The 72,089-nt window shown below is 39.5% G+C and overlaps 1 protein-coding gene across 1 annotated transcript; it reads right to left on the reverse strand.

Moving 5' to 3' along the window:
- Positions 1 to 10,684: 10,684 nt before the first annotated feature.
- Positions 10,685 to 29,591, reverse strand: LOC109403297 (adipokinetic hormone/corazonin-related peptide). Its single transcript, XM_029862743.2, has 3 exons — positions 29,510 to 29,591; positions 11,000 to 11,192; positions 10,685 to 10,912 (listed from the first exon to the last, which is right to left on the reverse strand). The coding sequence occupies exons 1-3, from the start codon at positions 29,521 to 29,523 to the stop codon at positions 10,787 to 10,789; spliced, it is 333 nt and encodes a 110-aa protein (XP_029718603.1). The 5' UTR covers positions 29,524 to 29,591; the 3' UTR covers positions 10,685 to 10,786.
- Positions 29,592 to 72,089: the final 42,498 nt, after the last annotated feature.

Consider the following 72,089-nt stretch of genomic DNA (forward strand, 5'->3'; position numbering starts at 1 on the left):
CAATCTTATTTTGTTATAAGCACGGTATTGGTATACATTCATTAAATTACATTTCAATAATATGTTTTGTTGTTAAACAAATTTAGTTATTATTGAACTATAGAGTGTGCATTAGCCTGATACACGGTTTATATGGGAAAGTATAAAAAATGGAAAAATTCCAACTCCTGTATACTTTTTGAGTTCCATTTTGGTCCCATATCAACTGTGCAAAATTTCAGATCAATCGAAGAAACTATATTTTAGCGCCCGCCATTCTTAGTTTTCCATACGATTTACTATGGGGAAAATTTACTTCTTCAAAGAAAAACCGCTTGAGGTCTCCCATTGATCCCTAAAAATAAGTCGTTGAATGATTTCTGTAGATAACTTCACGAGGAATCAGACCTCCGAAGACCGCAAAGCGATGCGAAATTCGTGGAAAACGTTATTAAGCCTTACCCGATCGATTAAATGACGAGATTTTATTATTTATTGTTATTCCTTACACGTTAAACAGCGTTGGCATGCCATTCGGTTTTCAGTCAATAACTTTTTCCACATGCCTTAGATCGCTTTGCGGTCTTCAGAAGGTTTGTTCCTAGTAAAATTTCCAACAGAAATCATTCATTGATATATTTTTAGGGGTTATGGGACAACCTGTGACGATTTTTCTTTGAAAAAGTGATTTTCCCCATAGTAAATCGTATAAAAACTTAAAACTGCTGGCGCTAAAATATAGTTTCTCCGATCGAGCTGAAATTTTGTATAGTTGATATGGGGTCAAAATGGAACTCAAAAAGTATACAGAGGAGTAAAATGTCTTTTTGTGTCCCACGCTAGTGTGCATAAATATTTAACCACAACGATAACAAGTTTTGAAATCGAAACTACATCATTAGATTTACTTTGTTTTCAGCATTCCGTGATAGAGAGCTTATGCATAATCTCTCATCTGTTCACCATCCTCTTCTCTCTGACCTTACATCCTAACTGGAAGCATACCAGCTTCTCAGCCTTATGTTTAAGTGTTATAGATAGTAGAGTCAGCATTGATCAGCGGAGATGAGCGACCTGTATCCAAAAGAACATGATTTCACGATTCCACCAACGCCAACGCGCCATTTTACAAGATGTTTTCGATCAGTAGTACAATTCCAAGAGGAACTTATTGAAAGGTTTCTCAGAAAGATACCATAAACTTCAGACAAGTCTTCTGGAGAAATTCGAAAAATTGGGTCGATTATGGTGAGAGGGGGGCACTCTATCTCGTTCGTGACATTTACCATACCTATTATTTAACATAAGGTACTTCATTATATTTACATTAACGAAATTTTGTTTAATAAATGATTAATAATGAATACATGGTTATCATTATTGTAATCATAACTAATTTAGTTTTTGAATTATTATCAATAACTTCGAATGTTCAAAATTTGTTATTGAAATATTTTTATATTCATTATTATTAAGTTGTTATTGAAACCAACAAAACATATTATCAAATTGGTCTTTCAGGAATATTTTTTTTGTTATGATTTTTGTTATTTTATATTATGTTAATAACATGACAATAACTGATTCCATTGCTCAGTTATTTTACCAAAATATCGCTTTTTATTATGGCGTTGTTATTTCCTTCTGCTCGGGGAGGCCATTCTCCAGCGGCCACATGTTACGGGACTGATAAAGGAAATCAGGACCTTTGATCCAATCCTCGATCACCGGAAACTTGGAAGATTTTGTTCCCAAATCAGCAACGTTTAAATTAGAAGGAATCTAGTGCCACACTAGTACACCTCGTGTAGTGTTAATTGTCCTTGATTTTGGTCACCCTTAATCCAATGTATACCGTTTGTTTCGCAGTAGTACTGAGCCAGGCAAGACAAATTTTGGAATCGGTCCAGAAATGACATGACGTTACTTCAATCTTAAGCTCATCCTGTATTGTTCGCACCATCTGACTTTCTAGCACACATCCTTGTAGCTCCAATCGCGGGATGGTCTGCGACTTCAAAGGCGCCACTTCAGCTTTCGACATCACGAGGGACACATTTGATTTCTCACCACACCGATGAACTAAGTAGACTACACAAGCAAAGGCTTTATCGCTTGCATCGCAGAATGCGTGAAGATCTGCACTGCCGAAAGTTGCAAGTCCTGGGAAGTAATACCTCGGAATCCGAACTTCTTGCAGCTTCGCTGTTTCTACCAGCCACTCCTTCCACTTTGGTACCAGACCGTCAGGCAGCAGGTCATCCCAACCGATCTGTAGACGCCAAATTTCCTGGAAAATAATCCTCAGCTGGACGGTGATCGGGCTCAAAATATTCATAGGATCGTTGTGGTATTAAGGCAAATTCATTTAAAAAAACAATGATCGTACCATCTAATGAAGGGTTTCAAAACGTTAGTCGGTAGTTTTCTATCCAAATTTGCTTAGAAAAATATAAAAACTATCGTTTCTCTCTGCTTTCGTTCATAAATCGCTTTCCACAACATTAGGCACACGGTTCCTATAATGGAGGTAAAATTTAATTTTGACTCCTATTGTTGCGGTATCCCATTGAAATCATATGGGATACCGAAGCAACAGGAACACAGCAGCAAAACTATTAAGGATTTTTTTAATAGGTTTTTGGGCAAATCTTAAGCACACAAATGGTGCAACCTCATAATTTAAGCATAATACATCTATTAAAAATGCCTTGAGTATTGTGTTGTTCTTTGCTGTGCAATGCATTACAGTGTGCATGCATTACTCCTGTAGGGGTGAGTATGGCAGCATAGTCGATCGCGTTCGCTATTGTCTCAAGTGAAAATCAAAACAATAGATGCGCGGGTGTTTAGTGTTCAGTATTGTGTTGTTCTTTGCTGAGTATTGTGTTGTTCTTTACAGAGAAGAACATTAATCAAGACAATTAGATGATCGGCATTGAACCACAAAAACCCCACAACAATTGGTGAGATCTTTCCAATATTATTTATTTATAAATAATTCAATTTCAGTATATTTACATTATAACTGCATATAAGTTGAAAATTCGCTATTTTCAACATCCTTTCATCTATTGGAAGATGCTTCAGTTCTGGGCTCTTTCTAAGTTGATGAAGGGATTTATAAATGCTTGCAAGGTGTGTGGAGCTGAGTGAATTTATGACATTGTAGATAGTAGCGACATCAGCAATGTCAATGGAAATATTCAACTTTGCAACTCCATCCAAGATTTGTGCAAGTATTCATGCTATGCTATGCTATGCTATGCTATGCTAATACATCTATTAAAAATGCCTTTTGGTAACATTTCAGTCAAAAAAGTGCTCAATTGCCATTACCGCAACAATAGGTACTACCATAACGAAGGGAACAACTACCCTATCATCGATTTTTAGCGATTCTTAAAGTTGGCTCGTAGAACGGAAGTGGCTCAAAAAAGCCATCTGCCATGGAGTAAGATGTCACTGCATGACGGCCTTTACAAAATTACGTCCATCGTTTTTCGGCTAGTTCACACTACCTTTTCTCCATCTGTTACGTTTCTTCATATACTCAATATATGACTTGTTGCACTTTTACAGACCTCCTTCACCCTAAACGACAGTCGCCATATTTGATTGATCCCTAACATGGCATCAACATCCATGTGCCTTCATGTGTTTCTCAATCTCCGTGGAAACACTAAACTGGTGATAAAATCATCACAAAGCCAATTGCAAGCATGAAAAACCGGAAGTTGCTAATTTTTATTGGGCATTCTAAAGATTTTCAATGGGTTATCCTGGATGTTTCATGCAAACATCGTCGGTTTCCTGCAATAGGGGCACAACTCAAAAAATGTGAATTTTCAGAATGAGCGTTTGAAAATTGGCAATCTTGAAGCACCTCCTACAAGTTCACTTATTTCTCTCAATATTCGACAAAAGTAAACGAATTTTGATTGTTGTATCATGGAAAGGGACTGAAGGACTATCTGTTTCATGAATTTTAGATTACTATTTTTCATCGACTATTGAAAAAGTTGACTGATTTTGAGTTGTGCCTTTATTGCGGTAAATTGGTGAAAATGCAAAAATATCGCGTTTCTCATCGAATTTCGGAACGGGTCTTTGTGAGATGAAAGTTTGCATGGTTTTTCATCATTTGCCATCAAAATCTCAAAAATGACAAATTTTGAGTTGTGCCCCTATTTCAGGAAACCGACGACATATCTTATAGTAATGAACAATCAGCGCTCAATTCCGTGCGCTTAGAAAACGATGTAAGGTATTTTAATCCTGTTTGATCAATCCAATAGGAGGCAATCAGTGAAGTACTAGATTGAAAGTAGTGAGCTGGATTTTTGTATGGTGAGATGTTCAATTCTCCATTTTTGCAATGAATTGGCGCAAACAGCGTGGGTTATATGATTTCTTGGCTTATTTGATGCTGTTTGAGCAAAAGTTTGGGTAACTTTGTTGTTGTATTATTTATTTAATGCAAGTTCAACAACACAGTTACCCAAACTTTTGCTCAAACAGCATCAAATTAGTCAAGAAATCATATAACCCATGCTGTTTGCACCATTTCATTGCAGAAATGGAGAATTGATCATCTCACCATACAAAAATCCAGCTCACTACTTTCAATCTAGTACTTCACTGATTGTCTCCTATTACACCTCATCTCTGAAGTCCGCCATGCATATTTGGTACAAACATTTTTATCTATCAATAAGTGCATTTACCAAAAAAACCAGTAGGAAAAAGATGAAGCGAATACCGTTGTCAAGTGTACAATATTCTCACGTTCCACAATCTTTTCGTTTCCCTTGAATACGCACTCAAATTTGCTTGACGTGTCGAGATGGTACTTTTTTCCGGCACTCCTCCCTCCGAAAGTCACAGCACAAATCCATCATGCATGATCGGCAGTCCAGCCGGGAGCACGAATTGAATAGTTTTCAAAGTAAAAATATTTACTTTTTCAAGACATTTGTTATTTAAGAAAACACGGCGGGCGATAATGATGAACGATTATGATGAGCATTAATGATGGCTGTTATAAGGTTGCTTTCGGTTCGACGACGACGCACGATGCGGCGACGATGGTACAGGCAAACTGCCGACTAAAGGTACTTACGCATCCATGCTGTTTCTTTCGAGAGAAGGTGGTGCTTACTACTGCGGCTTCGTGGAATATGCAAAGCAGCAGTCATACCCACTTGGCGGATGGTGATGGGCATGTTGACTAGGGCTTGAAGCATCAAGCTTCGGAAACCGCGAGCATTCAGAGATAGAGGTCACCAAATAATTTGATGCTCTTTTCAATAATATGTGATGGTTTGAAAATCCAGTTTTTGTATAACCATTCAAATTTTGTAATGTTCACTAATCAATGCTTAGTAAAAGCTAAGAATACGATGCATATTTGGGATTCAAACGGATGTTTGAGAACATCTGGTTTGGATGGAATATTACAAACACTGAAAACAAGCAGTGAGAAGAACAAATAAGCGAAGCAACATTGGCCGTGATTCGACAAAAATCAAAACTCTCAAAATCTCATCGAATTGCAAGAAGCCGCCGAACTAAAAAGATTGATGTAAAGAAAAATATTCAAAATGGCGGCCATCTCCAAACGGCCGAAATGACTCTCCACGACTAACCAGTAGTCAATCATCTGTCCGCCTTTTCACGGTAGATCAATCAAAGTGTGAATAATAAATTCAGTCGAAGTGGGTACTTGGAAATTAACAGTTGAATATCGTTTACGGTCGGCATTGCTTTTCGGTTAATGGCTGAGCTAGCAGTACTGTTTGAGCAGGAGTGTTTCTTTCTCTGCGCGCATAATTGATATTCATTTCATTGATCTATCGAAGCCGACAGTGCGGTTATGATGAGAAAGCTGATTGTTCGGTCTGAACTTACTAGTACCGATCCTCATAGGCAAAATGAATTAAAAGTGGAGAATCATTGCATCCATTTAAAATGTACAATGAACTTCAAAGACTCATACTTATCTCTTATCTCTTAAGCAATAAAACACAGTGCATTAGGTTGTTCTGACTTTCCCACTTTGCATATACATTCAGATAAACTAAAATCAGGTGGATCCTGGAAATTGATGACTCAAAAGGCCCGACATGTAATTCAAGGTCATACATACGTTTATTAGTTCAACATCACATTTAAAACAACATATAATCAACGATAGTACACCACAATACTCAGTTTGTGGCTGCCGCTCTCCATCCTCAGTCGCGCCCAATGCTCGCCAGGTCACGCACCACCTGGTTCGCTGATCGTGCTCTCTGCACTCCCCGCTTTCTTGTGCCAACTGGATCAGTAACAAACATCAGCTTTGCAGGGTTGTTATCCGGCATTCTTACAACATGCCCCGTATGCTTTCGGCTTTGGCCACCATGCTGGGTTCACCGTAAAGCGCAACTAGCTCGCGGTTCATCATTCTTCGCCACAAACCGTTCTCCTGCACACCGCCGAAGATCGTCTTTAGCACGCGTCGCTCGAAAACTTCGAGTGCTTGGAGGTCGTTTTCGAGCACGGTCCATGTCTCGCGTCCGTAGAGGACCACCGAGCTTATAAGCGTTTTGTACATGGTGCATTTGGTGAGTGGGTGAACCTTTTTAGACCACTGCTTCTTCAGAAACCCGTAATAGGCCCGACTTCCGCTGATGATGCGCCTTCGAATTTCACGACTCATGTTGTCGTCAGCCGTCTGTAAGGATCCGAGGTAGGCGAATTGCTCCACCATCTCGAAGGTGGTCTATCGTAACATTACTTCCCGTGTTCGGTTCCGCCTACCAGCATGTACTTTGTTTTTGAGGCATTTACCACCAATCCAACCTTTGCTGCTTCGCGTTTCGGGCGGGTGTACAGCTCTGCCACCGTTCCAAATGTTCTGGCGATAATGTCCATGTCGTCCGCAAAGTGTGGCTTCGTGGTCGTGCGGCTAGTGTCACCAAGCACTTAGTCGCATCGTGCTGAGCAGCGCGGGTTCGATTCCTGCCGCAGCTGTCAGGAAAAGTATTCGGCTCAGCCACTGGGCGTTGCATGCTAGTCCGTTGTCTAGTGTCGTGCTTCCTTCAAAGAGCGAATAGCACACTGGAAGCATTAAACGTGTCCGTGTTTTTTGTTTTGTTTTTAAAGTACACAAATTGACCGGATTTTGTGAAAATCGTTCCCCGGCTGTTGAGCCCGGCTCGTCGCATCACACCTACCAGAGCGATTTTGAAGAGTAGGCATGAGTAGGTTAGGCACCTTGTTGCAGTCTCCGGCGAGATTTAAATAAACTGGATAGTTCACCAGAAACCCTTACGCAGTTTTGCACACCGTCCATCGTTGCTTTAATCAGTCTAGTAAGCTTCCCAGGAAAGCCGTTTTAGTCCACGATTTTGCACAGCTCAGCGCGGTCGATACTGTCGTATGCCGCTTTGAAGACCATAAACAGGGTGTGCGTTGGGACCTGGTATTCATGGCATTTCTGGAGGATTTGCCGTACGGTGAAGATCTGGTCCGTTGTCGAGCGGCCGTCGATGAAGCCGACTTGATAACTTCCCACGAACTCATTCGTTTTAGGTGACAGACGACGGTAGATGATCTGGGTAGCACTTTGAAGGCAGCATTCAAAATAGTGATCGCTCTGAAGTTCTCGCATTCCAAATGGTCGCCTTTCTTGTGAATGGAGCAGATTATCCCTTCCTTCCACTCCTCCGGTAGCTGTTCGGTTTCCCATATAATGACTATCAGCCGGTGCAAACAGGTGGCCAACTTTTCTGGGCCCATCTTGATGAGTTCAGCTGCGATACCATCCTTACCAGCTGCTTTGTTGGTTTTGAGCTGGTGAATGGCATCCTTAACTTCCCTCAGCGTGGGAGTTGGTTCATTTCCGTCCTCCGCTGCACCGGTGTTGTCGTTTCCTCCGTTGCTGTGCGGTCTCCCGTGCCTACGTTCTCCACGCCATTCAGGTGCTGATCGAAGTGCTGCTTCCACCTTTCGATCACCTCACGTCCATCCGTCAAGAGGCTTCCGTCCTTATCACTGCACGTTTCGGCTCGCGGCACGAAACCGTTGCGGGATGCGCTGAGCTTCCGGTAGAACTTTCGAATATCTTGGGAACGGCACAGTAGTTCCATTTCTTCGCACTCCACTTCTTCCAGGCGGCGCTTTTCTCCCGAAAGAGGCGGGTCTGCTGTTTCCGCTTCTGTTTGTAACGTTCCACGTTCTGTCGGGTACCTTGCTGCTGCATTATCGCCCACGCTGCGTTCTTCTCCTCCAAACCCGTTCGGCACTCTTCGTCGAACCATTCGTTCCGTCGATTCCCTTCTACGTAATTGGTGAAGCAATAATTCATGCAAGATTTTGTAAAAGATTTTTTTTTTCGGACCGTCGTAATAAAGTTGAAAACTCTGGGTTCACTTAGTTTTATTTAACATCGCCGAATTGCAACAAAAGGTAGCAGCGCAGATAGCGTTACAAACGTACACTACTCGTACAGAAAGATTGTGCACAACCAGCAATCCCGCTCTATCAAGTGCTTGTTGCGAATCTGTAAATTTCCGAAGGAATTTCAGAAGCAATTTTTAAAGGAAAACTTTTGAAGTAATTCGTAAAGGAATTCCAGAGTAAATCCTCGAAGACATTTTCAAAAAATCCCTGAATTACTTTCTGAACTTTTAATTGTAATTTTTTAGGCATTTACAGTGTATCAAACAATTATCCGTACAGCATTTTTTTTCATCAAAATATTTTTTCATTCAAATGTTCATAACTTTTTTCTACCTTAATCAAAACCGCTGAAATTTCAACCAATCTTGATTCATATTATTCCGTGTTGGGTATTATCATCACTGCGACCATTGTTTCATGAACCATATGTTGAAGCTTCATTGGTAAAATTTTGAGCGAGATTGAATATGTTTTCTTAAAGTTATAGAACTGTTAGTGAAGTTTGATGGTTTATTAAACAAAATTTCAATACTCTATTTCTCAAAGAATATAGGATGAAATATTTTCAAACTTTTTTGAGGTAACACTAACACACGAACATTTGATACGCCATCTTATTAGGGTTAATTTTTCCACTACAAAAAATATGAAAAATCTGCTTTTGTAGTTGACGATGTTTATAAATTTACCATATTTTACACATATAGCCTGCCAAACGATTTCCACTAATAAGAGTGCATTAATTGAACGAAAAATGTATAGAACCTACTATGCATATGATGTATGGTAGGTCCTGTACAAAAATATTACATTAAAAAAGTTTGAAGAAGTTGAAAACACTTGGTACTGTTGTTGGTCAAAATATGATTAATTTCTAAATAATACTCTGATAATATACAGATTTTTCATATTTTTTCATATTGAATAGAAAACCTCACACAAAGCTGCATATGAAAGCCTTAGGTATAATATGCAACAAAAAATGAAACAAAGTTTTATAAAGTACATATTAAGATATAATGTTTTAAAAAATTGTTAAAAAATCTGAATTAATCAAATATACCTATATATTTTTGGAGAGAAAAGATTTCGATCTTAACAAGCTAGCGAGATATGGGTTTGTTTGTTATTCAGCGAGAATTACTCATATATGCCAAAAACTCCTAGCCTTTTATCGAAAAGTCAGTTTTTATGCACTTTTTATATTTTTTTGCAATTAATAAATAAAATAAATAAATAAATAAAAATAAAATTGAAAAAATTTCTTCGAAATATCCATTGAATCAAGGTATACCTGTAGTTTCAGGCAAGGAGGGTGTCATTCGCCGCACGTTATTTGAATATATTTCAATTTTTAAGGCCGTGCGGTGTGCCAAACAAGCTCCATTCAATTTTACGGAGTGGAGCGGACCTGTTGTGATGGTTAGAACACTTGACTATCACGCTGAGGACCTGGGATCGAACCCCACTCCCGACAAACTCGCAAAATGTGAGTTCTTCCTTCGGAAGGAAGTAAAGCGTGGGTCCCGAGATGAACTAGCCTAGGGCTAAAAATCTCGTTAATACAGATAAAAAAAAATTACGGAAGCTTTCACACAAACATGAATAAAATTATATTAAACTAGCTGTCCCGGCAAACTTTGTCTTGCCGTCTTGTGATGGTTTGACAATTATTGAACTCAAAATAGCACCGCACTCTAGGTTGGTTTTATTTTCTATCGTGTTGATTTCCCTCCCAGTTCATGAAAAATCAGTACTTTATCAATTTTCTTACTTTTCTAGTTGATTTTCGTAACTTCTTGTACATATAAACACAGCCACCACGAGTACGAACCGAACCGTGCAAGAGCCATGCTGATGGGTTTATTCGTTCTTGAGTTTTGTTGCCTCAAAGGAACTTCAAACTCATTATATATATAGATAAACCATTTATTTTGCACTGCAGGATTTTTCCCAAAAGGTGAACAAGAGAGTGAGAGCGGGGTAAAACGGGTCCGATAGATTGATTTCCAACATCATGCGGCAAACGAAGCCCTCCTTATCTGAAACTGTAGAGATTTTTGCAGTTTGTGTCAAACATTCATTTGAATTCATCTACTCTGAGCAGAGTTATTGAATTTATTCCTATGGAAAAATATGGTTGTTTCAGTTTTATCTTGACTTTGATGTAGTATAGAATAAATAAATAAATACTGTATTCAATAAATATTTGCCCGAACACTTTAATGCTGTGATATCTTGTATAAAACAGTCAGGGTTCAAAATTATTCAGTGCTTCATATATTGTATTATCATTTCGTTTTTCCGATGAACTGTAATGTCCTTTTCAGATTTCCGTGCTCGCCTTGCCATCCCCCATTTAAAGATGCCCATTCCCAAATAACGGAAGTCCTCCACCGCCATTGTTTTCCATAGAACCGTCTTCGTTCTGCAGATTCTTCATCAACGCCCTGGCCTCGCACATCGTCAGGTGTTGAATATTTTTCTGCAAGCAATAAAACACATCAAAGGTTATTTCAATCAAGTGTCCCACGTCCAGAGCAGCGCCAGCCAAGTTGTTTCCGATTCCTACCGTTACGGCAGCACAAAGGTTCGTAACCGTACGCCATATGGTAGCACATTCGCTCGTTGGTTGGGCCGTTTCCGCTAGTGACCGTTTGCCGGCGTTCCAGTCGCGCGAGAAAGTTACTTGTGCTTGCGAGAGCGATGATGTCAGCACCATACAAAGCAGGGCGAATCCGATGAGCTTGCTGAATCGATCTCGCCTGTCGGAATCGGAATAAACGAAATAAAAGCACAGAGAACAGACATCCAGGCTAGAACAAATTTCATTCGGAAAGTTGGGTAAGGATTTGAATCTTTACTTGAGTAAGGTTGCAAACCAATGCACGATGACAACACTAACGCCGCCAAACACCATATTGCCACAGTCAGTGGTGAATTGAAACATTTCAAGTGGTGAATTAAATTAGTATGGAGAATTAACCGATTGCAGCGCCACGCTATTGCCACTTATGTTGCCGATTTCAGATGGCCGTTAAATTCCTTACACAGTTTCGAAACTGGACTTGGATGTCTGTTCTCTGTGATAAAAGCTTATGTTTCGTTTAAATGTAAGTAGTAGGTATTTGCCCAGCAAATGAAATGCTGAAAGAAAGAAAACTCCGATATGCATGCGTTTCAAGATGATCAGCAGGAATCTATTTATTTCAGGTTGTTTGATAATAAGAATCTAAATCCGATTTTTTCTAGCGACCATCATAATCGACACCAAATATCCATTCTAATAAATTGTTGCACAAAAATGAGTATCTTTCACTTTAACAAGCATAATTTTCTAATTACGACCATATATGGTCTTTAATTTGTCTTTATTACCGGGATTTTCAGCCCAGGACTATAGGTCATCTCGGGTTCCAGAACTTTATTTCCCAGCCGACGAAAGATCTTATATTTTGGAAGTGAGACTTGAGGTACCAGTTCTTTTGCGTAAATGCCAGGTACTTTAACCATCACACCTAGCCAGCTATTAGGACACAATCAGTGAAGTACTAGGTTTGTAGTAATGAGCTGAATTTTTGTATGGTGAGAAGGTAAATTTTCCGTTTCTGCAACGAAATGGTGCAAAAAGCGTGGGTATTATTATTTCTTGCCTAATTTGATGCTGTTTGAGCAAAACTTTGGGTGACTGTTTTGTTGTTTTCTCCCTTTCTTGTAATTTAAACAACATAGTTACTCAAAGTTTTGCTCAAACAGCATCAAATTAGGCAAGGAATCATAATACCCATGCTTTTTGTGCCAGTTTGTTGCAGAAACGGAGAATTTAGCTTCTCACCATACAAAAAATCAGCTTATTACTACAATTCTAGTACTACACTGAACGTGCCCATTACCAATTGATTTTTGAACTTTGATCACATTTTTTTTCGGATTCTAACAAATTACATACTCAAGATAAGAACGAGACAAGAATTTCTCTTAGGATTCATCCAAGAAGTCCTGATGAAGTTACACTAAAAATTTATGCAGAGATTCCTCCCGCAACTCCTCCTAGAATTTCTCTTGAAATTCTTACTGTAATACTTCTCGGAATTCTTTTAGGGATGGCTCTAGTAGTTTCTACGGGAATTTCTTCAGGAATTCTTGGTAGGATTATTCAAGGCAATCTGTCTGGGATTCTTCCAGAAGTTACTCCGCCGATGCCTCCTGGAATTCCTTTGGAAGTTTTAGCCAGGGATACCTCGAGAAATTCCACATGGGATTCCTCCAGCAACTCGTTATGGCCTACCTCAGCAATTCCATCCAACTGGCATTTCTCAAGCAATACCTCCTGCGATTATTCCAGCAATTCCTCCAAGGACTTCTTCAGCAATTCTAACTTGTTTACCTCTATGAAATCTTCGGGACTTCTTCTCACTTATTCATTCATTCTTCTGTTACAGAAAATTTTCACTTAGAAACAAATTAAACAATAACTGCTAATTTTATTTCCAATCACCACAAAACTTGGGTATATGTAGTAATTAATTGGAATATTAACTACACTCCCGATCAAAAGTTTGGGGTCACCCCCTCAAAAACATGTCAATTTTTTAGGCCCATATCTCCACCAATTTGCGTCCGATTTCAAAATCCTAGGTCTCATTCGAAAGATAATAAGTCAAAGTAACTTTGAACATGATTTAGGAGAAAGTTTTTCAAAATTATTTGTATGTAAACTTAATCCAAAGTTGCCAAATTTTCTAAAAAATGAATATAAACTTACGGCAGTGTCGCTAGAAATTGGGTCGACCAAATTTTAAGACGAGAGCGACAACATAACCTATTTTCTATTAGCTTTCAACTGCTTTTTACAGAATTTGGCTAAAAAATCTAGGAAAAAAGTAATTAAATAAATTAACTCTTGATGTCATCGGCCAAAAGTTTGGGGTCACTATCGTAAAACATGGAAAAGTTATTTGTTATTTCTTTGTCATCTTTCATTCAATTTTAATTTTTCTTGGCTTTTTTGAAACATAATATATGGTACTATCTGCATCGACATTGAACTACACATATTTGTTAAAATTTACATACTAAAACTTAGCGTAAAATTGCCTCATTTTTTGAAATGTAGTGAAATGTGTTAACTTTACATAACATTTTTATATACAAAAATCATTGAATACGTTAAATTAAAGACATCAAACGTAAATTTAATCAATTATCTTTGAAATGAAAGATTATCTTTGAAAAGATTTAAAATTGAACTATTGATGACGAAGATATCACCAAATAACTTTTCCATGTTTAACGATAGTGACCCCAAGCTTTTGGCTGATACATACATCATATTGAGGGGTGACCCCAAACTTTTGGTCGATGACATCTAGAGTTAATTTACTTTATTACTTTTTTCCTAGATTTTTTTAGTCAAGTTCGGTAAAAAGCAATCGAAAACTAAGAGAAAATAGGTTATATTACCGCTCTCACCTTAATTTGGTCGACCTAATTTCCAGCGACACTGCCGTAAGTTCATATTCATTTTTTAGAAAATTTGGCAACTTTAGCTTAAGTTTATATACAAATAATTTTGTAAAACTTTCATTTGAATCATGTTCAAAGTTTCTTTGACTTATTATCTTCTGAATGAGACCTAGGGTTTTGAAATCGGATGCAAATTGGTTGAGATATGGACCTAAACAAATTACATGTTTTAAGAGGTGACCCCAAACTTTTGATTCGATATGCGCCATTAGTGCTAATTAAGGTTTTGGCCCAATATACAGCTGATTTAATGCTTATTTTTCCTATCCCTCAAATTTTTGGAAACAAAACAAAAATGTTATCCCCTGCTCATTTCAGCAACTACATCCCGAGCAGAAAAGGATAGCAACAAAATAATATATCGAGGTATTAATCTTAAATAACATTATACCTCGATATGCCCTTCATTAGGTGGACATAAGAGGCAAAATAACAAAAATGAATACCATAATTTTGTCTAAATAACACCTGAAAAATAACAAATCTAGTTATTTCAATAACGAATACATACCATAAATTTCAAGTGCTCTATTTGTTATCCAGAAGATATGAAATAACAAAGTAATAACATTTCTTGCTATTAAATTAAGCTCATAACATTGCGTAGAATAATATAGTAATACCAACTTGAGGTATTAGACCACAGGTTGCTCTTTGCACGGAATTTGTAAGGTATGCCTTTCTGCTCGGGATATTCTTCCCTTTATCTTCTCATTTTTCTTTCGCTCTGCTTTGCAACTTTTGGGGTTGTTGTTTTTTGCTGATCCCGCTGAAAATAGGATTCAATCCCTCGTTCCTCGGGTTGATGACGGTGCTGTGCCGCGCTACAGGATAAACTATAGATGATCCGATAATGTGCGTTGATTTTTTGATCTATTTAAGGCTTAAGTACCACACCGGCAATTATTTCGTTGACCCAGACAACGGCTCGGACAAGTGCCAACCTTGGATTTTAGTTAAAAAATATCTGTTCTCCCATTGATTTGCTTCGTAACTCAATAAATGATAGGACATATGAAAGATAATGGCTCCAATAGCCGCGGCACATTTATTGAAGAATTGAAATGCGTGCGCTGTTTTAGCATCATTCATTTCTCTTGGCAGTTTTATGACAATAAAGCAGCAGTTGTGATGCTTGTTCACCAAAAAAATATCGTGCATTTAAAATGCTACATAACAGCTGTCAGATTTTGGGTGGCATATTTACTGCTAACATAGAGCAATTTAGCAGTTGAACTGCTATGATACGGCAGCAAGCAGATATAAGAGAATTAGGGTGCCTGTACCAGTTATCGCACTACCTAAGGAAAACTATTTCTACAAAAATAAGAAGAAGACCGATGAATGTCGTCGATATGTCAAATGAAAGATTTGTTTTCATACTTTACAGGAAAAATATAAAATCTGAGCCAAACCCACTTTTACTATTTATTACGGCGTGTGCCAATGATAGGAACCCTGTACCAGTTATGGACATACTTTTTAATTTCGGTTATACTTCGCACTATTTACATGTATTCCTTATGGGATTTGCCATAACTGGTACACTATGGCGAAATAGGGTGCAAAGAAGCCGAAATTTTAAGGAAAATGATTTATTTCTATCATAATTTGAGCAAAATGTGAAATTTGAATGAGTGCAATCATTATTTATGAACGTGATCTATTGTTCACATATTTTTTCTTGATGATTTGCATCGTTAAAAGTTTAAAATCAACTATGGCAAATTTGAGGTACTATAGCCATAACTGGTACACTGAGCCTACATTAAAAAAGATCATTCATCCGACAATGAATGTGACGAAACACAAATGAAAAAATGAGAATGTCAATCTTCACTTTGGAGATTCGATTTTTTACACTCTGTTCCTGGTACATATTCAAGGAACTTCTTTTGGAATTCCTCCAGGCATTTCTGATGTAATTTCACTAGAGATTGCAATATCCAGAAATTCTTTTAGGGATTTTTGTAGAGATTTCAACTAGGATTCCTTCTACTGGAAATCCTAGGAGGCCAAGGAAGGAGTTCCAAGAGGAATTCCATGAGAAATTCATGTGGATACAATCTCTAGAGGATTTCCTGGATGAGTCTTTAGAAAAATCCTGGAAGAGTCGCCAAAAGCATTTCTGGCAGTATCCTATGAAGACTGCCTGGAAGAATCCCAGCAAGAATGTCAGGTGAAATACCTAGAGGGATTCCTACAGGTATCACAGTAATAGTTTCTTTTTGGAGGAGTCTTAGACGACATTCCTAAAAAATCACAGCAGGAATCGCTTATGGAATTCCAGCATGAGCTCCTGGATTAAGGCGAAACTGGAAGCATTTTGTCATTTTTTCGGTTTTTTGATTTCTTATTAAATAACGAAGCAATATTTTCAAAATCGGTTTTCGTACACATGTAGTGTATGGATCTTCTGAATTTTTTTGAGGTGGAAAATGTTTTCCATTTTTGCAGAAACCATTTTTTTGTGGAATTTTGTTCAAAAATGGTTTCCGCAAAAACGAAAAACATTTTCCACTACAAAAAAATCAGAAGATATCTTGATCCATACTCTACATGTGCACAAAAACCGATTTTGAAAATATTGCTTCATTATTCAATAAAAAATCAAAAACCAAAAAGTGATGAAATGCTTCCAGTTTCGCCTTAAGGCCTCACGGGACGACGTGTAATTTTTCCTATCTTCCTTCTATTTCTAACAATTTGCCTCACAATTTTGAAGATGCAAATATCAATATCCACTGCACTGACGTAGCTGAAACTTTAGTCGATTGTGCACCTCAAGTGAGCAAATGAATGATCAAATTTCTAGCCAATAATATGAAGTAGACGTTGAGATTTGCATCTTACTAACAACAGAGCAATGGCGGACGATCCAACCACCGTCACGTCCGGCCTTAAGGTCAAAAAGAGTTCCTGGAGGAATCCTCGAAAAAAAAAATCCCAGGATAAAAGTGTTGGAGGAAACACCGAAGGAACATCTGGAAGAATTCTAGAAAGATTTCCGTGAATCATCCCTGCAAGAAATTTGTGGAAGGAATTCCTCGATAATTCCTCGCATAATTCCTAGAAGGATTCTGGGATGTATCACTGTACAAATTTCAGCAAAAATCCTGGGAATTGCTTGGAAAACTATATAGGAATTTCTAGAGAAACACCATAAGAAATGCCTGGAGGAATCCGAAGAAACATTCCTTGAAGAAATACCTGGAGGAATAACTCTAGAAGTCCCTGAAAGAACCAGTTGACGTATTAAAAAGACACTACACCGTCTTCAACCAGAGGTTGTACAGACTGAACAAGCATTTGCATTAGACAACGGAAAACACACATAACACCCAGTGGATTTTTTTCCGTTTGACGGAAAGTTTTCCCCGACCGGAGCGGGAATCGAACCAACACTCCGAGGCATACGAAACGCCTAGATGACTGACGTCTTTGGCCGCACGGCCACGAAGCCCACGAATTCTGACCATAAAGAAGGCCCTGAAGGTATCACATGAGGAATTTCTAAAAGAATCTCAGGAAGATTTTCCGGAAGAATTTTTGCAAGAATGCCACGATAAATTCCTAAAGAAATCACTAAGATTCCTGGAGGTGCCACAGTTAGAATATCTAGAGGAAGAATGGCAGGAAGAGTTGTTTAAGCAATCTTTGCAGGAAGGCCAAAAGGAATTTCTTTAAGTATTCCATAAAGAATTTGTGGAGGAATCTTTGGATAAAATCTGTAGAAGATTTACTGGATGAGTCCTTGAAGAAATCCCTAGAAGAACAACTGAAGAAATTTCAGCAGAGTTTCGGAAAGATCGCGTGGAAGAATCCCTGCAAAAAGCCAGGAAAAAGCTCAAGAAGAATCCCTAGCAGAATTTTAAAAGTATCACAGTTAGAAATTTTGGAGGAGTCCTAGCAAAAACAGCTGGAAGAACCACTAGAATATTTGCTTGAGGTATCACAGCCGGAATTTCTAGAAGAAGGTCACGAGGAGCTCCTGGATAAATTCCATGAGAAATAATTGAAGAAAAATCTCTGAAGAAATTCCTAGAGGATTCACTGGAGGAACTTCTAATAGAATGTCCAAAATATTGCCATGAATAATTCCAGCAAACTTTGCTGAAAAAATCCACGATAAATCTCTAAAGAAATCTTTGGGGAAATCCCTAAAATAATTCCAGAAAATATTACAGTAAAAATTTCTGGAGGAGTAGGAGGAATTTCTGGTAGAACCACAGCTTCAATTGCTTAACAGATCCCAGCTGGAATTCCTGGATAAAATCTCCGAAGATGTTCCTGAAGAAATAACCGGAGCTCCTGATTTAATCCGTGGAAGATTGTTTTAAATGCTCCCATCACGAGTTCTTGAAGAAATTTCAGGTGAAATTCCTAAAATTCCTGAAATACCTTCAAAATCCATGAATCCTGATAGAAACCCTGGAGGCATATTAGGAGGAATCTCAGGAATGTTTCCCGAAAGTATTGCAGCAAATAAGTCTGCACAGCTAGAATTTCTGGACGAGTTCAAATGGGAATTTCTAGAGGAATCTCAGCGGGAATTCATGGAGAAAGGCCAATAGGAATTCTTGGAGATATCTCAGGAGAAATTTCTGGAAGAACATTTTAAAGAAATCTCAAGAGGAAGTCCTCAAGAAAGTCCTTGAAGAATCAACGAAGGGATTTCTGGAAAAATCCCAAGAAGATTGTCCGGAAGAATCCCAGCAAGAATGCATGAAGACTAATCCCTAGTAGAATTCCTGAATGTACCACAATTAAAATTTCTGGAGTTCTAGGAGAAATTGCTGGAAGCATCACAGCTGAGGTTGCTTGAGGTATCCCATGCAGCTAGGATTCCCGGATGAAGGTCAATAGGAGCTTCTAGAGAAATCTCATGAGGAGTTTCTGGGGAATCCCTGGATAAAACGTCTGAAAGAATTCCTGAAAAAATGACCGGAGGAACTTCTGGAAGGATGCCAGATGGTTTTTCTCGGTTACGCGTTCGGCGGAATTGTGAATCGGCTGGCGGTGCTACGCCATCCGGCAACTTTTTCGGTTTGATCGGCGTGATTCTTGGTGCATTTCTGTTGATAGTGGTACATCAAAGATAAAATTTAATGCTCGTTGGCCTAGTGGCAAGTGACTGTGTTCAAGTGTTATGTAAGACTTGCGATCGGTTTATTAATTTCAGACGTTTTAGAGTTCTGAGTGATTAGCATCTCACTTGCAAGCTTGCAGATGGTTGCTGTGTCACGTGCGGCTACATTTTTAAAAGCCTCGTTCGCTTTTGTGCCGCTACGCCATCCGGGAGTTTTTCACATATGAAAAGTGTTAGCAAAGAGGGTGCAATCGGTGCACGATCCAAGATTTTACAAATTCAGTTTTTCTATCGGGGTGCCGGCATTCGTCTCCATTTTCGCGTTTCGGGTTACAATCAGTAACAATAGCGATAAAAGCTGTGTTTTTCACAAGATTTTGGTGATGCCATTGTGCGGATTGGGGAATGTTGCCACAATTCTGATTTGGTGATGACTAGCGGTAGTGTTGTCCAAAATGACACTATGCGAGGAAGCTGATTATACAAACCGGAGGATCTACATTGAACAACAAAAGCTACTCAATAAATGGGTGAGACCTTTCCAATATTCATTATATGACATTCCATTTTATTATATTTACATACAATATTTCAACCATGTTTAACCACATTTATCTGGAGCGTTTGGTACGGTATGTCCACGCATCCATCCTCCCCTGTAGATTCGAGAAATGCTTCGACGAAGGAACAACTGTTCAAAACTCGAGGTATTTCGAAGAATCATCTCTGCGGTTAATGCAACGCAGTAGGCCTGGCCGCTTTGACGCTTGTATCATATCTTTGATATGCTGCAAGCTTCAATATTGACAAGAAAGGTAATTGGGCGTGATCTAACCCGATTACTTTCCAGGATGCTTTCTCGTACTGGCTGCGTTTGTATTAGATTAGATTAGATTAGATTAGATTAGGAGGAACTTCTGGAAGGATGCCAGAAAGATTGTCTTGAATATTCTCATCAGGGTTTCCTGAAGGAATCTCTTTAGAAATTTCTAGAGGAATTTCTAAAGGGGCTGTTCTTGAACCACGTAGACCAAATTTTGGCCATCTCAGACCGCCTCCGTCCCTCCTCGTAGACTTTCGTCCATACACTATTTTTAAAATTTGTATGGAGCGTAGTCTATGTGAATTATGAATTATGCCAAAAAAAATTCCGAGAAGTATCATAGTAAGAATTTTTAGTGGTAAACTATCAGGACTGCCTGGAGAAATCCTAAGAGAGGATCATTGAGAAAATATTTCGAGGAATCCTTAAAAGAATACCTAAACAAATCCCTGGAAGAATTGATGGAGGTATTCCTAGAGAATTCTTGGAGGAGTCCCTGAATGAATCGTAGGACCAAATATTTTGGCAAGTACATCATGGAAAACGACACTAGGGAGGATATAACGCGCTTGCCACCCTGAATCTATACCGACGGTGATGAAATAGTCCTTTATGGGCGCGAAACACGGACTCTACCTTCAGAGGACCAACGCGCCCTTGGAGTTTTCGAACGGAAGGTGTTGCGAACCACGAGCTGTATCAGCTGCTGAGATAACTAACCATCGTCCACACCGCGAAAATCGAGAAGCTACGGTGGGCAGGTCACGTCATCAGGATGTTGGATAGCAACACGATTGAAATCTAGACCAACATTTGAAAAGGGCGTAACAGCCATTTAGAATTTCTGCTTCTCCCGTCCCTCCTAGGCTTACCCCCCCTTATTCATGAAATCTTTTACCAGTAACAGATAGATCTGACTCCCCTCTGTCTGTTAACGGGAAAAGTTTGCATAAAAATTTTGAAATACGCCTAGGAGAAACGGAACAAGTGAGAATTCGCAATGGTTGTTCCGCCCTTTTCAAATGTTAGTCTAGAAATGATCCTCGAGAGCAATCCGACCGGTACAAGAAGACGTAGTGCACAGCAGGGATGGGAACACTCAATTTCAAAGAGTTACACTCACTTGCTATTTTCTTAGCTCAGAAGCGTGCAATCAAGAAACGATGTATGGACGACTTTTGCATTGTGGTTTTGTCTAAAACTTTTCCGAATAGAGTAGGGGTCGCACATGCATACCAAAGTCATGACAGAGTTGTAAATGGGACTTTCCACGAGGTGAGTGTAATTTACATTCACCTCGTGGAGAGTTGCCTTCGCAGCTCCCTCACGACTTCGATATGAGTTTGCGACCCCTATTCTATTCGGCAAAGTTTTAGACAAAACCACAATGCAAATGTCGTCCATACATTGTTTCTTGTTTGCACGCTTCTGAGCTGAGAAAATAGTAAGTGAGTGTAACTGTTTGCAAGTGAGTGTTCCCATCCTTGGTGCACAGTGAGCTAAGTAGTTGGGTCAGTCAAGTGGAGGACGATTTGTGGACCTTTCGCAAAGTGCGGGACTTACGACGCACAGTCTTGGACCGAGTCGAATTAAGACGACTCCTACATACAGAAGAGGACATCCAGGTCTGACTTTTAAGGAAAGTACATGTAGTTATATAATATTCAGGGCCATCCAAATATCCTTAAAATTCTACAACTGGAACAAATTGCTGTTGTTATGAACAGTAAGTTTATAGAGCCAAGTACGAATCACCAACCTCTTGTAAACTAAAGAGTTATTATAATGAGTATAGTTTCGACAACTGAGGTCCGCTATAGTAGTATAGATTTTTGGATCAAAACTCAGCTTCCAGAAGGTCAATAATGTTGTTAAGGTTGGAAGAACACGGTAAACAAAAAGTATTGCAACCTGCAATACCTGCAGATTAAGGAGTAGCCAGTATAAACGATGACTAATATTACTAAAACTGTGGACAGAAATAAGTCGAAACCCATAAGTAATAATTATTTTGTAATAATTTTGATTTCTTTGTAAAAGTCACTGGATGAAACAAGGTCAATGATTCTGTCATATGCAGTTATGAATCTTTCGAAAATAATTTTGAGACCATAGAACTTTCGATGCGAAAGATTCTTTTTCGCGAGTCATTTGAACTGCAGTTCGTGTTTAGACTTCGAGCGAGTCGGTCGATAGTGTCTCTAGCGAAGTGCTCTAAAACTGCTGTGTAGCTGAGGCTACTGATAACCAAAACCCCCTTTTGTTCAGTTGAACAATAGGCGATATATTCGTATAAATCGGAAAAAAAAACGGAAAGAGAAGCAATATGGAGGAAGCTCGTGCAAATTCCATGCGAGTTTACTTCGGACCTGGAAAGAAGGAACCAACCGATCATGAAATTTTCCATTTCATGAAAGTTAAGATGAGCTTGAGTCCGGCACATCTGCTCTCGATGTACAAGGATCCTAGGGAGAACTGTTTGTTCATTAAGTTCAAGACAGAGGAACATCTCAAGGTCGCTCTGCTGCGTCTCCCATCTGCTATGGATTTTGATTACAGCAAGTACGAGTCGACAAGGGTAACGTTTTCTGCTGCGTCTATCGTGTTCAGATATGTCCGGATTTTCAATCTCCCTCCGGAGATTGCCGACAGAGAAATTTCATCGGTGCTGTCCAAGTATGGTGTTATACAAAGGATGGTCAGGAAAAAGTATGGAGCAGAGACGGGATTTCCCATATGGACGTCAGTGCGAGGTGTTCATATGGAAATCAAAAGCGACATTCCAGCGACACTGCACGTGCGAAACTTCCAAGCTCTACGAAGGATTGCAAAACAAGTGCTTCCTATGTGGCAGCACAGAACACCGTAAAGTGAACTGTCCTAAGCGTGTGAACATCAACCAGAGGCTCGATGTGACCAACTCAGCATCGGAAACCACGTGTGCGATGGTCGACGCTCCAGTACCAACGTTCAGCGAAATCACATCTGGACGATGGCAGGGTCGGCCGATGAAGACAAAAGTTCCAGAAAACAGTGGAGGCATGGTCGTTTTGAATAAGCTTCTATCGTCGAATTATGGGGAGCCTTCAGGTAAAACGAGTAGCATGGTGAGTGCTACTGAAGCGAGTGGTATACCGAAATCGGACAGTGTATGTATTGATGGCGTGGGTAGTTGCTCAACGAGCGACCGGTGTGTTGAGTCGGGAGCGATAGCTGAACATACTGAAGTAGCTAGTAGTGGTGATAAAGTATCGGATGAGTCCGTCGACCACTCTGCGGTAGAGATGAGCGATAGGGACTTAGGTGGTGAGTTTCAGATGGTAGGGAAGAACAAGAAACGCGGACGTGCGTTGTGAAAGAAAGATAGCAGGTCAGCATCCGAAACGTCACCAGACTCGGATAAAGGGGAAGTACAGACAATTGCAAGGCAGCCTTTTGGCATTGCAATGAGCCAAGGAATCCTAACAAGGGGTAGATCTAAGAAAATTATTATTGAGGGTAGTGAAAAACGGGAGAATAGCGTTTAAAGTGAAAAAGTCACAGTTTTTTTATTTGTTGTGTAACCTCTCAGGTTTCAAAAGAAGCCTGTTAGTTTTTTCGAATTGTTCAATTTATTGACGAACCTCTCAGACCTCGAAAGGGGTCTGTTAGTTTTTTGGGATAGATTACTATCAATTTTATATATATTTTCTTTGTTTTTTTTCCTTGTTGAACCTCTCAGGCTTCGAAAGGAGTCTGTTAGTTTTTTGAGATAGATCACTATCTATGCTAGATACAATTCCAAAATGAATCATGTTTTGAAGATAGCTACAATTAATTTCAACAGTACAAAAACAACAAATAATCAAAATTTATTAAGAGATTTTATCTGGAACCGAGACATAGATTTAGTATTCCTACAGGAGCTTTGCTACGAAAACTTCTCTTTTCAACCCATCTCATTTTGCTGTAGTCAATATTAATGAACACGGTATGGGTATTGGTATCCTTCTGCGGAAATTGTTCGAATTTGATAACATTATTCTTGATCCAAATGGTAGAATATCATCAATCGTGATTAACAGAATCAACTACATAAACATATACGCTTACTCTGGCACAAACAGAAAAAAAGAACGAGATGAGCTTTTTATTAACAATTTGGCTGTCCATTTGAGCGAATCTGGAGTATCTTATTCGGTTCTTGGTGGGGACTTCAATTGTGTCCTCGAACGGTCGGATTGTTCGGGAGTTTTTAACGACTCAGCTGGTCTCAGACGCTTGGTGGAATCCTTTCAATGGAAAGACGTTACGAAAGAATCGAAGAAAAATCAATTTACATTTTTTAGATCTGGATCAGCATCTCGGTTAGATCGTTTTTATGGTTCTACTGAATTTGTCGCATCAGTTCTTGATGCGGAAACATTAACAGTTCCATTTTCTGATCATTGCGCGGTTATATCCGTTTCGTGACGGAGCGTAAAAAAATGACATTTCCATACAAATAGCTCAACTTTGGCTCTCCAGAACTCTAAGAATTCCCAACAAAACAACAATTATTTTACCTCATTTGAAAGAACTACTCTTTATCTTTCGATTTCTAGCTTTGACTACATAGACAAATCGTTAATAAAAATTATGCGACAGACAAAACTTTTTCATGTTTTACGGTTTTTGTCCACTTTTTGTTTACCTTGTGGTGGCAAATCACACAGGCAACGTAAACAAAAGTTTACTTTCACATAAACAAGTATAAGTAATGGCTGAATTATTGAAACAGTTTACATAACATAAAACAAAGTCTTAACAGATGATAAAAATATGCAAAACTGCTACCGCTGAACAGCACAATTGTGCTGGTTCGTCACGAAAGGGATATTGAAAGTTAAGGTGGACTCAAACAATCTCCCTACAAAAGGTAGGGGTTATTGGAAAATAAACTCTGCAATTTTAAACGACAACAGTGTTTTAGATAATTTTGCCGGTAAATATAATTCTTGGAAAACCTTTTCGTCGTATTGCGCTAGTAGAGATAATTGGTGGAATTGTGTATACAAAAATAAAACGAAACAATTCTTTAAATCCGAGAACTGGTCAAGAAATCAACAGATAAGCAAGGAAAAATCATATTTTTATTCAGTTTTAAATGATTTACACAATAGACGATGTCGTGGAGAAGATGTTCTTAGGGATATGAAAATTGTCAAGTCAAGGTTAATGGAGATAGAAAACGAGAGAATGAAATATTTTTGCAGTACAGTTCCAGACTACTCAATGGCTCAAAAGGAAAACATAAGCATTTTCCAAGTTTCTTCCCAAATACAGAGATACTCTAAAGCAGGAAATATAAGGCTTGTTGATAGGAATGTAATCACAGGTGATGTAGTTAGATTAAAACAGATTATTTTTGATTATTTTTCAACGCAGTTCGAAATAGAAAACATTGTCAATACACCCCTTAACTTAGAAGATGACCCCTTAAACCATGTTAGGAAAAGTTTAACAGCTGAGCAGCAAAGGCTTTTGATTCGACCCATAACAGAAGAGGAAATATTCAATACACTAAAATCTTGTAAGAAAAAGAAAAGTCCAGGACCAGACGGGTTGAACTATGAATTTTATATAAAAAAATTCGAAATCGTTAAAGAAGAATTGATTAAAATATTCAATGATTATCTTGTTGGAGCTGAACGCCCTCCCAGAGAGTTTTCAGCCGATGTAATCACTCTTATTCACAAAAGAGGCAGTAAACATCATTTAGAAAACTACAGGCCTATTAGTCTTTTGAATTGTGACTAAATTGTTTACCAAGATCATAGCTAATCGCATATCACCCTTCTTGGAGGATTTATTAAGTGCAGGTCAGACAGCGTGCTTACCACAGAAATCATGTGCAGACAATCTTAAAGATATTCGTAGGATTCTGCTTCGCTCAAATGACACATTAAGGTTTAAAGGTGCCTTGGTTAGCGTAGATTTACAGAAAGCTTTTGACAAAGTTGATCATAATTATTTTTGGAAAGTGTTGAAAAAATTTAATTTACCGGAAATGTTGATCAAGTGTATTCAAAATTTGTACAGAAATGCATACTCAAAAATTCAATTTAATGAGTTTTTAACTAACGACATTAAAATTAATTGCTCAGTCAGGCAAGGATGCCCGCTAAGCATGTTATTATTTGTATTATACGTTGAACCACTTCTTTGTAAAATTAACAATAGCGTTTCAGGTGTCCTTATCTACGATATGTTCATCAAAACAATTGCTTATGCAGATGACATAAATATTTTTATCAAAAACGATGAAGAGTTCGATTTGCTTATACAAATTTTACACTCCTTCGAATCGTTTGGGAAAATTAAAGTAAATGTTGATAAATCCGCGTACATGAGATTTAACAGATGCGTTTTAGGCCCACAACAGATTCCAGAGGTAAATTGCCTTAAAATATTAGGAGTTCAGTTTTCATCTAAAGTAGCCAGCGTTATCAATAATAATTATGATAGGATAATACAAAATGTGAAGCGAATATTGCAGGTACACGGTATTCGAAACCTAAATTTATGGGAAAAAAGTTGGTTTATCAATGCCTTTGTGTTGTCTAAATTTTGGTACTTAGCGCAGGTGCTTCCGCCCACAAAAAGGCACATTGCAGAAATTAAGTCCTGTATCGGAAAAATTTTCTGGTCAGGTTTTATATTTAAAACCAACAGAGAACAACTTTACTTAGACTATGACCAGGATGGACTACGGCTAGTAGATCCAGAATCAAAAACAAGAGCTCTGTTTATTAAAAATGCATTAGACTGGGGAATTCCCAATTCATCCGAAGAATACATCATTAAAAACTTGAAAACACAAAATTTACCACTCGCGTTTAAAGAATTGATCGTTGAAACAAAAAAGATAAAAGAAATGTCTGATATAAGTACTACAGCTTCAATTTACAGATACTACATTTCACAGAAAAACATTATTCCAGCAGTAAGATTTGATTACCTACCATTCAATGGGGCATTGTTTGGAAAAACCTTAACTATAATTTCATTTGCTCTGAAGACAAATCTACATGCTTTGCATTTTGGAATAATATAATATCCAACAAGGAGAAACTCGTGGCATATAATATTAGAAGGATTGATAATAGCGTATGTGACCAGTGTTCTCTTTCTGATAGTAATCAACATAGATTAGAACTATGCGCTTCAGCTGAGATTATCTCAAACTGCACAAAAAACATCATATTAAAACAGTATAAAATTAAATTGAGTAACCTAGAAGATATTCTACATTACGAGATAGATGATTCTAAAGAAAATGAAAAAGCGGCTTTATGGTTAGCAGTTCGGACAATTTATTTCAATTTAAAACGGTATCCATTACCAAGTTTGTATGTAATTAAAAAAGAAATCCGTGAATGAGGTGTGAAAATAGAAGTTTTTTTCAACCATTGCACAGTGGCCAGAGGCCGGACAAAACCTTAAAAATCGACTTCAATTTTTTATTTTTCTAATATTTTTCTTACAATATAGATATTTCAACTAAGAAAACCCCAAATTTTTAAATCATTTGGTCAAAACTTGAGTCTTGTAGATTTTTTCGAAGTTGAGGTTTTGTGTGGTACTTCACTAGGATTTATTGTCTTTATTTTATGAGCTTTCTTCATGACCTCGTTGTAAAACTTAGAAAGATTTGAATAATGTGACAATATTATTGGTGTTTTTGGGTATGAATGGCCATGCCATTTCAGTGTTTGTTTGGAATTCAATCACAAAACTATTATGTTTTTACAACATGCAAAAATTATGTCTTTTATGTAATTTTGAAGAAAAACTTCGTATTAAAGAGATTCAGTACTTGTTAAGGAAACATCAGCAAACAACGTCGTATCCCGGATCTGACGCGCAATTTTGTCTAGTTTTTGGCTATATAGGTCACTGTTTGCGCATTTTTGCGCTAAGCGCGAATTTTTTTTTTCTATTTATGTCACAATGGAGCCACATGGTTGTAGAGGAAGTGATATTGTTTGAAGTTTACTAATCTTAAAATAATTTCAATTGACTTCAGAATACTAACAATATAGTGTAATCCTCATTCTAGTAAGAGACCTTCGCTAAGTCACGCGGTCATAAGGGTAGGGGGTGGGGGTGTTTGATAACTGGATGGCCACAGCTATAACATTTTTTTTAATGTATTTAATATATTTTTTTGAATTATTTAATTTTTCGACAGAAAAACACAAGACGATGGGTGCTCCAGTTATAAAGAGTGAGCTGTAGAGAAGGGGAGTGATGGTTAAGAATGATAAAGCCTTTATTTACTTAACGCTACCTTCATCCCGCATTATTAAAGACCACCAAATACAACTAACTTTTTGATCCTTAAAATGAAGACGAAAAACAATCGTGGAAAACATGTAACAATAACTACAAACAATTGCTCGTTGGTTTTGTTAAACTGACCGTTTCTTCCATTCAACTATATTCAATATTAACTGTTCATCAATATGATTACCGATCTCTTATGATCGTTCATCAACAACTCCCTTCAATATGGCAAAAATTTCCCAAAAGGAGGAGAACGTGCCTCTGGACCTGACAGAGCTGAATGTACATTACAACATGTACAACCCAAACTCGGAAGAGCATATATGAAGTCGTTGAAACGAGATTTATAAAAAGTAGTTCAAATTTTACACAGTTCACTATATGAGACTATCTGAACCCATTTTAAATTGTTAATTCACCTCCGTGTACCCACCGTAAAACGTCACGTGGTCAATAGAGGGTCCCTGAGAATAGAGTATATCTGAATTGATCCGATCTATTGGCAGAAAACGTAGGTAATCGAATTTTTCTAACGATTTATGTAGTTTTAAAGATTTTGGACCACTCTAACAGCAAAAAATACACATTTATAGGTAATTTCAATGCCAATACATGATATAAGAACCCTCAAATCAAAAGGTTGATCAAAATCTGCGTTCAAAAAACGCATTGTGTTAGCTTAATATCGATAACTTTTTACATGCCTCCCATAATCAGCAGATTTCAAAATTTTGAACCACCCTAATATAGTTAAATCAAAATATATGAAAAGTTCCATATCAGAAACAGGTTTAGGGCACTAAAATCATCATAACTTGTGAATTTTCGCCATTTCGGTTAACATTTGAGGTTTTATCCGACCTTTGTATGGAGGCCCGCCACTGTGCATTGTTTTGGTAGTTATCTTAATATTTGCTAAGAAGTAGGGTAAACATTTGAACTGTAATTGTAAAAATGTAAAACTGTTTTTGTTTTGTTAATAAATACAAAAAAAAACTTGCTTGGGTCGAATTTCAGGTATTATTAAATAACGCATTATTCCACTTTGATTCACAATCACTCCGAGATCCATATCTTATCCCAACCCTACTGACAAATGTTCCTTCCGAGATAACTGGTCGAGATTCAGAAATTCAGGATTCAACCGTCTCACACAGTACAGCTGTAGAATTCACATTCGCTCCCTTTCCATATTCTATTCATTGTTTTTTTTTTAGTAATTTAGATTATTCTGGCCAATCTATAGTAGCGATTAGAACTGCCACATATGCTTATGCTCACACTCAGAATCCATTTACAAACATGCACTTCACCAGACATTAGAACTGTGGCAATACCTTAGAGAAGACATTGTGACTGGATGTTATACGAACACTACACTTGTACGGAACGGAAAAATCTGGACTCAACTGATGCCGCTGCGTACCCGAACGATCCTTTTTATATTTTATCTCACAAATAAATCCTTCCACTTTGAAGGACGAACGATTTCTAATGCAACCTCCACCTATTGTTGTGATTTGTTTCTCTTTGATCGCACTGTTGGTGACAGACAGCCATATTTCATTATGATAAAATATGTAAATATGTGCCGACTGCCGAGGAAGAGGAAGGAAAAATCTTCCGTGGGATTCACGGTGTTTGATACGGATTGCTACAGGTGGGAGTGTAATCGATGTGGACAGTGCGAAAACCTTGAAATTTCATCAGCATCAAGTGGGTATTTCGGGCATATGCACCTAGTGGCGATTGGATCGATAACATTATGACGAATGTGATACCTCAAACGGATGAAGCAGACTAACGTATATGGTTTGATAAGAGACTTCAAAAATTACAAAATTGATTTTCATAGGGAGTAGGAAGACTGATACAGGAGTAGGTACCCCATCTAAAAGTATGAATCAAGTTTTAAATAATCCTATTTTCCGAGTACCTGTTTGTTTCCTACTAAGTTGGGCTCTATTTATAGACGTCTACCGGAGTTCATTTGAAATGTACGTCATGATAAACTGATAGACATTTCATTTGCATTTCATCTCATTCAAGTTTTTTGCACAAGTTGCACATCCTATTTTTTACTATTAACGTCAAGCTTTTGTACAAAACATGTCACGTATTTGTTTCAACACATTAAGACCACTGTAGACGTCTTTCGTTGGTGAATATCGAGCTAGATTTCGTGGGGTCCGATCAATAACGGATCTAATATTTAAATTCCTAGATATTCCAGAAGTACAACTTGCAGTCTCGACACCTGTTTATTAATTTTCAAGTGACGCACGATTCACTGTAAAGAATCGAGTTAAGGTAGAACATGGTTTTCCGATGAAACTGATTAGCCTGATACATGCATCGAAAGATGGCTTAATATCAGGTATTTCGGTTGAGGATGACATTTCGACGTCCTCGGTAATAAAACTGATTTAAAGTAGAAAAGTGTCTTCCGATAATGTTGTTACCCGCGAGATGAAAAGGCGTCTTGCTGATGCATATAAAACTTTCTAAAGGATTTGCAACCTGCTGATGTTTTGTAGTTCGCAGACGAATTCTGAACTCTCACTTTTTTATATTTCTTTATTATAGAGGTTTTCAAAACTCTCACTCTCTCACTTAATAACTGCGGCAGTGTTCATATAACCCCTAGCTGAGAAGCAGGCTCTGTCCCAGTATGGGGATTTTACGACAATCATGAGAAGAGCAAGTTAAAGAAATGTTAATCAATATTCCAGTTTAAACCAGTAATGGAACTTCCGGTGTCCCATCACTGATATCTTTGCATTTTTTTTTCCTTTTGATTCAACCAGATTTTCCTATGAACTTATTGAACCCTACCAATCACCACAGATAAGAGCCTCAGGCAAATCACACACCAACTTATTATCTCTGAGATTTAATAATAGCACATCCTCCGGGCAAGTGTTCTAGTACTGTAACAATAACAGCACATGCCCACCGTATGTTCTTTCGCCGTATAGAACGGGTAAAGCCTGCCAATTATGAACCGACCGGTGCAAACCCGCCTCGCTTTGACATCGCTTTCTTCGATATACGTAGCTGGTAGCATTACAAAGTAATTGCGTCCAGCAGCCGGGGCTAGCCCCAACCATTTCCAGCCAGATTCTCATCTCAGATAGAGGCACACACGATGTTTACACCGATGGAACTCGCGGCGAGCATAATTACACCGGGAATGCCGCCTATGCTATTCTTCCTCCGGCTCGTCCAAGTTGTGGTATGATGAGATACCGGCCCCAACTGAACGACCGTCTACGCGTCGTCGTCGTCGTCTACCAGCCAGGTCGTCGCTGGAATGCATCGAAGAACGGTTTCTTGGCAATTATGATAAACGAAAATAGTTCTTGATGGTGGATAATGGCGCGAAGTGATGCTGGATGGCATGAAGGTTGTCATTATTCCCAGAAACTTGTACCTACCTACAACATATAGAGAATTTTTAATTTTTGCCTCGTCCACCAGGTGAGCACATATGATGCGCTGATAGATTGGCAACGCGTGGCCACAGGTCAGAATGACTTTCAAAATAACTAGTGATGGAATGATGGAATATTTTCCCTCGTTGAATTAAGAATGTAGAATGATGTGACTTGTTTGCAGCTTAGTGAATTAGTGATATATTTACTGAGAGCTTTCTCTGCCAATAATTGATTTTGCTTATGTATATCATGTGACAGGCATGAAAATACTCGTTGTCCAAGGAAGTCATAAAATGTCAGTTATGACAAGTTCCTGAACTGACCTGGAGTCCTAAGCATTTTGTCAAGAAGCTTCTATTCATACCTCCATCGGAAACCGACCGTGATATGAGCAACCTAACGAAATATTGTTGCTCTCTACGCTCCACGCTTACTTGTTTCAACCGGATCAGTAGCGAACATCAACATTACAAGGTTGTTGGCCGGTTTAGCAACAGGGCCTGCCCACCGTATGCTTCCGGCTTTGGCAACCTTCTAAATACAAAATTCGTCGTTGAGTGCAGCGAGCTCGAGGCTCATCCTTCTTCGCCATACCTAAAAGTTCTCGTGTACACCGCCGTAGATCGTCCTTAGCACGCGGCGCTCGTGAAATACATAAAAAAAATTCTCATTAAACTTCTTCAAGAACATCCACAATATAATTTTTACGAATTCTAGTAACCACTCCTTTTGTCCTCGTAAGGTGGGCAGGGACGACCACCACGCCTGCTTCCAACTGCTTTGTAAGTATTGAGAACTGATACTGTGCGCATTGCGATTTGACCTTCCCGCAAGTGTTTAACGGAGCGCTCCGAAATGATAGTGTAATTGCCTACACTGATCACCGCTTGTTGCTCCGACTTCCGGTTGTTCACAACCACCACCTTAGTTTTGTGGTGAGCCAACTCCAGTTTCCTGGATCTCATCCGCTCCTCCACAAGTGTGATCGCGTGGGCAGCAGTCAATTTCACTTTTTCGATCGATGGCCCAGATACAGGAGCATCGGCAATTGCCGCCCAACTGGCGCAATTGAACACGTTACTTACATCCAGATTGACTACTGCATAGAAGCGAATTCTCCTCCTCTTACACTGGAGCGCTATCTCGGCTGTCTTTGTGACCGACAGAAAGGCATCTATGGTCGACCTCCCCTTCCGGGAGCCGAACTGGTCGCTCGAGTGAAAATTAATACGCTCAGTGTTCCTGAAACATGCTGTTGAGGATGATCTTTTCGAGCATCTTCGCTGCCGTGTCGATCAAGTATATTGGTCTATATGCCGACGAGTGTTCGAGTAGTTTCCTCACCCTTGCCAATAAAACAAGGCTCTGTCTCTTCCAAACTTCTGGAAAAACAACCTCATCCAGGCATTTCATTTCTGCATAGCAAACCTGAGCATTTGGGAGCCTCTGCAATAGCTACTTTTAAGGCCAAGTTCGGAACTCTGTCTGGACCTAGGGCCTTATCTACCCTAAAGGACTTTGCTATCCCTGCAAGTTCCCTTATCTCATCGCCAGCCCCAGTCCCTGGCTGTCCTATGAAAGGAGGCCAAGGAGTAGGATCATGCCGCGGAAAAAGCCTCTCGATGATCCAATACAACATCTCTGGAGATTTCTCTGTAGGAGCCATTACACCTATCGTCTTGGCCATTACGATCCTGTAGGCATCACCCCACGGATTCGCATTGACACTTTGACAGAGACCCTCAAAGTAGGTCTTTTTGCTTGTCCTTATCTCGGTCGTCAGTGCAGCTTTAGCAGTGGCGAACACCTTCCGTCGTTCATTTCGCTCTTCCTCAGACCATGTTCACAGCATTCGGCGCCTAGCCCGTAGCAAGGTTGTTAATCGATAAATTATCGTTATCGGCGATAAAGTTAACGTCTGTTATCGTTTATCGTCGATAACGATAACGTCTTCAGGCGGATTCGTCATCGGCGAAACAGTTAACTGTTGAAATTATCGACTCGATAACGTCTCTGGAAAATTTTCTTCGCTATCTGAACCGTTGTTGATGCCATCACTAGGGTAACTAGATTTATCGCAAAATTATCGAAGGTACGTTGATCTTCGCGTTGATTCATCGTTTGGTTATCGTTATCGAGAGATTATCGAGCAACCTTTATCGTTATCGAGTTTGCGTTGAGTTAACTGTCGATAATTTATCGGTTAACAACCTTGGCCCGTAGGTAGGCGCGGTGTACATAGGTCCACAATCGCTCGAGTCCACTAGTAAGCCGGTGGTCTCCCTTTTCTAGGGTGGATTTGCATAGGCATAGTCACATCGCACGCACGCTCTAAACCAAGTAGGTTTCGCTCACGGTGGAGCGCCTCCCTAAATACCTCTTCGAAGTATGATGTCTTTCTCTGATGGCCTAGCCGCCACTTCCTCTGCCCGCTGCCTGCTGTTGTTGTAGTCGATATTGTTGCGAAGCGCCAGGTGATCGCTGTGAGTGTATCCATCGTCTACCCTCCAGTTCGAACTACTTGTTAGGCCAGGACTACAAAAAGTAACGTCAATGATTGACTCCTTACCGTTCCGACTGTAGGTACTCTTGGTACCGACGTTAGCCAGATCGACATCTAGCATGGCCAGCGTCTCTAGCAGGATCTGACCCCGCTGGTTCGTGAAACGGCTTCTCCATTCCACGGCCCAGGCATTGAAATCACCCGCTATTACCACCGACCTTCGCCCTGTCAGCACGGTCGTCATACAGTCAAGCATCTGCGTCAATTGCTCGATCGACCAACGCGGAGGCGCATGACAGCTACAGAAGAAGACCCCGTTTACTTTGGCGACCACGAAGCCCTCATAGGTAGTACTAGTAGACACCAACTCCTGGACGGGCTATTTACTCGTCGTCCATATCGCCGTCATTTTAGCGGACCCATCCGCGACCCAATTGCCATTGCCGACGACGAGTACACGGTAAGGGTCTGCTATGATGGCGATATCCGACTTCCACTCAGAAACTGCCTGACGAGGCAGTTGCTGAGCCGCATCACAGTGGTTCAGGTTCAGCTGCGTTACCTGCACTGTGATTTGTTCCCTGCGGCTTTCTTGAAGGCCGGGCACCTTGGACCACCCGTTGGGTGTCTGTTGTTCGTGGATTTCCCAGTACAAATCAGCCATGTGGGTGGACTCGTGCAGCTTTGTGCCTTACGGCCTTCGCCGCCGCAACTCCTACACAACTTGTTCCTGTCAAGGCCTTTATAGTCCCAAGACTTGTGCCCTGGTTCAAAGCACCGGAAGCAAGCACTCGGTGGCTCATGCAGGGTCAGATGGCAAACTGACCAGCACACCTTTAACTTCCCTATTATAACGGACCTATTCGCGTCCACCACAAGTAGCTGAACCAAGACTACCTGCGTCCCTGCCGGGCCCTTCCGTAGCCGAATGGCTGCAGCGGCCACCTCTACCTCGCACTGTTGCCGCAGTGCCATGACGAGATCTTCGGCGTCTTTTGACTCGTTCAGATTCCTCACCTTCAGAGTCGCCTCCGCCGTCAAAGCCCTCACCTTCACACCTTCGCCCAGGACTTCTTCCGCCAACCGTTTGTAGGCGGCGTCCTTTCGCTCCTTGTCGCGCTTTAGTTCGATAATCATCTCGCCCGTACGAGTTCGTCTAATACTGCGCACGTCGGCTCCGAGATCGTCGAGCTTGGCGCCGCCTAGTACCTCCTCACCTGATGGCAGTTGCAATGAGTGTACATGTTGTGCGTATATTTTTTGAAAAACGATGTAATCAAGCGCAATAACGAACAAAAAGGGGTACATCGTCAGTAACTACGTCTATGGGTATTATACGTTTATTTACTGTGTATTCGGTGTTCTCCCGAAAGATTTATGCAGGCTTAGAGGAATTAACGTTTTGTTCATGTTTCAAGAGGGTTTCGACTGGATGTTTGATCGATGTTTTGGGTGGCTTTCTCAGTCTTTAAGTCGAGAACGAAATGTTTCCTACTCTCCCGACGTTTCGGCCGAGGGGTTTTGGCCTTTCTCAAGGGTCGTAGTGTCTATCGTCTCCCGTGTAGATATTTGCCTTACCATATGTGTTTGGCCTGCCTTTTCATTACCTGTTGTTTTTTAAAGGTTTTTTTTTAAATATATTTTTTGTTTTGATTGGACTTCACAGCACTGGTAACGATCGTTACCAGTGCTGTGAAGTCCAATCAAAACAAAAAATATATTTAAAAAAAAACCTTTAAAAAACAACAGGTAATGAAAAGGCAGGCCAAACACATATGGTAAGGCAAATATCTACACGGGAGACGATAGACACTACGACCCTTGAGAAAGGCCAAAACCCCTCGGCCGAAACGTCGGGAGAGTAGGAAACATTTCGTTCTCGACTTAAAGACTGAGAAAGCCACCCAAAACATCGTTTTGTTCATGTGTCCGCCTTTTCGGTCAATGCGGGATCACTTGCTGGCCACATGTGGTAGCGACACGACTCCGGTCCAGAGGGTATGTAAAGACGACCTTGGCTAGAATGCCATTTCTTCTTCTTACTTTCGGTCCTGGGCACCCACGGAGTCCATTCTGGGCGATTGCCGGCCATCGCCTTGACCTGCGTCGCCATGAGCCTCTGGATCTGCCTCTGCTGCGATGTCCAATCTAACGCTTGCTTGCAGATTTCCTTTCCGCCCCTGCGTAGAGTGTGGTCAACCCACCTCCACTTTCGCTCCCGAATTTCTGTCGCTATCCGCTTTTGATGACATCGATGATGGAGCTCCAGGTTGGAGTCCACGCTCCACGCTAAAGTCGTTGCCGTTGAATCAGTTCGTAATATTTCATTTTCGGTTTCTTGGGTTTCGGAAACAAACGATTGTTGGTCGTGGTGGGGCTGCCACCTTAGGTGTAAAATGCTCCCGGTTGAGGAGCATTTTATACTCAAACCCTGGATGCCAGAACAGATGCTGTTTGAGCCGCTCATCCTTGGTAAACAGAAGCTCGAGACGTACCTCCTCAATCTAGCTGAAGTCAGAAGGACAACAGTGTCCAGGCTGCACTACCAGCTCTTAGCTGGCGGTCTTTGTCATCGCTTGACCCGTGGAAGCATGAGGTAGGAACTTGGGAGGACCGGAGGTATGTTGGACGCTCTCCTTTCCGACTCACTGTTTTGCTGCCCCGCCATTTCTTCGGCTATCACCCAAAACGCCTCAGAGCAACAGAGGAGGTGACGCATGAACCCGAGGAGAGGCTAGTGCAGGCGCTAAACAAGAGGTGATCCAAAAGCTCGGGGTTGGCTATGTAAATCATACTGGTGCCCTGAGATCGTATGATTTACATAGCCAACCCCGTAAAAATATTATGACAACTCACAGTCTTCATATTAGTTGATTGATTGATCCCTAGCTAATGGGATGTTTTCGTCATGTAAAAGTGTATAGTTCAAAACTGTTGAACTTAATAAGTCAATATTTTTATTTTTTTGTGCATCTACTACTCAACAGTCTTGATTCTTAAGTCTTGAAAAAAAATCCCTAAATGAAATTAAAGCTATAAAATAAAGCCCTGTGTGAGGTTAATAGATGGTATAACGTTACATATGCACATACATCGCATTCAAACAATCTTTTATCTGAAGCATTATTCTACGATAACAATAATTCCAAAGTTCCACGATCACCATCCAATCGCATTTGGAAACACAATCGCACTCGGGACACCCATCCTAGAAGAGGCATCACGAATTTTTCCTGTCCATTTTCATTCATTGAATCGCACGCTCGCGATAGACTTTATCGCTAGACTCGCCACCTCGACCGCGACCGCAACCGCGCCAACCGCACCACACACCGGATCCGCGCACGAACATCAAGCAGCAGCAGCAGCAACAACATCACCACGGGGCTTAACAGCGGCTAGCACAGTCATGCTCGCATCAGTCTTGGATTATCTGCGTTTGCGTGAAGAGCTTATTCCGTGTCGGTTCCCGTCTTGGCAAAACGTGTTGTTGTGCGTTACATAGCCGTAAGGTTGCCCGTCCATATAGGAAACCGCGGCGAGAGAATATCGACAGCGCGATCACGCGCGCGTGCTGCTTATACTCCAAGGATGCTGCCGCCCCGCGAGGAAGATGCGTTGAGTTGAGATAAGGAAGGAAGCTTTGGGCAAACTCGGAGATCGGAGAGAATTGGTGAGCTGAGTTTAGTTTTTGTTTTATTCTGAAAGAGAGTGTGTAGCATATCCTCTCGCTCACGGTCGGTTGAAATCTCTTTGATACGCGAATTGGTGAGATTCCAGCAGTAACCTTATTGGATACCGGCGTGTTGGCTTCTATACCATTACATAGATTGGGTCACGTCGCAGATGAGCCTCTGAAGAAGAAGCACACCCGCTACGGCGCGATCATCAACCGCGAACGTCTGTCTGGTCTCACTGAGCTGAGCATGGTTTATCGCATCGCGTTTTGTTTTGGTTTTTAATGCCGTGCAGAGGCTCGATTCATGTTATTTTCTCATAGCGCCTTCCGTGAGTTGGAGGTTATGGGATGAGAACTGTGCTGAAGTGGTTTTGTGTTTTTCGTGTACTGCTGTAAGCGTTTATGAGAAAAGTGCTGGGCTTTAGTTGCCTGTTTTACCGCAACTAATTGGACCTCTGTGTGCAAAGTGGAGATTTTCCAGCAGCTCAATAATCTGCGTGAACATTAAGCCGGCGTGGTATGAATTTACGCACTCACGAGGCCGGATCGTAGTCGTGTCGAATGATAAGAATACAGTGTTTCGCGTAGCTTATACCCGCAGTCATCGCTGAGGTTCGCGATCGTGGTGCCCTTGAAATTCATGTCATTGGATCAGAGAGTTTCCTGAAAGCCAACGCTATTTTTAACCAGACACATCTGAGTAAAGAAACCGAAACGACAACGACGACGGCAGCACGGTCCGATCAAGACGTGGTTTGATAGTGAGTTTAACAATGCAGTTTTAAGTGGTGACCAAGAAGATGAGCAACAAAGATAGGCGATATTTCTGAAGAATATTTTGAATTGGAGCTCGTGCTCCTATACCTGTCGGGGAATTCGTCGTTCACGTTTTTTCCTTTTTTTTCATCTGCTTTGGTCCGAAGAATAAACCAATAGCCAAGGCAGAATTGTCGGGGATCAACAAGAACAAGAAAAAACGCGTACTTGATCGAAAACAGATCAGTCTCCCGAACTTCAACTGCTTTTGAACAGTGCACCGATCCACGTGGTGTGTTTACAAACAAATGCCGGTGCGATAGTTTTGTAAAAAAAAAGCATAGACTGCTGAGAGACAGACTCACTACGAGAGAGGAGTCTGAGAACGTGGAAGGCGACTCAGTTGCCGCGCTCGCTGCGTGAAGAAGGAAGCAAGGTAAGTGGCATTACATTATACTCGCTAGCATAATTTGAATTTGCGCTGCATTTTAACGGCGACATGTGTGTTGGTGCTCTGCATCGGAGGATGGATCCATCGCAAGAACACGCAACCTAGTTGGGAATATAGGTACAAAGTTAGAACGTGTCGTGCGATCTATTTCGGTTTACGATTGTTGATAAGAAGAAATCAAGGCAACAACTATATGTCTGCCAAGAGCTAGTGCGAAGACAAAGTCAGCAAGGTCACTAGTGGCGAGCACGTTTGAACCAAGAAGAATATTTGATTCCAACTATAATGGTAGGACTGTGTGAACTAGTTGGATATGCGTACAGTCAAAACCAGATTGTAAGGGTGTGTGGTATATCGATTGATTTTAACAATGTCTTTTCGTTTCGAAAAATACCTCAAGTGCTTTACGATTTCGTATCGATCTCACGATACATTATTGATTTTTTTCGTTTCATTTCGCACCGCATCATACACAAGAATTTCGCATATCGTTTCGATTCATAGTGCTTTAAAAATACCCCAACAAACATGTTTGCTGTACAAGGGTGGACTAAACCAGGTTGAAGTGAGGCAGGCCAAGTCCTAGTGGGGACGTAGAACCATAAATAAGAAGAAGATTTCTTAGAAATTTCATGAATTTGGTGTCACACTTTTCTGAACCCCCTCCCTTCTAAAAGCGTAACGTAATTTATAGACGTTTCTTCTTCAGAATTATCTCTAGGAAATCTATTTCCAAAGTACAGTCGGAACCCGCTCGTTGAGCAACAACCTCCACCCAACTAACGAATTCGATTCGTTGGTTGGTCCAAATGACAGCAGCAAAAAAAAATCTTGAGGGGCGTGCGCATTGTTCGTTTTGGTTAAGCGGTACCGGTTAAGAATAAAAAGTAAAAATATTTTAAATTTTTCAATTTGTGTTCATGCAACATAATTGGAACGTTTTGCAAGATATAGATCATATGCGAGAATTAATTATCTTTACATATTTATACATAGTTGGTGAAAATGGAGATGTATATGAATTCATCAGAATCAAAATGCAAGCACACAACGACATGTTTTTCGGGTGTGACTTTTTTTGAATCACTGCGCAACAAGTTGGTCGACAATGCTTTGCATTTGTTTTTTATGTTTTGATTGTATTTACATGTTGAAAATTATTAATCGATTATCAATTATTAATCAATCATATTGGCCAAGATTTAGAAAAACTTAAAACCGGTTTGCTAACCCCTCGGAAGAGTAACATTGTTTGTCATTTTCAGTTTGACATGGAATTTTGACATCCAGGTGCTTTTTAGTTGGCTGACAACCCAACTAACGGAGCCCCAACTAAAAAGTCACCCAACTATTAAACCCCCAACCAGCGGGTCATGACTGTAATCCGAGGGTTCCGCATCGGTTGCTCCAAAAATTATTTCAAAGCTTCTTCAATAAATTTCTTCATGGAATGTCTCCAGGAAATTCTGGAGAAGTTCTTTTATGATTTTGTTTAGTGATTCAAGCAGATATTTTTCCAAAGATTTCCGCAGAAATTCATAAAAAGACTCCTTCATGAGTTCCTTCGGGTATTCCTCCATGTATTTTATCAGAAATTCCTACTGGGTTTTTTCCAAGGCTAGCTTTAGGCATTCCACTCAGATTCTTTAAGAAATTCAAAAATTTGTTCATAAACAATTTTAGAATGTTTAATTTCTTTGAAATTTTTGAATAAGGTTTTCTAGGAATCTTCAAAGAGGGTTAAGAGTTTCTCCAGACATTCTTTTAGGGATTCCTTTGAAAGTACGTTCCCAAATTCCTCCGGAAATTCTTACAGAAAATCCTCCATGAATTTTGATAAGAGATTTCTCAAGAATTTTTTTTTCTAAACATTTAATGATAAATCCTTATAGAAATTCCACTCAGAGGAAGAGCTTCAAGAAATGTTTTTAGAAACTCTTTCCAGAATTCCTTCGGGAATTAAGAATTATTTATTGAACTCTTCCTGCAATTCTTGAAGAAATATCTCCTGGGATTTCTTTAGAGATTCTCACTGACTTTTTTTTCAGATATTTCTACACAGATTTTATCACAAATATTTTATGAAATTACATAAAAATATTGAATGTTTGAAAATTTCATCACAACAAACAACCATTGGAAGCGTTCTTGAAGGTTTCCCTTGCGAATACCTAGAGGAACTCCTTGAGAAGACTTTAGATGAATTTATAGAAGAATTTTATGAGAAACTTCTGGAGATATTTAAGAAAAATATCCTGGAGAAGTTTCTGAGAAATTCCCTGAGTTTTTGAATTTAATGTCAAAGATGTTTCTGAAGGTCTTCGAAAATCTGCGCAAAATTGAAGACAAAGATTCTAGAGGACTTGAATAAACTTCTCAATAAATTTCTGAAGGGATTCCTGGAAGATTATTTGGAACAAACCCCCGGGAAAAGCTCCTGAAAATACTAATGGAGGAATTCATGGCAAAATGTCTGAAAGGTGTTAGTGGATAAAAAAAATCCTAAAGCAATTTCCCTTGAGGCATTTTTGAAGCAAATTTAAATCAAATTAAAGAATTCTTGAAGGAATCACCAGAAGGAATTTTCTGAAAAATGAAGCTCTGAAGGAATCTCTGAAGCAATGCCTGGAGAACTTGAGAAATGATTTGCAGTATTTTTTTTGGGATATTCCTGGAGAAGCACCACGAATAAATACCGAAGTGATTTCTGAAGAAGTTCCGGAAAGGATCTCTGGTTTCTATAAATCCCAAGGAAGAAAAGTCTGAGAAAATCCGTAGAGGAATTCCTGAAAAGAACCCTAAGCGTTTCCTTAGGGTTTTTGGTTTGTTTTGCTAACGTAAGAACTAGAACCCTAAGAGAATATATGTATAGAGACTATCATTAGGGATCTCTCGGGGAACTCCAACAAAAATCAAAGAAGTTTGAATTGCCCATGGAATCGAAGAAATTCTATTCTAAAGAATAATCGTCGTTTAGGAAAAATCATCCAAATAATGTATACTTGCAAAAAAGTTAAACACTATTTGAAATTGTTCAAAATAATAGTAGTATGAACAAGTTGAATTTCTGCTCTACCCTGAATAAGAAAAAAAAAATTTCGCACGCTATTCTGATAACATCTGTCGAGGTTACAAATTAGAATGTGAGGAAAAAATAATAAAAATAATTGCTGAACAAAAAATTTAAAACAAATACTACTATTATTTTGAACATTTTCACAGCACAACAATTTTTTGAAAGTGCTCCGAAAAGATCTAAATTTTGCTTTTAAATTTATGGCTCAATCGGTCATAATAGAACAAAGATACAGCATGTCAATGTTGACTATTTTGTATGAAAATTGGCTTTTACTGCTATTTTTATGAACACAGTTGCACGTGATCCAAATGAGAATAGTATTAGATAACTTATAAAGTTAACACCTTCTAGAACAAAACTGTCTTTACTTCGGCTACTTTTTACACCTAGAGACTTTTTGGGGCCCAATTAGGCTGGAACTAATTTCACTAATTTCGATTTTCTCTTATGAATTTTTTTTTATTTACATTTATGGAAAAATTTGGTCGGAGTTTAGGTATTAGGTAGCATGAGGTAGGTCAACATCTAGGTTTTAAGGTAGCATCGAAGTATGGTCAACAATTAGGTTAGGTAGCATGAGGTAGATTCAACAATAATTGATTGATGAAATTTGTAAAAAAAAAATATTAAATGAGAGTCTTAAATTAGTTTATTATTTATCAAAAAAAAAAATACGGTTTTTTCGAGAAAAAATGTCGAATTAGCTTATTGTTCCACGATATTCGAATTTTTATCAACCTAAACACAAAAGGTGATGGGGTGTGAACATGTAAGTGTCCTGTCGATGTTCTAGGATCATTTATGATGTCGTTTTGGATCATTACATGTGATCTGACTTTTTCCCATTAAAAAAAACGAATTATTTTAAGAAAAATGGATTTAATAACTAATTGTTAAACGAGTTTGGACTTTTCATCAGATTAAAGGCGGAGGGTGGTAATGTTTGAAGAGAACACACATAAAGTGTTCTACAGATGTTCAAGGATAATTTTTGAGGTCCTTTTGTTTCATCCTGGTGATGGGATTTCTTCGCATTTAATTTTATTACGATTTGATTGAGGAAAAATGTCTTATTAGTTGATTGTTGCAAAATATTGTACTCTTCGTCAACTTCAGGGGTTAAACAACTTGCAGTGATTAAAAAAATGGACTTTTTCATTGCTTTAAAGGGTGTATTCGATAAAAATGGGACACAGAGAATATTGTATAACTTTTGATTGCCTTCGCCAAAATAGCTAGTTTTTACCATGAATGGTATATTATGTGAAGCTAATACCATAAAGTTTTCATGAAAATCGGTTGAGTATTGGCGGAGATCTCGTTAAAACAAGGAAAATGGCATTTGAGAATCCTGTGCAAACAAAAATTTTGGAAAATATCACTTTTTTACCGTTTTAGTTCTGGAGCCAAAAATACTGAACCGATTTCAATGAAAATTTTTATGTACATACGTAAAGAATGTATGTAGAAATAATTTGTCAAAATTTCATTCAATTTGATCATACCGTTAGAAAGTTATAGCCATATATGTCGCACTATGTCACAATAAGCAGATGTGGTTTTTGGTATAGTGAAATTCAAACTACTCTTACTTTGAAAGTTCTCAACGAAAATGGCTGAAATTTTCACTGAAAACAGTTTAACGCAACAATTTTACACTGTCAAAGTTTTATTATACCTTGAAGCGATTTGAGCTTTGGATATTTACTAGAAAAAGTACTGAACCAATTTTGATAAAATTTTTACCACCTAATTGATATTGTGTTAAGAATATCGAGTGAAATTTTTTAAACGTTTTGATGAGGTAACAAAAAAGTTATAGCCTAAGCAATTTTTTAAAATGGGCACACAAATCTCATTTTATGATATCGACAATATCTGCGCCAATACTAAACCGATTTTCATGAAAATTTTATGGTATTAGCTACACATAATATACTATTCGTGGTGAAAAAAATAGCTATTTTGGCGAACGTGATCAAAAGTTATACAATATTTTCTGTGTCCCATTTTTTTCGAATACACCCTTTACCTGGAAGTATACTACACTGAACGGCGGCTTGCGGTGAAAATTACTTTTCTGAGCAGAGATGGAAACACTCTCATCGTGAATCAACTCGCGAGTGTAGAAGCAACAAACGGTTTACTCACGGTGCCGAGAGTAAGCCGTGTGTGAGTTTATTCGCACCCGCTTGCTTCACGAGTATGAAGCAAAACAAAAACAAAAACACTCATGAATTTTTATTCGCGAAGAACAAGTGGAGATGCAGGAATTGCATTTTAGTGCGATTTTAATAGCAAAACAAGTAATTATCCATGATATAGTAGTGTTTTGTGCTTTATTGATCCTGAAAAGTTAATCTGTCGGCCGTGTAAATTGTTTTTTTTTTCACAAGGTTGAAAAATGTTCAGAGCTGCTTCGCGAATCCATCACGAGTGCGACCAGCTTCGTTAGCTCGCGAGTGAAGGAAGTGTGAATATATTCTGGCTTCTGTAGTTCACGAGTAGGATAGCTTTGCGTTTGTGTCTACTCAGCTGCATTCCTCACTGTTTTCCATCACTTATTCTGAGCGTCAATTTAAATACACAACGCCACTAAATTTGTGCAGACTGAGTTTCGTTTCAATAGGACAGATCGGTGAAGTACTAGATTTGTAGTAATGAGCTGAATTTTAGTATGGTGAGAAGGTCAATTCTCCGTTTCTGCATTGAAATGGTGCAAAAAGCGTGGGTATTATGATTTCCTATCCTAGTTTGATGCTGTTTGAGCAAAACTTTGGGCAACAGTGTTGTTGTTTTCTCAATTTCTTGCAACATAAACAACATAGTTATCCAAAGTTTTGCTCAAACAGCATCAAATTAGGCAAGGAAGCATAATACCCACGCTTTTTGCACCATTTCATTGCAGAAACGGAGAATTGACCTTCTCACCATACAAAAATTCAGCTCATTACTTCAAATCTAGTACTACACCGAACGTGCCCCATTCAACAGAATTATGCTTTCAATTTTACCACGGACTCGATTTACAACTAAAAAAGGTTTCTGTTGGCAACCGGATTCGAACCAAGAACCTTGACATCACCAGGCTCGCACGCTACCACTCCGCTATCGAACCGGTTGATGTGAGAAGAAACTTAACGCACACAAGAAGCGTTGGTGGGTTGATGATCATGTTTTGCCATGGTTAATTTAAAAACATTTCTATGCTTGTCATTACTGCAAGCCACCTTTCAGTGTAGCTAGACATACTCATTTTAAATTTCATAAAAAATAAATTCGAGATAATCGCGTTTAAAGAAACTTTAAAGCGCTTTGCCTTGTCCATATGGAAGGTGCGCACTACAATGCGCTGTTACTTTAGTTCTTGTGCTCCAAATTTTATGAAGTTTGGAATGTTTATTGTTTAGCTAGTATATATTTTCAGATAATGTAATAAAAAAGTTCTTTTTTTTATTCTCGCAAGGTTTGTTACCTCTTATACACTAAGGGTAGTGGTGGCAAATCCGGTCATTTTTCTCAAAAAAAAAATCGTAAAAAAAGTCGAGTGACTCCGTAGCTTGAAGGAATAGAAGCGCCCGTCCAGCGAATCAGGAGTCGTGAGTTCGAGTCTCACCAGAGTACGTGGATTTTTTTCATAATTCAAATCGCAATTTGTCCATCGAGTTCATGTTTCTGTGTGCACATGGATGTCAAAATATTTTCAACAGTGTAATTTCCCACATGGCTTGGTCAACCAAAGCAAAAGCAAGAAATTGACAATTCTAAGGACGTTCAAATTTCCTCAAAAACATTTGCGTGATTCAAATAAAATTAGTATAACATGCAATATTTTAAACACCCCTAACGCTCCCAGCACAGTGCTTGAAAATCGGTTGTAATTAAATGTTTAATCAACCATATCATCGATGTCTTAACTGATTTTCAAAATTATTTTACTAAAATGTTGTACAAACTTTCCAGTTTCAGACTTTTAAACGGAAATTATCCTAAGGGTGTTCAGATTTTCTGCACAATAACACTGCTCGACAAAATTTTAGAAAAGTTCGATTAATGGGATGAGAAAAAAGAACAGCGGTTTGGGACCCTAAAAATGTCATAGTGAAAGAATTTTTGAAATATATTGGAACGGAACTTCACAGTTTACGACCGAAGTTCGTATGGAGAACTTGGGGTGTTCAATTGATATGCACATTAGAACGTGCCGTGCATATATTTAGGCGTCTTCAATATTCAGGTTTGTTTTGTTATTTTCTTATAACTAAATATATACACAGCACGTTCGTATATGCATATCAATTGAACACCCCAAGTTCTCCATACAAACTTCAGCCGTAAACTGTGAAGTTCCGTTCCAATATTTTTCAAAAATTCTTTCACTATGACATTTCTAAGGTCCCAAATCCCTGTTCTTTTTTCCCCATCCCATAACGCGAACTAGTGTTGAACGGTGTATTGTAAACAATAAAATTTATGCTTGGCTGTTTTTTCTCCATTTTGAACTTTCTTAATATTTCCGTATATATCATACAAGTCACGGGCTAGGCTCAAGGAGGATCTGCAAGCTCTCGAAGTTTTTGAGCGTCGCGTGCTAAGGGGGCATTCATGAATGATGTAGTATCAGAGACTCCTTCCACCCTAATAGGGGAAAGTGGGGTAAGATGCCATTTTTCAAAATTTCATTGTTTTCAATGATGCCTCATTTGTTAGACTTTCAAAGTAGTAACAGCAACTAGACAATATTTGCTCGACGCTTCAGCAAAAATATTCACTAAATTATTGCATTTTCATCGATTTTTAGCAATTTTAAAAACTGGTTCGTAAAACGGAAGTAATGCAAAAAGGCCACCTGCCATGGGATAAAAACATTCAAAAATTACGTCTATCAGTTTTCTGAAATTTTCGACTCACTTTCCCCCCTCTGTCACGTGTTTTTTTTGTTTACTCAATACATGGAGTGTCACCCCCTCATCACCAAACGATGGTCATTCATTTATTTAGTTGCCGCCATAATACTCGATTTGCAGCTGCAGCTCTCCATCCTCGGTCACGCCCAACACTCGCCAGATCACGCTCCACCTGGTCCGCCCATCGTGCTCTCTGCGCTCCACGCCTTCTTGTACCAACCGGATGGTTAGCAAACACCAACTTTGCAGGGTTGTTGTCCGGCATTCTTGCAACATGCCCTGCCCACCGTATCCTTCCAGCTTTGGCCACTTTCTGGATACTGTGTTCGCCGTAAAGTGCAGCGATCTCGTGGTTCATCCTTCTCCGCCACACACCGTTCTCCTGCACACCGCCGAAGATCGTCCTTAGCACCCGTCGCTCGAAAACTCTGAGTGCTTGCAGGTCCTCCTCGAGCGTCGTCCATGTCTCGTGTCCGTAGAGAACCACCGGTCTTATTAATGTCTTGTACATGGTACATTGGTTGTAGATATCAACAACCATGCGCCTCCATGGGTGCCTCAATCTCCTTGGAAACACATGGCTGGTAATAAAATCACCCGATAACCTTGATTGCAAGCACGAAAAACCGGAAATTTTCATTGGGAAATCAAAAGGTTTTGCGTCAGTCACAACCCTAGTATTGCGGCGCACTATGGGTATTCATGTGTTATCCCAACTGTGATATATAGTATGCCAATAAATGTGTAGTGGCATAATGTGTTATGAACACAATACTTTTCTCCCGCTGATATTCCATGCACTAAAACACCACAGCAAACAATCAGTATTACGCGCAATTTTTTCGTCACAAATTATCAATTTGTAGTGAATAAGAGAATACGTTTTGCCACCATACGCTCGTGACTGGTATTCCGCAAAGTCTGCTTCTGCCTTCCTTTCATCACACTTACTGGATGATGAGAGGGAATACCCAAACATTAACACGTCACAACAGTAGGGCCCATCCTAATGGTCCTAATCCTATAGGCAGAACATTATTACCAAAGGCATCCACTGAGCGCAGCGGTGCAGCTTTGGGAGTTCCAATGATCTTTCAAACTTCCAGTGCGTTTCCGTTTTTAGCGGATGAATGGCATTTCAAAACTTGGAAACATTGAGATAGCGTAAAATAGAATATTCCTTTCGCAATCTGCAGGAGGTTTTGAATGTATGACCCCATCATACACTCAGCGAAAAAAACTAGCGAAATTCATCGAAATACCTTATGAAAATTTGCTATAATTAATTCTTATGGATGCCATAAAAATACCTTATGAAAATGGATCGTGCTTGCTATGACAAATCTCATAAGATAGACTTATGAAAAGAACAAAAAAATCTTAAAATAATGCAGACTGGATTCGATCCATGATCACCGATCACCGAGCCCGTGTTTTATCCACACGGCTACCGACGCTTGAGAATATCATGTTGCTAAACATGAATAAAAGCCAAGCTGTGAGACGATTTTACGACATAGAGTGACCTTATGAAATTCATCCGTATCATTATGAATTATTTAAAGGCCGTTTTATAAGTTGGGCCTTATGGAAATCTTAAGGTTATTTGGCTGAGTGTATAGTAGAGGTACGTAACATTCCAGCATCTTTTTAACTTTGCGTGTAAATAATAGAAGAGTATACCTAAGGTGTATGCTGTCCTACCCTTCTTCAGCCAAGCAACTTCACGTCACGAGAGTTCCTCGGAAGGAATCGTAAGAACAGCTTCTGATTGTGTTCTGATGGCCTGCGGTTGGATTCTGGATGCTACAACGAGAAATCAAAATAATGGAATGAAAAAAAAAAACTGTTGCGCAATGGTGAGTTGCAAATTGTTTTGTTTTTCTTCGATCATTCTTCAGCTCTGCAAAGCCAAACCATGCTGCTTCACGTATCTACCTATATAGTGGATGCTGCCAGTTGGATTTGCCGGTTGATATGCGGTGCGCAATTTGTATCATGTAAAAGATCAACTGGAAGGACGCCACCGGAGTGGCTAATGAAGTTGGGAGCAATTTGGGATGATTTGCTGTAGTAATGGGTACCCGTAATGAAAACAGTTAATTACGACGATAATAATGTGATAATACGCCACTTGTTGTCACGGATTCAGTCCGGATGGTACTCTTATCACACGTTAGTTTTATCAGGTTTGATGAGTGTCAATTTGGTCCAAGAGCTTTCCCAGATATTTAACTTAACACAGAAGTATGTAATGAATTAGCTATTAAACGTGCTAATTCATCATTCAATAATCCTTCTTGGTTCTGGCAAGCATTGGACATTGTTTTTCAATGAGCTTCCAATACCATCAGCAGTTGGGATATGCTTTATTGAAGTCGTCGTCTGACTATTTACACCACTGTCATTCAAACCAGTTTTCTGTTCTTTCGGAATCGAAAACGCGGACTAAATCAAACAAACTTGAATATGAATGTGTAAAAATTCAGCTTGTGCACTATTGCATGGATAAATGACTTTACAATTCGTAGTTCCTACTCCGCGATTGACTATAACAAACAAAATTGCACAAGGAACTAGTAAACGGCACTTGGGAGTAGCTTACACCGTTTTCAAGGTGCACCTACAAGAATTCCAAGCTTCATTAAGTCTATAACAGCGCCTACCATGTCCGTGCGGTCATCGAGGATAGGGAAGGAATGTTAGTATGACGTGCATTGCTACTAAAAACCAAGACCACCTCTACGTCTCCACGACTGTCACGGAAAAAAGTTCGTGTTAGCAGATAGAGAGAAAAGTCACATAATTTGAACACTCTTTAGTAAATGATATGACTCGTGCAACCTTTTATTTTCATTTCGACTCAAATATAACGCATGTCAACATTGAAGATGACGAATCATTCAAATGTCGTAGGTTTCCTGCAATAGAGACACAACTCCAAATTTGTCAATGTTGAGATTTTTGATGGCAAATGTTCAAAAACTATGAAGTGCTGAATTTTGATTTTATAAACTATCAATTTAAGTTATCTCAATATTCAATTCAGAGGCAGGTTATGCTTACCGATCAACGTTAGGTGAGTTGATCGCTCCGATAATTCTACTGCGCAACATTTTTTTTTTTTTTTGCATTCGTTCAGAACAGAACCACCAGCTGGCTTGGGAAAACAGAAAAGAATTCCACACCTCCCCGCACTCCGCAAACTACTCATCCTCAAAGTTTACGTTGACCATACCACCCCTCGGGGATCGTTGGTGGTGGTGGATGAAATTTGTTGTTTACTAAGTGAGAGATAGCTGCTGATCTCCGCACCAACCCCACCGCGTGGTGCCCCCATGAATAAGCCTCTTACTTGGACGTTATTGTGTGCAGAAAGGTGTAGGTAGGGAATTGGATTGACGCCGCCGAGAGAGGATCCCCGCATCCTCCGCATCCGAAACATTTCTGCGAATTATCAGCAAAGCACACACGCCACGCCACACCGAGCTGCGGAGATTTTGCATGGGTGTAGCTTTATTTACTTCGCCTGGCAGAGAGCGTTTGATGCTGATGCTGATGATGGTGGCAACGATGACGATGATAGCGATGGCAATGAACTTGATGAAATCTCATGTGTATTCGTAGTTTGTTTTTTTTTTCTTCATGCGGATTTTATGTTTACCATTTGGGGATTTTCCACAGCCTCGCCAAAGTAAAGGCCATATGGATTTTATATCGTCTAATCCTTTGTTTGTGCAGGGAAGTATAACTCTCGATTCTTTATTTCATAAATTGGCTATCCGAATGAACATTTGTTATTGTGTTTCAGCACTGATTGACAAATTTGCACACCTGTCATTGTTTCTTGAATATAGGACTGAGCTTCATTTTTTTATTAATTTACTAAACTAAATTCTTACTAGGCACAATCATATGTACTCATAGCACAAATTTCCCGAATGGAGGAGAACGTGCCTCTAGAGCCAACCTACTGATACCTGATGTACTTACCATCAATTAAAAATGAAAAACATCTAAGTGAATAAGATGACGTAAATATAGTTTTCGAAAACCCTTTCGCCCTTGACACCAAACATAAGCATAAGCATGAGCAGCATAGATGACCGTACAATTCGTAGTTGATTGACTACAACAATCACATGCACATAGAACCATAAAATAGAGTCTGGGTGCATATTCTTATGGCCGCATTCTTAAGGTAATTGCGGTAGAAAAATATTGTAAGTAGGAGAACAAATCCCAAAATGCCAAGATAGGGTAAAATGACCCAACTCATAAAATCATTCCTGAATGGGACTTGATCATTACTATAGGTGAATGGTGTCAAGATATGTTTGCATTAAACATTTTTCTAGAAGCTAGCCTGCCAAACCCACGGAAAATCTTTTGATTTCCCAATGAAAATTGGCAACTTCCGGTTTTTCGTGCTTGCAATTATGGTTTTTTGATGATCTTATTACCAGCCACGTGTTTCCAAGGAGATTGAGGCACACATGGAGGCGCATGGTTATTGATGTCTACGCAATCTATGTAATGGGTCATTCAAATATGACGACCATCGTTTAGTAATGGAGGGGGGTTGACACTCCATGTATTGAGTATACGTAAAAAGCGCGACAGAGGTGGGAAAGGGAGTCGGAAAAGCCCGAAAACTGATGGACGTAATTTTTAAACGTTTTCATGAAGTGGCAGATGGCTTTTTTGCACCACTTCCATTTTGCGAACCAGAAATCGTTACAAATCGATGAAAATGCATTAGTTAAGTGAATATTTTTGCTGAAGTATCGAGGAAAAATTGTCTAGTTGCTGTTACCACTTTGGAAGCGTAACAAATGAGGCTATTTATCATTGAAAACGACGAAAGTTTGAAAAATGGCATCTTACCCCACTTTCCTCTATGACATCCATTGCTTCTATAGACCGAGTATACATCTGTGTCTACACAGCTGTTGTGGGAAGGAGTTTTTGTTAGTGAAAAGGAATGGGAAGTTATACGATCTGGATTCACCTTCACACTTAGAAAAAAACATGTAAATTTGCGTCACTTAGATGCATATATACAAGCGGCACATATGACGTAAATTTAAACGCCCAAGTGACGTAATTTTCTGCCACGTCTTATGTCGACACCACTTGTGACGAAACCATTCAAATATCTATATCTATACAGCCATTCCATAGAAAAACGATATAGTGCTTCTCCGATTGTCGTGAAACTTGGTGGGCTTGTAGTTCTTTGGAAATAATTTGACCCGTACTTTTTTATTTCGTCATTAGGGTGACCAATTTTCATATAGAGTGGTCCAAAAAATCAAGGTTTTTCAAAACTAACAATTTTCAAAAAATCGTAACTTTTGAACCATTTGACCGATTTTAAACTTCTTTTTTTTTTTGTTTGAAAGCTATTGAATTGTTGTTTTCAGGAAAAATACGTTAAAGGGGCTAAAATGTAAAGAGTACTATAAAATATGCAAATATATTAGTTTTTTTTTCACATTTTTATGGTCTCGGGACCAAAGAGGTACCCTGGTTTTATATTTTTATCAGAAAATTCAGGAAATTTGGCGTAACATATCAAAAAATCAGAAATGTATGTTGTTTTGTTTTTGAGATATTATCTCAATCAATTTTTACATTCTTCAACTTAATCTAGGTGTTCTGTGTATTCTAACACACTATCATCCTAATTTGGTAAAATAAATTTAAGCTATTATTATTACTAATTAATAACATTACATTTCATTTGCTGTAGCAGTTAAGGTTTTTTGCAGGCTTTATTTTTCACCTGCGTGTAAGAAATACATTTTTATTAACCTATCCTAATCCTAACCTAACTTGAACTTATTATACAAAGAATTAATCGTAGCAATAGAAGACTGCAACGATTTTTGACGAAAGTTTGCAATGATTATAGTTGACATCTGTTCCAATGTTTCAATATTAGAAATTTTATGAAACTCATTAGTGCTATACCAGGGAGGCAACTTCAGAATCATTTTCAAAATTTTATTTTGAATCCTCTGAAGTTCCTTCATTCTGGTATTGCAACAGCTTGACCATATTGGGACAGCGTACAACATGGCCGGTCTGAAAATTTGTTTATAAATTATTATTATTATTATATTATTATTATTATAGAGTTTTGGCACTTCTCAGCAAAAATTGCTGGAAACTTTCACCTACCCCGGGCAATCGGAATGCCAAAGGGGATTAGGCTCTGTGGATCTCATTAGCCGGTTTTTTAGCTTATCCTAATGAGTCTGCTTTTGGATGTACTTTCAGTTGTGATGATTCAGGAACCGCCTAACTATACTACAGGTTCCAAGAATCACCGCTTTCAGGATGCTGTTCAGGTCCTTCTTCAATTCCAGCTCGTCTAGGGACCTCAGGAGAGATTTAGGGACAACTCCGGTTGCCGAGAGGACAACCGGAACTATACGGACGTCCTCCAGGTGCCACATCTGCTTCAACTCCTCCGCTAGGTCGTGGTACTTGGTTATCTTGCCGGAGAACGTTGATTGGACATTATGGTCTAACGGTACAGCGATGTCGATGAGAGTTACTCGCTTCATCCTTTTGTCGAAAACCACAATGTCAGGCCGGTTGGCACGAATGAGGACGTCCGTAATGATCTCGCGATCCCAGTACAGCTTTATGCAACTATTTTCCAGAACCGGGTCCGGCTGGTACTTGTAGTAGGGTACAAATCTGTCGACCAAGTTGTGCTTTAAAGCAAGCTGTTGGTGCACAATCTTGGCAACTTCGTTGTGACGATCGAGGTAAGCTGATCCAGCTAACACTGAACAGCCTGCAACGACATGCTCGATCGTTTCTCCTACTGAATTACACTTCCTGCAACGGTCCTCCACGTCCTCGTGCAATATGTACCGCCGATAGTTCTTCGTCGCAATTACCCGGTCCTGGATGGCTACCATGAAACCTTCTGTTTCTGAGAAGAGGTCACCCCGCACCAGCCACGCGTTTGACGCCGCCTTATCGATGTGCTCGAGTTCCAGTTGATGGGGGTGCGTCCCATGCAACTCCTTTTGCTTCCACGTTACGATCATCTCGTCGACGGTCTTGATGTCGCAGTTCAGCTGATAATCCTCCTGCGCCAGATGCAGGGCGCTGTAACCGTGGTCAGCTTCACATACAGTGCGGTACATTTCGTGACGGTTCTGGCTTTCTACGAAATATGCCCGCAGCTGCTGGATCTGGGAGACACACAGTGCCTGGATATCGGTGACGCCTCTTCCTCCTACTGCGCGTGGCAGGGTGACTCTCTCAATGGACGACTTTGGATGGCGCATGCGGTGCTTGGTGAACGCCACTCGTACTGCTCGTTCTAACGCCTCGAGGTCAGTCTTGGTCCACTTTACCACCCTAAAGCTGTAGGTCAACAGGGGCACAGCAAACGTGTTGATCGCCTTCACCTTGTTGCCGGCTGACAGAAAGCTCCTCAGAACACAGTTGACACGATGCAAGAACTTGTCCTGCAGTTCCTTCTTGATCGCTGTGTGGCGAATACCTCTAAGTTGCAGGAAGCCGAGGTACTTGTACACTTCGCCTTCAACCATATTCCGAATCTCCTCCTGTTCGTTGACGCGGAAACAGCTGGCGTCCACTACTTGACCCCGGCGAAGATGGACTGACCGACATTTGTCAATTCCAAACTCCATCCGGATGTCGTTGCTGAACACCGTCACAAGCTGCAACAGTTGATGCAGCCTCTGTACTGATTCCGCAAACAGCTTCAGGTCGTCCATAAAGAAGGTGTGGGTTATTCTTGTACTCCTTCCCCCACTTTTCAGTTGGTAGCCATAGTTGCATTGGTTGAGTGCTCTGCTGAGGGGGTTCATTGCAAGGCAGAACCATAGCGGACTGAAGGTATCGCCTTGAAATATCCCCCTCCTGATGCTGAGAGTTCTGGACCGCAACACAGCTGTTCCGTCGGTGATTTGTAGGGACGTGCTCCACATCCCCATCGCGTGTTGCATCAGCCTGATGATGTTCCCGTCTACCTTGTACAACTGCAGCACCTTAAGAAGGTACGAGTGCGGCACTGAGTCGTACGCCTTCTTGTAGTCGATGTACGCCATGCTCAGGTTCCTCTGCTTATCGGTGGCTTGACCCACAATGACTGCATCTATAATGACCTGATCTTTGCAGCCTTGCGTGTTTTTGCGACACCCTTTTTGTTCTTCGGTCATCACGTTGTTGGCATCGCAGTGGGTTTGTATCCTCCTCGCTATCACCGACGACAGCACTTTGTACAGACTCGAAAGACACGTTATTGGTCTGTACTTTGCTGGGTCAGCTGTGTTTTGGTCCTTCGGCAGAAGATAAGTGATACCCCTGGTAATGAACTCTGGTAGCTGCGTGGGGTCTTCTAGCACCATGTTGAAGCATTCCGCCATCCGCCCGTGGATCGTCGTGAGCTTTTTATACCAAAAATTGTGCACGAAATCGGGTCCTGGTGCAGCCCAATTTCTGGTATACCGGGTAGCCTCGCGTACATCCTGAGCGGTTACTACGACCGCGGTCATGTCTCCAACTCCATTACACTGTCGCTCTTCTTCTGCCAACCACATCCCATCGTCGCTGTGCTGGACAGGGTTCTCCCATAGATTGGCCCAGAACTGTGTGACTTCGCCAATCTCCGGAAGGCCTTCTCCATAGTCAGGCTTGTCGTTTCGGATGCAGTTGTAGAACTCTCTTTCGTTAATGTTGAACATCCGGTTTTGTTCCTTCCGCTTCGAACATTCTCCATAACGCCGCAATCGTTTCGCAAGAGCACTCAACCGCTGTACATGGGTGTCGAGGATCTCCGTAATGTTGACTTCTGTGAGATCTCGGAGTTCTGCGGGCTTCACAATTTCAGCAACATAACGAACTAGCCTCGTTGATCGATTCCCCTGCTTGTACTGTGTTAATCGACCAATCTTGGTCCGCAATGTGGCGATCCGGTTCTCCAAACGTCGCATCCACGCGGGTTTCTGTGTGCTGGGGCGTGTGTGACCTTCACCGTCGCCTTGCGGGCGCGTCCGCAGTCCCAGCGTCTTGACAACAGCCACCGCAGCTGAATACACCGTAAACTGCAGATCCTCAAGGTGCTGTACGGCCTCCAAGTACTGTGGCAAAATATCCTGGTTTAGGATGCTTACTGCACTTGTTAACCGATAGGAATTCCGCAGCTTTGGTATTCGGTGCCGGGACATGGGGTCTGTCCCACGGAACTGCGTGACTGCTGTGGCCATGTGGAGCGCTAGTTCGTCTCGTAGTTGCTGTCGTTGCATATCCGCTGTTGGTCCTGGAGCAGTGGGTGCAGTCGTATCACGACTCTCACTCGCGTTCGATGCATCCAGCCCGTCAGAACTCCTTCTCGACGTATCGCTCGATCTTGTCCTCTCCTCTCCCAATTCCCTCTGCGCTTCCAGCTTGATGCACTCCACTTCTGCAGCTGTGAGCATATTATGAGACATAATTGCTCGCTGTCGTGTGTACAGCTTGTTCAAGTCAAGCTGGTTCGCAAAGCGAGGGAATCTCTCGTTGAACATTTCCAGCATCCCTGATCTGCCGGACATGTCCGTCTCCATCCTCGTGCAGACAAAATAGCAGCGAATCACGTACATATTCATCTCCCTCGTCCACATGATCCGCTGCCGTCGGCCGCCTGCTAACGTGAGTGACTGACGTCGATCAGCCACAGCAACATTGGCAGGTGCAGCATGGCCTTGGTGATTGCTATTGCTGCCGTTTCTGCTCTGCGTTCGTGGTACGGGCTGTGCCCGTTGACTGGAAGGCCGCTCTTGCACCAGTTCCTCTTCCAGCCGCTGGCCGGATATTATTATTATTATTATTATTATTATTATTATTATTATTATTATTAAAGAGTTTTGGCACTTCTCAGCAAAAAATGCTAGAAAATTTCACCTACCCCGGGCAATCGGATTGCCAAAAGGGATTAGGCTCTGTGGATCTCATTAGCCGGTGTTATGCTTATCCTAATGGGTCTGCTTCGGATTTCAGTTGTGGTGATTCAGGAACCGCCTATCTGTACTACAGGTTCCAAGAATCACCGCTTTCAGGATCCTGTTCAGGTCCTTCTTCAGTTCCAGCTCGTCTAGGGCCCTTAGGAGAGATTTAGGGACTACTCCGGTTGCCGAGAGCACAACCGGAACTATACGGACGTCCTCCAAGTGCCACATCTGCTTCAACTCCTCCGCTAGGTCGTGGCACTTGGTTATCTTGCCGGAGAACGTTGATTGGCCTTAATGTACAGCGATGTCGATGAGAGTTACCCGCTTCATCCTTTTGTCGTAAACCACAATGTCGGGCTGGTTGGCACGAATGAGGACGTCCGTAATGATCTCGCGTTTCCAGTAAAGACTACTTGCCTTACGGAAGCTTTTTCGTAATCAATGAAAACCAGATAGAAAGATTCTTGGATTTTTTTTTTCTTCAACCACTTAACCTAATTTACAGCTCTTTTGTCTACTAGGGCACTACGTGAGCGATTCCAATTGGCGGCTGCACATACACTTCGTACAGCGCCTAAATGTATTCTATTCTAATTTTACTATATACGAGATTCCTTCACTCTAAATAAATGAAACAAAAATTGTAGCAAAATCTCCATTGTATTTCCTTTGATTGCAATGCAGTATTGCAACATGAACTACACTTAGGATGCGGGTATTGTCACAATAGGTCTAATCAATGATCGCAGCAACGAATCCGAACAGGACTTACAAAAGGTATTCATTCAATCAATAGTTTATGCCATCAATGTTCATGAAATAGCTCAGACTACAAATTCTAGAGCGTAATTATAACTTGTTTGCTTTGTCAATGTAACATTATGGTCAAATTTTGGTCACGCCGATTCACGCCACCGAAAGCTGCCACCGGCGTGTCGCCGCCGCCGGCCAAAAATGGCCATCACGCTGCCATCGAGCGAAATATAGTCGGCGCGCAGGTAGGTCTAGGTGGTCAGAATCATGAGATAAACCATTTTGAAGTACTTTGTTGTAAATGCACACTGGCGCCACATAGTGGCGGAATTACGCACTTAACTTATCACCATTTGATAGCCATACACCGCCTGACAAACTTGGCTAAAGACACGAACTTTCTACGTAGTCAGAATCATGAGATAAACCATGTTAAAGTACTTCATTGTAAATGCGCACTGGCGCCACCTAGCGGCGGAATTATGCATTAAACTTATCACCATGTGTTCGGACAAAGCGTTACCGGTGCAGAGCCCTACCGCCATCAACGACAACGACTCATCAGTAACACAACGTAGACCTACTGTGACACACTCTTTTTGTATGTAGTTTTAAATGTAAATAAATATTTGATATCTTGTGAATTAAATGTCTTTGCTGTACGGAGTCGAGCCATCCGCCTACCACTTGCGCGATCACCATGTGATAGCTGTAGACCTTCTGATCAACATTGCTGTAGACACGAACTTTCTAGGTGGTCAGAATCTTGAAATAAACCATGTCAAAGTACTTCGTTTTAAGAGCCAGTTCGCGAGAGCTGCAACCCCTTCTTGTATCGATGTGCTCCGATTGAGCTGAAATTTTCAGGGTATGGTTTTCCATATAAAAGATGATATCTGGCCGATTTTCAGATTTTTCCGTTAGGGGGAAGTGGGGTAAAATAGCCCTCAAAGATTTCATGGCTAAAAATAGATAAAATCACTAAAATCGCAATAACTTCCGCAAAAGTTAACGGATTCAGCTGAAATTTTGCATGGACACTCTACTCCTATGGCACTTCCCTCTAAGCCAAGCGTTGGATAGCCTTTGATATTAAATTTGAAGAAATAGGTTATTTTCATATTTTTTTGACGATTTTCACGGCGCCTGTTTTCGTACCAACAGAACTAGGATGAAAAACTGAGTACTACGTTTTGAAGGATTACCCAAGAGCTTTCATTTGATATGTGACCCAGATGCGCCAACTAAAAAATATTCGAAAAAAAATTGTTTTTCTCGGGGTATGCATTTTACCCCATATTTCTGCTGTCTAAAGAAGTGTTGTCGCAAATTATGACAACGTTATTTAACTTTCAAGGGTTTTTCTTCAATATTAATTCAACAGAAATATGATGACTAAGAAATGCAATTATTAGATTTTTTAGAGTAGGGTAAAACGGACTAACTCAACCTCCTACGATGTTCTCTGATCGGACTCGAATTTTCAGAGTTCATTATTCTACTCAAGATTAGATGCTTTATCACATTTTTTATTCTTGAGAGGATAACGGGGTAAAACAATTCTCAGAAAAAAAAATGTTGAAAATAATCAAAATTTCAAAACCTACAAATGCTTTGGTAAAACTTGGCGATATTTCGTGAAATTAGAAAAAAAATTCTTAATTTGTATTGCTTATTCAAATGAGCAAGTACTTGGCGAACCAGCGATCAGGCTGAAAGCCTCTCAAATACGGACACCAAAAAAAATGAGCAAGTCTGACAACATTTTGACGTCGAGAAATGTACCGAATTCTTTCTCGATTTTTCTTTTGACATGCATCTCCGGTTCAATTTTCTCATTTTTTCTCGTGAAAGTTGCTGCAGTGCACAATGGTCCACGAAAAAGATTTACGAGGAAAGATGCATTTAGCGCCTTCAAATGATTTTTTGGACAAATATGGTCTACTACAAAGTTGTTCCCAAAAATAAGGCCCTCTTTTCAATGTACATAAAAATTAGGGTGGTCCATATACTCAAAGAAATTGGGAACCAAACTTTTATATTTGCTAGATTAACTGTATACATTCTTCGAGAAAGTTGTAGATCTATCAATTTTGAGCAAGTTTCCTGGAGACACTTTTTATGTAGCTTTGAAATTGACTGATCTAGAGATGTTTTTCTGAATAAGCTTAGGGTGGTTCAAGAAAAACCGGTTTTCTGGCGTTAACTGTTTCAGTTTTGAGTGTAGAATTACTTAAATGCTAATACACATTAATAAAAATAAAAAATAAAAATGTTTCAGTTTCGATTTTTCATCAAAGTCGCCCAAGAAACACTTGTAGAGCATAGTTTTTTGAAAAGGTGTTATGACGGGTTGGGGCAATCATAAAAATTATCTTTTGCCCGCATTCAAAAGAAGAAACGTTGTTATAAAACATCAAAAAATTACAGGGGTGTTTTTTTGTAACTCAACCACCTTTCAAGGAATATCAGCTGGAATCCCGGCCCGTATACCTAAAAGAATTACACTAGGATTCTCTGATTATAAAAAAAAGTCTTTGAAAGAATATCAGAAGGAATCTGTGAAGGTAATCCAGCAGGAATCCCTGAAGAAATGCCGACTGGAATTTTTTGAAGATTTCTTTCAAGATTTTCTAACTAAGGAATTACTTTATTCCAGAAGGAATCCCGTAGAGATTACATGATGAAATCCTTAGAGAATTCATTGCAGGAATCTCGAATGGAAGCTCAGCAGGAATCCCTGAAAGAACCATAAATGAAATCTCGGAGGGAACTATCCAAGAAATCGCTGAAAAAAACTCGGGGAGAATGTTTGAATCAGAAACTCCGGCACGAATACCTAAAAAATCTAAGGTTGCCTGCAGAAATCTCGGCAGAAATCTATAATCCTGCATATTTTTTTTCAAGAGGAATCCCTTATGGAATAACAGCAGGAATTTCGGAAATAATCATTGAAGTATGCAATCCCTGAAGGAATGCCGAATAGAATAATTTTCTAAAGTAATCCCTGCAGCGATCCCTGAAGAGATCTCAGTAGCAATCCTCACTGCAATTCCGGAAGGAACATCTTGGGAAGATTCTTGAGAGGAATACCTGAAGAAATCCCGGAAAGAATTCTTGAAGGTATCTCGGGAAAATCTACTCTTATCTAATCCTTACCGTTTGACCGTCCACCTAACGTATTCTCTGCCCTCTATCCCAAACGTTTATCCTAAGCGTAATCTTAACCCTCAACCCTACTTTCTGTCCTACCCTCTACTATATCCTCTACCATAACCTCTACAAGTGTCTCTTGGGTGACTTTGAAAAATCGAAACTGAAACAGTTAACGCCAGAAAACCGATTTTTCTTGAACCACCCTAAGCTTATTCAGAAAAATATCTCTAGATCGGTCAATTTTAAAGCTACATAAAAAGTGCATCCAGGAAACTTGCTCAAAATTGATAGATCTACAACTTTCTCGAAGAATGTATACAGTTATTCTAGCAAATAAAAAAGTTTGGTTCCCAATTTCTTTGAAAACATGGACAACCCTAATTTTTATGTACATTGAAAAGAGGGCCTTATTTTTGGGAACAACTTTGTAGCAGACCATATTTGTCCAAAAAATCATTTGAAGGCGCTAAATGCATCTTTCCTCGTAAATCTTTTTCGTGGACCATTGTGCACTGCAGTAACTTTCACGAGAAAAAATGAGAAAATTGAACCGGAGATGCATGTCAAAAGAAAAATCGAGAAAGAATTCGGTAAATTACATACCACGTGCTAATCTGTGACATTTCTCGACGTCAAAATGTTGTCAGACTTGCTCATTTGAATAAGCAATACAAATTAAGAATTTTTTTCTAATTTCATGAAATTTCGCCAAGTTTTACCAAAGCATTTGTAGGTTTTGAAATTTTGATTATTTTCAACATTTTTTTTCTGAGAAATGTTTTACCCCGTTATCCTCTCAGGAATAAAAAAATAATATGTGATAAAGCATCTAATCTTGAGTAGAATAATGAACTCTGAAAATTCGAGTCCGATCAGAGAACATCGTAGGAGGTTGAGTTAGTCCGTTTTACCCTACTCTAAAAAATCTAATAATTGCATTTCTTAGTCATCATATTTCTGTTGAATTAATATTGAAGAAAAACCCTTGAAAGTTAAATAACGTTGTCATAATTTGCGACAACACTTCTTTAGACAGCAGAAATATGGGGTAAAATGCACACCCCGAGAAAAAAAAATTTTTTTTCGAAAGTTTTTTAGTTGGCGCATCTGGGTCACATATCAAATGAAAGCTCTTGGGTAATCCTTCAAAACGTAGTACTCAGTTTTTCATCCTAGTTCTGTTGGTACGAAAACAGGCGCCCTGAAAATCGTCAAAAAAATATGAAAATAACCTATTTCTTCAAATTTAATATCAAAGGCTATCCAACGCTTGGCTTAGATGGAAGTGCCATAGGAGTAGAGTGTCCATGCAAAATTTCAGCTGAATCCGTTAACTTTTGCGGAAGTTATTGCGATTTTAGTGATTTTATCTATTTTTAGCCATGAAATCTTTGAGGGCTATTTTACCCCACTTCCCCCTAACGGAAAAATCTGAAAATCGGCCAGATATCATCTTTTATATGGAAAACCATACCCTGAAAATTTCAGCTCAATCGGAGCACATCGATTCCACTTCCTTTGGAAAGGGGGTCGCGGTTCTCGCGAACTGGCTCTTAAATGAACACTGGGCATCACCAACTTTGCTGAAGACAAAAACTTTCTAGGTGGTCAGAATCATGAGATAAACCATGTTGAAGTACTTCGTTTTAAATGCACACTGACGCCACATAGCGGCGGAAATACGCACTAAACTAACTACCATTTGATAGCCATTGACCTTTTGATCAACATTGCTGAAGACACCAACCTTCTTGGTGCGTTGGTGGTCAGAATCTTGACATAAACCAAGTCAAAGTATTTCATTTTAAATTTACACTGGCGACACATAGCGGCGGAATTACGCACTAAAATTACCACCATTTAATAGCCATAGACCTTCTGATCAACATTGCTAAAGACACGAACATTCTAAGTGATCAGAATCATGAGATAAACCATGTCAAAGTACTTCGTTGTAAATGCACACTAGCGCCACATAGCGGCGGAATTACGCACTAAACTTACCACCATTTGATAGCCATAACCCTTCTAGTCAACATTGCTGAAGACACGAACAATCTAGGTGGTCAGAATTTTGAGATAAACCATGTCAAAGTACTTCATTGTAAATGCACACTGGCGCCACATAGCGGCGGAATTACGCACTAAACTTACCACCATTTGATAGCCACAGACCTTCTGATCAACATTGCCGAAGACACGAACATTCTAGGTGGTCAGAATCATGAGATAAACCATGTCAAAGTACTTCATTGTAAATGCACACTAGCGCCACATAGCGGCGGAATTACGTACCAAACATTTTACCATTTGAAGATCATAAACCTGCTGAACAACTTTGCCGAAGGTCTAAACTTTGCAGAGGATACGGTTTTTGAGATATAGGGGGATTAGGGGCATAATGGACACCCGGGGCGAAATGGACACCCCTGTTTTTGGCGAAACTGTTGACTTTAATGTAAAACTTTTAATGCACAAGTGTAAAGGAACAAGGCATAGTTCTATTTTTCAAAAGAACCATTTATATTGCTCCAAAATAACCAAAATATCATTGAAATGGAAATATGTTTTTCATATGGTGAAATTCTTATAATTTCGAAGCAGCAGCAAATAAGGTATTGCGAGTGTTGGAGTGTGCCCGCCATTAAAACAAGTGAATTGTTACCTTATCTACATATATACGGAGATTTATCAATGGATGAAGTATTATATTTTTGCCCAGAATTTACTCAAAATAGCAATTTGTGTGTTGTAGTCAATTCGGGGCGAAATGAACGCCGGCAAATACAAATGGATGTACGCGCATTGCATACTGTTAGGCGTTTTAGAGAGTTTGGAAAAAATCAATCCGATTATTTTAGCCTAAAGTTTATTTAACTAACTTTGATGTTATGTAAACTCATCTAAGATGGAGAATTATATCTGTGGCATTGATCTCCGTAGGCAGATTACTTAACTGATCGATGCAATCAAAGAATTAGCATAAAATATGCAGGGGTGTCCATTATGCCCCGATGGGTGTCCATTTCGCCCCGTACCTTTCCTGCCAGCCCTAAAAAACACACGATTTTAAATTCGTTATTTCTTCACCATAAAGACATTCTACCTGCTGTAAATGATTGAAATACGTAGGAAACAAGCTAAAGTTGTAAGCCAACTGATAATATGTTAAGTTTTTCTTCGTTATACAGGTCTAACGTACCCGTTTGCTTAGGGTGTCCATTATGCCCCTAATCCCCCTAGTTTAGTAAATCATAAGGTTTTCAGGTGATGCCAAACTTTTTGGGGTATTGCAATACTAGAAGATGCGATTCCATAATTATGGCGGGTAGTGTATATCGAACTGGTTGCCATTGCGCTACTGTCACTTTTCTACCCTGTCCATGATAGAAAGATGAGCACGTGGATGATGGATGTTGATTTGTGGCTCTTGTTCCTTCATATGTTCCTTCTCCAGTCCGATTAGGGGTCCATTATGAGTTGCCATTTTCCAATATCCAAGTTAAACCTCCCCCCCCTCTTATTACCGACGCTTCATACGCCCCTCCGCCTTTTGCCGAAGTAAGAAAAAAAAAACCTCCATTACCGCCACTTCTGTGCACGGGCATGTACCTCTGGATAACTTCTCAGGGGAATTTCTTATACAACTTCTGCATAGATCATTGGAAAAGCTGCTGAAGTAATTTCTGGAGTAGTGTCTGAAAGAATTTCTAATGAAACCTTGCTGAAATTTCTGAATGAATTTAGGAGGAATCTCATCTATACATCAACGAACTGGAAAAACCTGAGAAGTCATTCCTATAAAAAAAATACTGAAATGCCAAGAGATACACTGCTTATGATCGCATATCAGTCCCATATTTGCTGGGTTTCCTATTCATATGGGACAGTTATGCCATCATAGGCAGTACATTATGGAGTAATTTCCAAAATTTTCTGAAGTTACTCGAAAAGTTTCTGAAACAATCCCTTGAGAAATGTCTGAAAATTAAAGGAATGTATAAAGCACTCCTTCGATGCATATTTGGAGAAATAATAAATATATCTTAGAGAATTCCTGCAGGAGTATAGGGTAGGGAGATCACTCAACCGAAGAGCAGGTTTTTTCCCAGTTGGGACGTTACTCCTAAAGGAAAGGAGAAATGCACAATGGGACCTCTGGAGAAATTCCAGCAAGAGTTCCTATAAGAATTACTGGAAATTGTGCAAAAGTTATTATTCACCAATAAAAAGAAACAAAAAGTACTGAAAATAATACAATTTCAAGGGGAGTGCCCTTCCCTTCTCTTTCTCGTGTTTGTTCTGGATTAGACCAAGCCCAATCATGGGCTCAATCAAGCGTTTTAACGGTAAGTAGAGCCCCGAACAAAGAAGCGAACCGCACCGGTCGCTGCTAAGTAGGGCTCGAAAGCGAAAAGTTTACGTACGGTTCGTAGCAGGGCTTAGAATATAGAGACACGCAAAGTACGGTCTCTATCCGTAGGCTCGTGCGCTCTCTCGCGTTTAGCTCTCTGGGTAGCGTAAAGAGGAGACGAAAGAACATCAGTATGGATTTGTTGCCAGGTATATAGTTTCTAGAGAATGATTTTCTTGTTTTGTATAGGTAGGAATTTATTTTAGTTTGCATCAAATATTTTAAATTTTTATTTTTACTTCCTTTGAAATTTTCAACCAATCAATATCATAGATCGTTACACGAATAACACAACAAATTGTCTGACATACAATTGTGATAGAGTGACAATACAAACGCAGAAAAATAATAGGTTTAAATTGACAAGCTTTGCTTAGGTATGTTATGAATAAAGTTTTCCCTTCTTCGCCAATTTTAGGATCATGCATAACGAAAATGTATTGATTTTCTTATAAAAATAGTTACGATTGTTCATAATCACACCTTTAGTTTTTGATTCGGCCGATCGTTTTGAAACTAATACTTGAAGAAATGTATAGTGATTCAATGAGTTTTGCTATTTTATCACGTACATGTTTGAGCCGGGGTTGCTACCCAGCATGTAAAGTTTGGTTTTGCACATTTAGAAAAATGTCCAAATAAATAACTCGCGAAGTTCGTTCCGACAAGTTCCAAAATTATCGTCATCCGTCGCTGATTCCGGTGAGAAGATGTGCGTATTTTATAACCCGGAAAGATACCATTTGACGGTAATAAGTGACCACAAGGTTTTCTTTCTTCACTTTCCGGGCTGAGATCCCCCGCTTTGAAAGAGCTGTGCCTCGCCTTTCGTTTTGTCGTGAATGTTTCGAAAAAGGCAAAGGAGTTTTTTTGATTGCTGTTTTTGAAAATGGTGGTCGTCAGTGGGTGGTTTATTAAATATAAATTTAAAAATATAAATTAAATAAACGAGACATTAGGAAGAAAGTGTGCGAAATGGGTAACTTCACCCTTGTAGAAACAATAAGGCAATATTGTAAATAACACCGAACACCAATACAGAATAGGAGGTTCGGCATTAGATCTATAAAAACAACCCAACAATTGGGGAGATCTTTCCAATATTACACATTTATTCACAGCTCTATTATCCACATTTTCATATATTTAAAACATATTCATCAACATATAATCTGGATTGTTTGGTACAATATGTCCACGCATCCTTCCTCCCCTGTAAATTCGAGAAGAACCTTGCCGAAAGAAAATATTCTGTACTCCAAGTATTTCGAAGAATCATCTTTGCGCGTAAATACAACGCAGTAGACCTGGCCGCTTTGATGCATGTGTCATATCTATGATATGCTGCAGGCATCAATATTGACAAGGAAAGTAACACGATTGCTTTCCAGGGTGATTCCAGGGTGATTCCGTACTGGCTGCGTATGTATAAGATTAGATAAGAGTAGTTACGATTTTTCAAAGATGCTTTGACTGTACCTAACTCAATTCAGATATCATAGAAACACTTCAGTATTTTTTTTTTTTGTAAAAACAAACTTTAATCATACCGATAATAATCTAAAAAAATGTAGTCGAGCTGCCAAGTTTCATCAATTAAAAAAGGTGGTGTGCAGGACTGCCATATTGTAGGTTCCTCGTTATAGAAAAAGCAAGGTGTTGGATGTTAAAATACAACAATTGTTGTATGTGTTGGAAGTTAGGTAACGTTGAACGCTCGTGTAGCGTCGAACCTTCAGGTACGAGTTTGGAGTGTTGGAGAGAGGTAGATTTGTTGGCGTAGGTATGCTGTTATTAAAGAAGTTTGTTGAATTGTATATACCTGGAATGAATAAAGAGTGTAGCGGTTGCTGATTGAGGTATCAGTCGGCAGCCGTCTAGTTTAATGGAAGGTGTCTAGCGTTTTATTTTCATTGTAATTTAGAAACAGGCATCGATGGAGCTAGCCTCGCTATGGCCTTCGTGGCCATGGTGGACTAGCTTCCAACAGTATGAAGTGCCAAAAAGGAGAGTGGGCTCATTATGTACTTTGACAAATACGCAGTCTACTTCAAGCGCATAGAATCTGCTTCCAACAAAATAATCATATACCAGCATCCAAAGGATCGCAATATATATTAAGATTTCCGATTGATGCTTTGTAACTAAAAGGTTGTGACTGAGTATAGAATAAGCTGAAGTTAAAATACACGTTAATGAAAAAAAGGTTGCGCAAACTTATCGCAGACTGTTAGAAGACAGCTTCTACTATGATCAGGATTCAAAAATCTTGACCTACGCGAAGTTGTAAAGGAGACAACTACGTTATAACTGTGTTGGAAATTCAAGGGATGTAATTATTCAATAAACCTAATTATTAAAAAGATGCTCCAAATCTCAAATTCAGATAAATTTCTTGCGAGAAAGGCAACATGGATATCGAAGAGATGGATATTATTTTAGATAAAAATTCAACCTACAAGTCATACAGTAAGCAACAAACACATAATTAAAAAAATTGCTTGAATTCCGAGATTAAATACAACCGTACATTATTGAGAAAATAATATCTTTAAACGCACCAAAACTGGTACAAATCTCCAAGGGAATTATTTATTTGAGTTCAATTTTTACTAACTGTTTTCAGTCCTTCCCTTCTTTCAAAATATGAGCACAGATTATTATACTGAATAAGATTTGCAATAACACCATAGAAATACACAAAATATTGCAATGATTTACAGAAGTGCAAAAAACCGATGGTACGGATCAGTGAAGAGAATTGTCAGACAAAAGAGGCACAAAACAAGCAACAAAGAAGGTGCGACGATTACTCTTTATCCCTACTGGTAACAGATAATGACATGATCTCGAAATTTTTTGTTGCAGACAAAACGGAAGCTGAATTTGTTGCGTACTTTTCAACTCGTGAATAATCAATTATTGCTAACCCAAAGTCTAAACTTTTTGACGATAGAGCTTCACCAGAGCTGCAGTGTTTACCGACTCGAAGTTACCGTTCGGAAATCACAATGCAAGGCTTAAAAATCTCTAAACTTGTGGTGTACGATGTAATCCCATTATTTTCAAGTTGGGACAAACTTATGTCGCATGGGTTTGTTTGTCGCAACAAATACAGGTTGCGACATTGTCATTATTGTTGCGCGATGGTTGAATTTTGATTCACTGGTACGGATAGAATAGAGACCACCGGTGCGCAAATGCGACCGATCATTATTTTACTCACATGGAAACGAACGACCGGTGCGAAAATGGGTGGATAACGGAATTAAAAATCGTTAACGACGTGATGTTGCGTGTGTAGCATTAAGCCCACGAGTGGGCTTGGTCTAAGTGAATCCCCCTATTATCTTTTCGATGTAACTTTGAAAGTGCCCAGAATAACACCATAAAACCCACATATTGTTCACGAATAAAAAATCATGGAGTAGTACAAACATAAATGGAGAAGCCGTGTATAGTATATCTGGTTGAAATTTTAGATCAAAACATGGAATGATGATGAACCTGGGCGTGTCAGTGGAATACCTGTAAGTATGAGACACTGCAGACGACCTTACAGTTGAGGTTGAAATATGTACACTCCCGTTCAAAAGTTTGGGGTCACCCCCTCAAAAACATGTCATTTTTTTCAGGCCCATATCTCCGCCAATTTGCGTCCGATTTCAAAACCCTAGGTTTCATTCAAAAGATAATAAGTCAAAGAAACTTTGAACATGATTTGAATGAAACTTTTTCAAAAAAATTTGTATGTAAACTTAACCCAAAGTTGCCAAATTTTCTAAAAAATGAATATAAACTTCCGGCAGTGTCGCTGGAAGTTGGGTCGACCAAATTTTAAGATGAGAGCGGTAATATGACCCATATTCTATTAGCTTTCAACTGCTTTTTACAGAACTTAGCTAAAAAATCTAGAAAAAAAAGTTATTAAGTAAATTAATCCTTGATGTCATCGACCAAAAGTTTGGGGTCACCCCTCAATATGATGTATCGGCCAAAAGTTTGGGGTCACTATCGTAAAACATGGAAAAGCGATTTGTTGATATATTTGTCATCTTTCATTTAATTTTAATTCTTCTTGCCTTATTTGAAACAAAATGAATGATACTCACTGCATAGACATTGAACCACACATATTTGTTGAAATTTACAAACAAAAACTTAACGTAAAGTTGCCTCATTTTTTGAAGCGTGGTAAAATGTGCTAACTTTACATAACATTTTTATATACAAAAATCGTTAAATACGTTAAGTTAAAGACATCAAACGTAAACATAGTTAATTATCTTTGAAATGAGCCAAAAATAATTAAAATTGAACTATAGATGACGAAGATATCACCAAATCACTTTTCCATGTTTCACGAAAGTGAACCCAAACTTTTGGTCGATGACATCAAGGATTAATTAACTTAATAGCTTATTTTCTAGATTTTTTAGCTAAGTTCTGTAAAAAGCAGTTGAAAGCTAATAGAAAATGGGTCATATTACCGCTTTCATCTTAAAATTTGGTCGACCCAACTTCCAGCGACACCGCCGTGAGTTTATATTCATTTTTTAGAAAATTTGGCAACTTTGGGTTAATTTTTTGAAAAAGTTTATTTTAAATCATGTTCAAAGTTTCTTTAACTTATTATCTTTTGAATGAAACCTAGGGTTTTGAAATCGGACGCAAATTGGCGGAGATATGGGCCTAAAAAAATGACATATTTTTGAGGGGGTGACCCCAAACTTTTGAACGGGAGTGTATCTGTCTAAGCATACAAATTAAAAGAAACAGTATTTAACCTTCACATACCCGACCCCCAACATCTCATTTTCAAAATGCTGGCATTTCGTCAATTTTCATCCAGCTTTTTTGAAGTCGCCCTCAATCGATCATAAATTGGTGCAAGTTTATTTCACCCAAGTGGCCGTGCAATATGCGGAACCATTCCGGAGTTATTCCGGATTGTACTGGGGTCAGGTAGGGTGCCGAAATGGCTAAAAATGATTATTTCGTGTGTTATTGTGTTTGAACCATCAATTTTCAGCGGAATCTTTATTGTGAACAATAAAACATAATTGCGATAAACAGATTTGAATAAGTTGACCTATCCGGATTACCGTGATAGGTTCCACGGGGGCCTCATTGGGGACACTACTGGGTTTTATTCAAAACATATCGTGCGACATATCAAACTTCATGATTTCGAATGACTGAGTCAGAAACGATACTCAGAAGTCTGTATCAACTAATATGGCCAACCCGGATCATCTAGCATAGGTTCCACGGGGGTGACATCGGGGATATTTCTGGTTTGCAATTAAAACATGCCGTGCGACGTATCAAACTTCATGAATTGAAGAGAATGGAGCAGAAAAAAATGACTGAAGTATGTAGCAACTGATATGGCCGCTCCGGAACACCTGAAACAGGTTCCGCGGGGGTCTCTCAACCACAATAACACATGAAATAATCTCTTTTAGTCATTTACCAAAACAGACCCCTCCCACACCCCCTGACCCCAGTACAATCCGAAATATCTCCGGTATTGTTCTGGATATTACATGGCCACTTGAGTGTAATAAACTTGCACGAATTTATGATCGATTAAGGGCGACTTCAAAAAAATCAGATGAAAATTGACGAAATGCCAGCATTTTGAAAATGAGTTTTCGGGGGTCGGGTATGTGAAGGTTAATACGATATTATTTTTAAAGCATTCAAAATTTCTGAAAGTTTACGTATGGTGAATACGTAAAGAGAGTTTGTGGGGTACTGAAGGAAAAAACTCAATTACAATATTAGAAATTATTATCTGTGTAAAATCAAACTTTTACAGTATTTTAACGTTTGGGTATGCTACACAAAGTGAGCACTCTTTATTTGGTTTGTTTGAAAAAAAATAAATTTGAGAAATGATGGACACTGCAGTCAGAAGTACATGAAATTACAAGGGCCATGCCTTGTACAGTGATGGAAAACAGTGAGGAATGCAGCTGAGTAGACACAAACGCAAAGCTATCCTACTCGTGAACAACAGAAGCCAGAATATATTCGCACTTCCTTCACTCGCGAGCTAACGAAGCTGGTCGCACTCGTGATTGATTCGCGAAGCAGCTCTGAACATTTTTTAATTTTGTGAAAAAACGAATTTACACGGCCGACAGATTACCTTTTCGGGAACAATAAAGCACAAAACACTACTATCTGATGAATAATTACTTGTTTTGCTATTAAAATCGCACTAAAATGCAATTCCCGCATCTCCACTTGTTCTTCGCGAATAAAAATTCATGAGTGTTTTTGTTTTTGTTTTGCTTCATACTCGTGAAGCAAGCGGGTGCGAATAAACTCACACACGGCTTATTCTCGGCACCGTGAGTAAACCGTTTGATGCTTTTACACTCGCAAGTTGATTCACGATGAGAGTGTTTCCATCTCTGGCCTTGTATACTTTTAGGCGTTTATCGGGTTATATTTCTGCCCCAATTTATAAGTCCTTTTTCTATTCTTTTTGAGTGGTTATCATCTCTCCCACTTGTTTAGAGCTGCATTGTATCTAAACGGATCAGAATATAACGATAGCGTAGAAGTTGTGCTGAAAGAGAATTTGAGAAAGTTATCAGATATTGAGGACCTACAATGAAGATTTTTTTTGAACTACACCATAGACTTCCATTTTTCGTCAAATCATGCTTATTTTTTTGGAACTTGACTTTTGATAACAAATTTATTGAAAGATTTGAATTGTGAGACACCTTGGGCGTTAACGGGTTAAGACATTCAAGGCCAGATTTGGAATCTACTATGATGA

This window comes from Aedes albopictus, chromosome 3 (genome assembly GCF_035046485.1).
Source record: "Aedes albopictus strain Foshan chromosome 3, AalbF5, whole genome shotgun sequence".
Taxonomy (NCBI): Eukaryota; Metazoa; Arthropoda; class Insecta; order Diptera; family Culicidae; genus Aedes; species Aedes albopictus.

Excerpts from the sequence above, each read along its gene's own strand:
- LOC109403297 (XM_029862743.2), bottom strand. Across the intron at positions 10,913-10,999 it reads ACCTTTGTGCTGCCGTAACG|AAAAATATTCAACACCTGAC; the intron begins GTAGGAATCGGA and ends TATTGCTTGCAG.